At 38.9% G+C, this 72,089-nt stretch overlaps 1 protein-coding gene, 1 long non-coding RNA gene and 1 pseudogene across 2 annotated transcripts; 2 read left to right on the top strand and 1 right to left on the bottom strand.

The window, feature by feature from the left end:
- Positions 1-13,515: 13,515 nt before the first annotated feature.
- LOC114573000 (kallikrein-8) lies at positions 13,516-33,606 on the top strand. The gene is made up of 6 exons (XM_028604863.1): positions 13,516-13,555; positions 15,803-15,977; positions 32,053-32,238; positions 32,386-32,435; positions 32,748-32,851; positions 32,978-33,606. The coding sequence occupies exons 1-6, from the start codon at positions 13,516-13,518 to the stop codon at positions 33,122-33,124; spliced, it is 702 nt and encodes a 233-aa protein (XP_028460664.1). The 3' UTR covers positions 33,125-33,606.
- On the top strand, positions 16,516-18,192 carry LOC114573006 (uncharacterized). The gene is made up of 3 exons (XR_003694852.1): positions 16,516-16,575; positions 17,025-17,152; positions 17,270-18,192. It is a non-coding gene; the product is annotated as an uncharacterized LOC114573006 (long non-coding RNA).
- Positions 33,607-46,446: 12,840 nt separating the features above from the next.
- On the bottom strand, positions 46,447-61,149 carry LOC114546959 (ras-related C3 botulinum toxin substrate 2-like; annotated as a pseudogene).
- Positions 61,150-72,089: the final 10,940 nt, after the last annotated feature.

Below are 72,089 nucleotides of genomic sequence, written 5' to 3'. Positions count from 1 at the left end.
GTCTGCACCGGAACAAAAACATAATGTATTTCGTCCTATTAGTACCAGACTTGTTTGTGAAGCCATCCTGGAACTTAATAACTAACATGGTGTACGCAGGCACACCCTCATCCCTCACAGCGATGGTTAATAATTGGTGGTCTGATAGGAACAAAATGTACTGACCTATGGAGAAAAAAATAACAGAGGCATGTCCTCCACAACCTTGACTTAAATGCATTCATGCACTTGTGAGTTATATCGGAAGAGAAGAGGGGGCAAAGCAGGAAGAATAATTTACAGTGCTACTATAACTATACTAGAACTATATCAACAAAGGGAATATTGTACAGTGTGTTTGGTTAAACAATCAGTGTGATTTTTTAGTTTTCCCTTCATAGAGTAAAGGCTTTAATATTGCAAGACGAATACATGGTAAAGTAGGTATTGGATTATCTTGGTTTTATTTCAAACTAAAGGTCAGCTAAGAAGGAAATACCACCACCTCTGAGTTATCTTCTCTGTTCAAAAACAAATCTTGGTGCACATGAATCTTTGTCATTTCTAATGTAAGCTGTTCCTTTAAGATGTATATTTTATTTCTAGGTTCCATAAGCCAGTAGCTGGAAGTCTGGCCAATTACTTAATGCAATTTGCCAGAGGACAGTGTATATGCTGGGCAGGTGTTAGATTACATGAGCCACTTAATGCTTCAAAATATGCGAGGACACGCACTCGCATAATTCAGTGAATATAGTCTACAATATCAGGTTTTGGTGCAACTTTAGATTTATTTTAAGATTGAGTCTGTTGATATGAGCACCTGATATGGTCCTATTCTGATTCAGTGATGTGTGGGTGGTTGTGTCAAACCTGAATTTAGTATATCAAGGACAAAATATTTTTGACAATATGTAGCTGCGCAACTTTCAGGTAGTCCCGCGGTTCAATGGTGTGAGGCTTACTGATGTTACTGTATTGAGTAGTTTTGTTGTGTATTTTGTATTTTTCAAGTAGTTTTTAAAATCGGTGATTTAAAATGTACTTGATTACGTTTTGAGTGAAGTATTATATTTCGCTACATTACAAATCCCATCCGTTACTGAGTAAAAAAAGAAAAGAATCGCACCTGGAACCACTACAGTGAGGAATGATCAGCATCTCGGCTGCCTACCAGGCGCCAAGTCTTTCTGTAGGAGACTGAGAACGAGATGGAGGTGGATCAGACGAGCGATGACGGTTCAGAGGCTGTTTCAGTAGCCTCTGAATACTGGCTGAAACATCGAATTCTGCTGCCCAAAATGATGAAAATCCTTGGCCGCATTTGAAAGACACACATTTTTTCATTTAAATTCAAGAGGTATATATATATATATATATATAATAGTATCATCATGCAATGCCAGATGTGCCTGCCAAAAGTGACTGAACTGGCAGCATAAATGTCATGTGTCATTACATGTGTATACATTTGTATAGATTTTTCTTTAATTACAAACAAAATAGTTTTGGATTTATGACCCCTTGTCCTACATGGACAAGGGGTCCATATTGTACTTTTACTTGAGTACAATATTTTAGTACTTTTTCCATCTCCGGCAGCTAAACACTCCACTATATAAATTCCTCTATATAAGAGGAAGGTAACAATGAATAATCTTCAATCACTGAATGTCAAGGACTTGAATGGAGCAAAAAAGCAACTTGGCTAAACTTTTGCTAGGAATGTAACTTATAGTAAGTCCTCAAAATAAATTTGTATTATTATTATTACAGAGTGAAGATGGTTTTGCAAGCATATTAAAGATCAGCTAATACACAACATGCACTGCACAACACTTTGTACACATTGTTCAATCTAGACTCTGAAAATAACAACAAGGTTGACAGATTATTGTATAGCAGATGAATAAAATATAAAGGTGCTTAGTCCACATGGGCTTACAAGATAAATATTTCATATGTGCATATCAAAGGAATCTCTCAAAATCATGCATTGGACGGTATTTTCTGTGTAAATATTATTCTAACTAAGTCTTGTGAGTCATACAATGATATGTGGGATGTTAAGGTTATGAGGATATGACTGATGTACAGTATTTTAACCTTAGTCATGCAGTTATAATAAAGAAAAACTAATAAAAACTAATTTGTAGCAGATTATGCATAAGAAAAGGTGCATGTACAAAATGTGAAGGATGAATCCAAAATCACAAAGCAAGCTGTGGATTTCTGCAGATCATAAATCATAACAATGCCAGCCTGGAGGATGAAGATACAGATTTATCACCAAATGACCTGAATCCCTGGACCAGCTGGACCCCCCCACCCCCCCTTGAATAGTTACAAGAACATACAGATGGAGCTGGAGTGTGCAACATATACATATTTTTCTAAATCATATGTGATTACAGGAACATGGAAAGGCTTTTTACAAAAATATAGTGCAAAAAAAATGTATATAAAGTCACCAAATGTCCAAAAAATCCCTGACACATCGGAGAGCTCACTTAATCACACACACGATTCCCTATGTGCTCCTGATTTCCAAAATGTGCAGCACAACACGTGCCATTCTAATCTGGGAAACACACAATAGAGCAGGCAGACAATCTGTCTTCCGAGAGGGCATCAACTCTTTTGTCTGCCTTTCTATGGCCAACTTGAAGAAAAAAACTTCCTGGTAGATGTTGCTATGGTGATGTAAGGTCAAACCAAGACCTAAAAGGCCCTGTACGGAGCAAATGAAAGAGAAAACAACAAGAGAGTTCAAATAAATGCTGATTGAAGAGCGAGTGCTCTTACGTTCACATACAAAAGGCAACAATGACATCCATTGGCCATTGTGTGTGTGAGTGTACACGTGTGTGATACGTGCCTATGTGTATGAAAATGATGGCATCTGCCTCTGCTGACTGCAGATACTGTAGGTCTGGAGATATCAGTGAAACTTTGCTATTCAGTGTATTTAAGAGCAGATGCCACCTTTCGTGTTGCCATATGCTCATTACAATTTAACATTTTCAGTATCAGCAAATTTGGCAGTTAGAAGCTGGGACGTTGGGACATTAACTACCAGAGTACAATGATTAGTTTGACATGAAATGTTCTGCAAAGTGAACATTCAGATCCATAGACTCTCTTCTGCAATCTCTCTCCCTAACCCTGAGATCTATTACATAAACATACAGTATCGTGATACAGCTCTTAGTGAATCTTACATAGCCAGGCCCTTCTCTACTACAGACATATGAAGCTTAAAAGTTAGTTAAAAAGGGAGCAGACAGACATAGTGGTGAGCTGTTGTTGTTATTCTTTAATAAAGTGATACCAAACACTTTACAGTTTGTACCTGAACAGAGTAGGGGGCCATTTCTGAAGGTGTAATTTTAAACTAATATCTAATCAAATGGATGCCTCAACATTTCAAAGGTCTTATCAGACCTGCCAACATTTTTCGTACTCGGCACTCATTTTGACCCTTAAGTACGCTTGTACGATTCGCTGCGCTCTAGGTACGCATTTTGTTGCAATCTCGCATTTCGCCGGTTTCAGTTTCTATGCAATCTACATCTATGACGTTGATTCTGCCACTGAGCCGGAGTTGTTTACGCTGCGTTGAAGCGAGCTTTCCTGTCACTGTTCCGTGGTCAGAGCCAGAACCAGAGACGGTAACTGACAACATATGGTTCCTGTCAGTGACGATAGCAATGTGACCGAGCAACTGACAGATAACATGTCAGGAATTAATGTTTAGTCTTGCTACACGTAATATTACATTTTATCAGCGGTGGAAAGTAAAAAATAGCCTTCCGTTGGCTACTTTGATTCAATTTTAATTGGGTATTTTTCATTTAATCCTACTTATTAGGCTACTTCTAGTCCACCACAATTCAGACTGAGTCAAATAGGCTATTGAACGTTTTACTTAACTATTTATTTTATAGCTTTAGTTACTTTGCAGCATCAGATTAATAATACAAAATAATATGAATAAATTATGATGTATTAAAGTGGATAAAGATGAGACTTTGTTGACCCTGTGGTGAAATTCACAAGCTACCTGCCAAGAATACTTCCGCTTTTATTTTGGTGAAAGTAACTCAAAAGTAACGCAAAAGTAGTGTAAGCATTACAATTCAGAGACAGTAATATTGTAATATAACTAATTACTCTCAAATGACAGTAATTTTTGGAATTAACTTGCCCAACATTGGTGTCAATAGGCTAGCCTATCACACCTGCCATCCTTCCCATTAGTAGGGGGCAGTTAGAAAAGTGGTGGAATGGCTAGAAAACTAAAAGGTTTTAGAAAGGCCAGGTGCTGATTAACGTAAGATAAAGGTAACAGTTAGGCTATTTATGTGATGTGATGGCAACTGACATAATGCAATGTCACCCATGTCAAATTTTCACAGCGATTCATCCACTCCTCTACACAGTCATAATAATTTATTGTAATCTAGAAGGTAGTGATGAACCAAACAATGTATTTTCAGGTGGAAGAAGTTTCCATGGGCTATGCCTCCTGTACAACAGTTTGTTTTCAATTCAATGTTAGGAGGTGAGTGTGCAACAGTGGAGCATATATTGGTGGTGGGCTGTCGGTGATTGGTGCGCGGGGGGGGGTTGTACTCAGAAAATTTCTTCAAGGTTGGCAGGTCTGTCTTACTAGTCCAAGTCTCTCATGACAAGGTTTCCTAGTGACAAACTACTACTACTACTATGACAAAGGATTATCACCCAACTCTGCAGTTTCCTTTAGCTCTATTTGAGCCTCATTCACAACTGCAAAATAGATAATGTTAGTGACTAGCTGATGAACATAGTGGATTATTTAGCCACGGAAGAGCCAGATATTTTGAGTTGTTCTTTCAAAAGTGAATAATGGACTTATATTTGGCAGCTAAACACAAACATGACTTCAATCAATCAATCAATCAATCAAAGCCAATGTTAGAAGGGGATGTCAGTGTCACAGTCTGTCTCTCTGTCCTCTTCTCTAGCCACATTCCCACTTCCACAGGCCAGTTCATTACCATTGTCGATCCATCCTCCAGATGTCCTTGGACTTTCCTTCCTCCCCCCATCCTCTGACTGCCCCGCCCATCTACACACATGTTTCTACTTTCCTCATCAACCTTTGCAGTTGTATTTCCTTTCTCGCCCACCTGCTCACCATTTTCCCTAATTAGACCATTTGTACATAAACTTGTTCATTTTCACTCGTCAGTTCCTCTGGGTTGCTACTATTTCCTCCATATGAACCTGCTTGTCTGTTTCTGTAAGCTGATTTCATGATTAAATCCCTTTTTAGACCATTTGCATTTGGGTCCTTCCCCTGTTGCCTGGCACACACCAGCCATGACGTTTACACCTTGTTGCTCTGCCCCCCCCAAACAGCTAAAACTCTGTTAATTGAAGCGACTCTCCTCTTTAACAGTGAAATACATTTCCACAATGTTTAAAAGCTATAATTCAATAACAGTTTTAACAAATGATTTTAAAGTGGCATTTAATTATAAATGTGTGCATTCCTGTCTGATACAATGTCTGTTTAACACTGCTGTAGGCTACCAAATTTTAGCACCCACATTGCATGGACTTCTGAAGTGTACTGAATGTGCTGAGGTCAAAAAGCAAGCGGAACAGACAAAAAGTGCACACTGGGTTGTATACATAACCTACGGGAGCTAGCGTGGCTGTAAGAGGTCAGTGCCATACTGCCTATCTATCTATCTATCTATTTGAGCGCTGTATTTTTTTTATAAATATGAATGGGGAGCTAAATATGTGTGACTCCAGCCACAGCAATCAGGAGCAAATAGGACATTTTTATTAACAACCCTGAACACCCACACAGGTGTTTTGAGTTAACCTGACTGATTAGACCTCTTCCCAGTGTGACTGTGTGGGTGTGTAGAGGCAGATTGATCGACATCTTCCTGGGTCTCTTGTTAGCTTTGTTGCACCAGTTAGGGCGGGACAAATGACAGCTTTACCATTCTTATTGGTTGAAAAGACTTGTGACCTAATAAGTTCCCATCTAAGCGCTGGCCCACTTCAACTTAAGCAGAGGTATAATCAGCCAGATCAACTGAAATCAGCTGTGTGTGTGCTCAGAGGCTTTAAGAAAGCTTTGGTGACAATCAACACCTCCACAGTAATTGTCCCTTTAAAAAAAAAAAAAAAACACTCTAGCTGTGTGTATGTGTGTGCTCACAGTCGACTTGTTTATGCCCTGGCGAAAAGTAACAGTGCCTTTACTTATGACGACGGTCACCATGGCTGCCACTGCTGCTATATAATCCACCTCTCTCCTATGTTCATTATATTCTAAACACTCTTTGTGTCCACGACATTGCTGAATACACTACTTCCATGACATGCGTGCTCATGACCTCAAACCTCCACTGGAGGTAGTGTAGTTTGAGGTTAATTGCATGGTGACGATTGTTTGGAACACAGAGAACAAGATCCACAGTGGAGAATCTGGGTTGCTATGGATTTCATTGTACCTATATTTTGAATTTGTGCTGGCTACAGTCTGCAAAAGAGCAAGCTGCACAAACTTTTTTTCCGAGTGTACTTTCAAGCCCACAGGAGGTTATTATTTCATATCAAAAGCTGAAATGGGTAATATGCCAAACAACAGCTGGATTTAAAGTAGAGTGCAGCTCTCCCTCTCCCCTTCTCCCCTATACCACACAGGCATGCTCAGAACAGCCAATAGGAACGCTCTCTCTCTAAAATAAACTGTGATTAACCAAAGTCTCCTGTCGTGTCTCAATTTTCTTAAGCCTGGAAACAGAGCCAAGAGAAGGTGCAGTTTTCTCTCCGACCACTTAAATTACAATACGCTGAAAGATTATTGTGGAAATTGCGATGCAAAAAATGAAGTGCCTACAGTACTTCTTCTGAGGTGGGGCGCTCCTTTAATAGCAGTTTCACACTGCTACAGCTGTGATGTTTACAGAAATGACATATTGGCTGTTGCCAATTCTGTCAAGAGTATTGAGCAACTGATTTCTGGTACCTGATAAACTTCTCATACATATAAATAAGCAAACATTCAGAGAACATACACATTACAAATACATCTTTCACAACCACTCAGCCTTTGAATACATTTCAACGCTTCAATTTTCTGAAAACAGTCAGTACTGTTATATCCAGACTGTGTGTATAAGAGGCCATCTCATGATTACATGGTTGATACTGGGGGTGAAGGGCTGCTTCCTCCTCACTGAAAACCCTTTTGATGCCTGTGTAATTACCTCATAATAGATCGAGCCACAGCATATAAAATGAAATAAATGCCTGTCTGCCACACATTTTGTCATTTCATGCTGATTGCTCAAATCATTACTATTACCTATAAGTGGATTTTAGGGCATTTCCTTTGTTTTGTTTACAATCTACCTGGTCTGCAACAAAAAGTTGACCCCTTTTGGAGACTTTTTTTTTTACACTGAATGTCACAGTGTAGCAGTTAAGTGCTTTTTGCCCCCCCCCTATGGGTAATTCCTCTAAACTGCCATTAATACTTTGCATGAATAGTCATCCCTTCACCCTTATTCCACATGCTTTTCACACATACAGTACACCTGATCAACCATATTTAATGCTACAGGACAGAAAACCACCACCTCCACACATGGTTGCACCCATATCCTCCAAAACAAACACACACACACACACACACACACACATTCGATTTAAGCATTCATCTGAAACACACTACCGTATCGTACGTACCGTACCATATCTGTTTATTATGCATCACGTAGCACTTAAATACTGCTGTTGTCTGCTAATAGCATGATGTAACATGTAGGCTTGCACTAAGAGTTGCACTAACGTATGTACTGTACATGGTAAACAACATTATTTGTTGCATGTTAGTGTGCTGATGTGAGCAATTATCTCACGTCTAACAGACCTGCTGGCTGTAATCTTAGTCTTGTTCAAGGGTGACTTCTAAGAAAATGTGGTACATTTAAATGTTAAAGGTAACTTGGAATGAATAACAGATTAAAAAAAAAATGCTGTACAACAGAAGACAAAAAAATACACTATGTACAATATAACCTAGTAAGTAATGCCAGTCTAAGCAAATGTGTAAGATGCTTTCATAAACTTGCCCTAAATTGGCTTGAATGAGGTTTTTGAAAGGTTATTTTAAAGTGAAAAAGCCATCAGCCCCCCCCCTCACACACACACACACACACACACACACACACACACACACACACACATACACACACACACATACAAGGATGTTCCTTGCAATAGAACACCATGCACTCAGTAATTAACTTGCTGCAAATTATATAATAAAAACTCAAAAGATGTGATCTTGTCACGCAGAAGATGCCCTTTTGAGGAAGACAGTGGACTAATTATGTGTATGTACTGTTCATTTAGCTGAAATGTGATCGACATCAATGTTTTTTTTTCTCAAACGATCCTACAAGAAGGTATCAGTGGAAGAGAGATACACCATCAGCAAATTGACAATCCATCAGTTTTATTCCCCCCGGGAGTCTACTTCCTCTGCTGCTGTCCAATTAACGGATTTGCAGCAATGGATCAGGTCTACATCCCCGCCACAGCTCGGAGTCTGCCTCCACACTTTTCATTACAAAGACCGACAAGAGCTCACAGATTAACCCCAGTTTGATCAATACCCCTCAAAGCTCCTCATGCACATGCAGACGTGCACACACAAACGCACGCGTGGAACGTTTTTCGTATGTTGTTTGCATTTTACAAGCCACACGCAGGCACATGTGCACATATGCATACACACAAAGATAAACGTACAAAGGTGTGCTCACATGCGCACATTGGAATGAGTCATTTTACCCCGAGTGAGGGATTAGAGGTGACGACATGATGAAGGCTTTGCAGCAAGCAAAAAGGAACACAAAGTGCATTTTTAGGAAGGCGAAATGTGTTTTCAGGTTGACTTTATTTATGTTATGTTAAGATGTAATGTCACAGTCCTTAACCTTCTAACACTGTTCCGGTCAAAAATGACAGATTTACACATTCCCTGTACCATAAATATGGCATTTTTTATCAGATTGCCTCAAGACCCTATGATATCCTTCACAAAAGGCATTTGAATATATAACATTCATTGTGACTACTTTCTTTGAATTTTGAGTGATTTATTCAACTTAATCACACTTCTTTTGTTTACGGTCAAAAATGACCGCCATAGAAAATGAATGTGAAAGAGTATAATTTTCATCCAGGAGATAAAAGACCTCTTCATACACACACTCCTACAGCTAGACTGTGCTTGTGTACCCATTCACAGGTGCAAAGCTTCCATTTGCAAAGGACACTGCACCATGACTGCAATTTGCCATTTGTGCGTGTGAACCACCAATGTTCGCATAGACATGCATGCACGCACACACAGAAACACACACAAACATACACACATACACACACATGTACACTCACTCACACACACAACAACTCTCACACACACATACTTCATGTTATCAGTTCATGTTGTCATGTTGCCACTTGTGCGTGTGAACCACCAATGTTCGCACACACATGGATGCACACACACACACACACACACACACACACACACACACACACACACACACACACACACACACGTACACCCACTTACACACACACAGACACACACAGTTCATGTTGTCATGTTGCCACTTGTGCATGTGAACCAACAATGTTCACACACACAAGCATGCACACACACACAGAAACACACACACGTTGTAGATGTTAATGTTCTACTAAGGTTCTTTTCCAATAAGGATACTATTAAAAATACTTTTTGTCATTTTTATTGCCATTTATGTTAAAATAAGAGCAGTTAAAACTGTCCGGTCAAATTGGACCGAAAACAGTAAATTAAGGGGGGGGTAGCAACAAACAGTGTTTAAAGGTTAAACACATAGAGGTACAATTAACTCCTCTTCCCACACGTGTCCAAACAGATAAATGTAGGCCTAGGCTAATTATAGAATAAGATTAAAAGCTACATTAGAGAGGATATTTGCCACTTAAAGCTCCTGTTTCCCCAGACAGATACAGGATGAGAGAGAAAGCAGGCTCACAAGAGGTTAGATTAGTTTTACTCTACTGACTGATCCATTAATTTAAGCAGTGTTACTTTACCATAGGGTGCAAAAGGATCAAATGAAGAGAACAAGGAAGATACTGGATATAAAGTATATGCTCAGTGTGTTTCTTATCAGGTGGGGGCGTAGAGGGGTTTACATTAGTCAGTTTTCAAAATGTATTGTCATTATTTCTTTCCTCTCTACCTTTCCTTCTTTCTTTTTCTCTCCTTTTCTCACACCATTACCTTTCTCCTCTCTCAACTCTAGTCTCTCCTTGTTTCCTCTGCTTTTGCTTCTTTCTTCTGTTTTCACCTCTCCTCCATCCCTGACCATTATCTTCTCTCTTCTCCCCTTTCGTTTCCTTTCCTTTCCACTTCTCTCTAGACTCACCTGCTCTCATAAAAAACATGTTATACCTTTCTTTTTTTCTCCATATCAATCTCTCCATTCCTTTCTCTGATTTTCCAGTCCAGTGATTCATAACCAGTTTTTGGTCTGCGACCCCTCAAAACAAATCAGTGTCAACTTGCGACCCCTCGTCTCATGTTGTGGACTCAGAGTGGACATGAGTTGAGAGCAGTTGAACCAAAAGGGATTTTTTCCTCTCAGGATGATTCATTTGAAGGATTTTTAGAGGCAGTCGGAGCTTAAAGTATCTAGTATTTCTCAATAAAAAGCAAAAATATGTCATGAAAAAAGTCATTTGCGCAACAGAATGTTTTCTAATACCTTTACTAGTACTACTGTACTGTACTTAACTGATTTGCGTTATGCTTGATACTGCTTGTGTGCCTTAATTTGCACATTAACTGTGTGTGTGTGTGTGTGTGTGTGTGTGTGTGTGTGTTTCTTTACCCGTGAGGAAAACATCAAAAACGTATCCCACCAATACAGAATAACAGTCTACTTATTACATATTACGTGGACAATATATCCTTAATCAAAACACACTGAATAAGGGCTTCTGTAAATCGACAACCGATTCTAAAATGTAATTTAAATTGACATTTGACATACTCAGACAGACAAGAGCAGCCGTATGTGTACCCAAGTTTGGTTTACTAAAAAACGACGCGCTATCACTCCATGAGGCAAATTCTGGGAATAAAAACTCAGGCTGTGCGAGCTGCTCCGTTTGATAAGAAAGCACATTATTTTATTAAACAATCAAAAACCTCGTTTAATCTTCAATATGAAAATAACCGGAGCACCGAAGATACAGCAGAGCCAGCGATCACACGTTTTAAAACAATAAAAAAAAACTTACCACAATCCACCTAGTCTGAGGTGTGTTTGCATCGGAGTCTAGTTGAGGTAAAATTCTCCTAAATTTGACTTGAGAACTGTCGCGATTACAGAGCTCCGTCTGTGCGCACAGAACAGCCTCCACCCCCCAGCTGGGAGAACAGCCTCCACCCCCAAACCTCCACACACACACACACACACACACACACACACACACACACACACACACACACACACACACGGTGTTACAGTAATTTTCTAATTGCTAAAACACAATTTTGCAAACTAGTCTGGTTTCATCAAAATACTTAACACAATTCACAAAACCACACACCCGAACTGCAAAATACCTCATATACATCGTGCAAAATGAAGTACTGTAACCACAACTTCATATAGCATTATCAAAATCAAGCGTTTGCACCAAATGGCTCACACTTCATTCATGTTACCAGAGTTTTGTCTAACCAGCTACACACTGTTGGGCATAATGAAAAGCACTTTCATCTTTAATATGCTTTGCCATGATACTGAAATAGTTCAAATTGTAGAAAATTCATCAGATTGTTCACATCCACAGAAATATTTGCAGATACAAACACATGCTGTTGAAACATTTATTTTTTTATTTATTATTATATGTCTTGTGCAGAGAACCGTATTAAGTGCATTTAAAAAGTGCCATTTTGAATTGCAAAATGTGTATGAAGCAGAAAATGTGTTTAGACTTTTGGAGACTTGAGAAGAGGTTTTGCTCTCTGTGTGTCACTTTAAATAATTGTGCTATGCATGCTATTTTAATGTGTCAGCAATTGGAAAAAACTGGCCACCAGTTTGGATTCGGTTCCCCATTTGCAAGGCATCCACTTATATATATATATATATATATATATATATATATATATATATATATATATATATATATATATATATATATATATATATATATATATTTTTTTTTTTACATTACATCCTATCATAACAGTGTCTCACCTTAAAGGTCCAAAACTTATTTTTGATTGTCCAGCTTAATTAAGTAGTTAATTAGTTAATTAATTATAGTAGCTTATTCTCCACTCCAAAAAAATGTAAATAATAAAATGAATAGTGGGTTAGAAGAAAATACCATCTTTTCTTCTAACCCACTAGAATGGTAAATGGTAGATGGTAAACCAGAGTCTATCTCTGCATTTTCCTCTCATCTCTATCTACCTTTATGAAGAAGACTCATGAAGCTCCACGATAAACTGAACTCTTTGTAACTCTCCAGATGAGTCTTGGTGTAAATATAGGCTGCTGCTCTACAAGCTAGAAAACCTTCTGCATGCTGGTGTCCTTTTTATATTCTTTACCCCTCAGACCTGAGTCTGCCACTGGCAAAGCCCATGTTATTCCATGATTGACAGTATTTACTTATAAAACATGTAGGCTACATTTGCAAACCAAAAGCCCCTGACAAAAGGGTTATTCCTCTTTTGAAAAGAAAAACATTGACCTCTAAAACGTGCAAGTGTACTGAATGCAGAGTTAACCCATGATGACTCAGAGTGGCCAGAGATAGAAAGGGGCCATGATGGTCACTGTTTCAGCACCACAAACAACCTGTTGGGGTTTAGCATGTCTAGCAGCTTTCATGTACACATGGAGGTTGTGAAAGAAAGCGGTTTGGCTTTGGAGATGGATCCTTCCTGGGTTTTTGGTGATGTTTGGGGCACAAATCTGAAGAAGTTTCATTCAACTCATTTCAATAGGCCTATAGTACAGTTATATCATTTAGTAACAATTTCACTTTAAATTAATGCCTTTCAATCAAAATATCAATTTTAGGTCAAGGTTTACTCATGTTATTATTATAAACCTAAAGACAATTTGTGTTCATCTTCTTGAATTTATAATGATGGCAGTATCATGTTGGTCTAATGTCTGCTGAATGGAATACGGTTGAGATAAGGTTTTTCACAGGTTTTCTTTCCCTGTATGTCAGATCCTTTTTCCTGCCGCTGGGCAGGAACACTTGATAAGTGATCAAAAATATGCAAAAGTTCAGACGTTGGTAGCCAATGGGATTGTGTTGATGAAACTTCATGAGGTGATTGGTGGCTCGAAGGCCAACAGGACAGTTGGACCAGATTTAAAAGGCACCAGTGTTACACCAGGAGATCAGTCATTGACAAAGATGGGTGGCATAACATGTCTTCTCCTTTTGCTGTGGGCCAGTGAGTAGTCATCTAATGCTTACACGTCTGCGGCTTACTTTAAACATTCTTTATACTTTAAAAAAGTATTTATCATGTACTTTAATGGATGCATATTATGTAATATATGGTGAGCCCAAGTTTAAGACGTAAGCAATAAAGTAAGCAATATCATGTTTAAACTCACCTTCAAAATGTATAATCATAATCAGAAATAGATTAATATTGCAAGGTAAGTGGCACTTGCTAGGAATTTGCTTTGGTTGATGGTGCATACATATAAACAATAATATAAATAAAAAACAATAAATACAGAAACAAATAACACATGCAAATAACTATTTAACATTACAGTAAGAAAGAAAAAAGAGGCTGTATGGGTTAGGATGTACAAAAATGTAGAGGGATGTGCAAAAAGTTCAGGATATACAGTATAGAACGTGCAGAGGACAGGATGCAGGATTAAGGTTCAATGTCAGTGGGGGTCCGGGGATTTGTTGACGAGCCTTACTGCTGAGGGGAAGTAACTGTTTTTGTGGCATGAGGTTTTGGTCCTGATGGACCGTTAGCTCCTGCCAGTGGGGAGAGTTTCAGACAGTTTGTGTGGAGATGGTGATGGAGCAGGTGAGGATGGACTCAATAATGGCAGTGTAGAAGTGCATCATCATAGTCTTTGACAGGTTGAACTTCTTCACCTGCCACAGAAAGGACATCCTCTGTTGTGCTTTTTTTTAATAAGAAGTTGATCTTCAGCTCCCACTTGAGGTCCTAGAAGATGATGGAGCCCAGGAAGTGAAAGGACTCCACAATTTTGACTGTGGAGTCAGGGTAATGGGGGCGGATGGGGTTACATCCTTCCTAATGTCCACAACCATCTCCACTAGAAGCCAGTGTGATGTGGTATCTTCTTCTGATGTCCATTAATATCCTGGCAGATGAATTCTAGGTCAGTTGGAGGTGTGACTGAGGCAGAAGTTATGCCTAACAATGACAGACATTTCTCAGTTACCTCAGCCATATTGGCTGTTTTCATTATGGCTCTCGGCCGTCCTCTCTAGAAAAGCCAGTTAAAGGTTTAGGTAGGTGGTATGATGCAGCTGTTAGTGATAATAACCATATCCAGGGCTTGAAACAGCAGGTAGTGGAAGACAGTAAGATCATAGAGACTTCAGGCCCTCCAGGAAAAGTCAAATTGTGGTGCCTGCAGTTTGGTCTGGTTCATCAAATGTTGTTGCTATTTACAGTGTAGTATGTACATATTTCAATAGAGAAACAAGAGCTCTCACATTAGAAAGTGTGTGAGAGACCCACACTACCTCTGCAGTCTTGGCAGTGTATGAAAAAGGGAAAAAAGTTTCTCTGAATGGTTCTTAAAAGGCAATATATTATATAATAAGATTATTATAAAAGATTAACTTCACTTTCTGGTGACCCTGTTGACTTGCCTGTCCTTTTATACTTACACACAACTTCATATTAAAACCCTTTTACGTAAAGTCAACTCTGACTGAACACTGTAATTGCTTTTAACTAGGTGCCCTTTAAGTTGTATGTCTGTATTAGCTTACGTTAAGTGTAATGTATTGTTTGTGTTCTAGTATGTATAGAGATTTGTGGTGTAGTATGTAACCTTTGTTCTGTCTTTTATGTATTTTTAAACTTGTTGCCGCCTGTCTTGGCCAGGACTCCCTGGGAGAAGAGTTACTGTAACTGAATGAGACTTTTCCTGGTTGAATAAAAGTTAAATAAAATAAAAAAATAAAAAATATTGAAACCATTTACCTTAACATTCCACAGCCCCATAATTGAAATTATTCGATAAAAAAGTGCCCTTCTTTTTGTTTTAATGGACTCTTGGTTAATGTTGAATACATAAAAGGCAGTAGTGATACATATTTTAATACTACCTGTTGTTAGATATGTTTTTGTGTTCTGAGTGACAAGTGTTCCTGTTGGGAGACAAATGTTGTCAGTGTTCTGGTATAAAAGTTGATACTGAGATGTGTATCAAGTGTTTTGGTTGCATTAGTTCAGAGCTTCATATCAGTAAAGAGAACTGTCTGAACAGTTTGTAAAAATGAACTCAGTATAGACAATATGTGTTAGCAATTATCCAAAAACTGTAACACTGGGCTTCCATAGAAATGTTCAAGCAATTTTTGGCATAGCTCATCATTTATATTGATAACTTTCTAGAGAATGAATAAGTTCTCTACAACAACCGCTGTTCTAACGTACAGTAACCTGGTGGAGGACTTTCTGTTTCAGGTGTCACAGTGAGCACAGGGCTGGATCTGCAGAAGAGAATCATCGGAGGTCAACCATGTAAACCAACTGAGCGTCAGTACCATGTGATATTAACAGATAAAAATGATAACTTCTTGTGTGGTGGATCTCTGATCAGTAAACAGTGGATTCTGACTGCAGCTCACTGCTGGAAGGGGTAAGAAAGTCTCTTAAATACTTTATCTAAAAGTCCTGAAGTTAAACTAATGCATTCCCAAAAGAGAAATAGCATTGTTCATATTCAGCGATTATTTAATATTAAAGTATAATGCATTTATAGTAATTCAGTGATGTTTCCTCTTTACCCTTATTACTTATTTCTAGGGATATGAAAGTAGTTTTAGGTTGGGGTCAAAATAAAAAAAACATTGTCAATCAATGAAAAACCTGTGATGTGGTGACGACCACATTCACCACGACATCATGCTGCTGAAACTACCCACACCTACTTCCATTGAACCTGTACCACTTCCTGACTGTGGAATTCGTCTGAAACCGTGAGTCATAATCTTTCCTCCTTATTATGACTGAAACTTCAACTCATGAGGAACTCAAACTGATAAATTCACAAAGAATCTTTTTTTAAATGTAAAGTCATTAGTGGGGAACATAGTTTGTGTTTGTTATCATTATTAGCATTACAAAAAAAAAGAAGAAAGTAAACTGTTATAAAAACTTTTTATTGTATTTCAGAGGTACAATGGTTCAGATTGCAGGTCATGCAGCCACAGCTGGAAATGCTGCCGGTAAACATAGTGAGTTATTTCTTTATTTAGTAATAACACATAAATGTTTCTCACAGTTGTTCTTATTTTTTGGTTTCTATATTTGGCAACATTGCTGACACATTTAGATTGAATACATTTTATTTTATCCTAAAAATGTGTTTCTTATTATTTATATTACGTATACACATAATAAAATGTAAATCCGCCAATACATTTTAGCAATTTAGCACAATTGAAGATATTTGAAAAAAAAATTGACATTATTTAATAAATCAGATTAATATCCTAATTGAAGCTGCAATATTCTTTAAAATGTTTGGATATATTTTATTCAAGTATAAATAAGTATAAATAGATCAGATTCCAATGGTAAGTTACAGCAGAGTTCTGTTCATGTTTCTGTGTACCATGTACGAAAATAATGATGATGTTTATGTTTAGTAGAAAATAAACACTTTTGTTCTATTTTCATCTAGTAAGTGGTTTTACACCGGACCTCCAATGTGCTGACACCAAGGTTACCACCTGTCCATCGATAGGCGGCTTAATACGTTATCAACACAAGTTCTGTGGTGACACAGGAAGCGGTGTAACTTCATGTCCAGTGAGTTGTATGGCCTCTGACCTTACATCATTTCTACAGTCACTTTAATTTACAGTAGAAAGTATTTCAATAAATAATATAAGTCTGTAAGAAAAAATATCTACATTTCTCTCACAGGGTGACTCTGGTGGAGGAGTGGTGTACAATGGCAAGATTTATGGTGTCATTCATGGCGCTGTGAATGGTGAATATGTATGTGCTGGAGAAAATATATTTATGGACGTCTGTAAATACTTGGGATGGATCAAACACATTACTAAACCACCAAAGAAAATGTGTCTATGGTGTGGTTAACTGTGAAATGCTCTGTTAATTAAAAGACATTTCACAGAAAATTGTGACTTACTCAAATTTGCACTTGATAAATTTACAACTGATTGGATTACATTAAATGTTCAACTATCATTTGTACAACCCTTTAAGACAAAGAACTGTAGTTACACATGTAGTATCTGAGTTACAAATGTTAATTTACACAATGTTGCCATTCAACTGTTGTTGATCATTTTTGAACAAAGATAATAAATAATGAGGACGAGAGAAACTACCAGGTCTGTTTATAACAAGATTGTTGACAACATAAAGGCAAGTTTAGGCTGTGGTTAACTATGAAATGCTCTGTCATTTAAAAGACATTTTACATGTATTAAGAAAATTGTTGAGTTCATTTAAAATGTACTATTGATAATTTCACAATTGATTGAATTACATTAAATGTTCAACTATCAATTGTAAAACCCTTTAAGATAAACAACAATTGTGATTCTTTCACATGTAGTATCTGAGTTACAAACGATAATCAGCTGTTATGGTTGAAAAAACACATATCTATCTAGTTTTTTAACAAATAAATAATTTTTCTTTTTTCAATGTAAGTTTTACCCTCATGTAAATTCAACAGATTAATCATGTTATCATCTTATATAGAAAAACTAGGCACAAGGCCAGATATGCCAAAAACATACTTTTAGCAATTATAATCAATGTGACTTATTTGACAATGTTGTCAGTTAAAATAAAATAAAGATGTCTCACAATCATTGTTTCACAGATTGTTCTTTTTATACTTCCATTGTCACAGAAAAAGATACATGAACATATTTCTGCCCAATTTAAAGGTCCACTACTTAATATCATTAAACCTGCATCTGATCTTTTTTTGCAGGAGCAGGAACATCCATGTGAACACAACAAAGTCATATCACCTTTTATCACAGATTGTTTACTGTAAACATTCAGCAGTTACTGAGCATTCAACTGATAACCTGATGAAGTTAAATCCTACATTCACTCTGGTTGTGGCCTCTACCAAATCCTGAGGGTGAAAGGCCTTTTTTGCAGCAGACATTTTGGCTGAATTCCACTTAGTGAAGTTTTCTTAGCTTTCTGAAGCAAGCAGTTTTTTCTTGCCACAGCTTTGTATTTAAGTTCAGCCCCAATTTGGCCTCAACCAAATACAACAATACTATCCCTGTTTTACCCAGGCCCAGGTTGAAAAATAGTGTGGCCTGAGGCTTGGTCAATTTACATAGAAACAATTAAAAGTCATTAAAAATCCTTATGAAAGCCCCACAACTGTGCTGCTACTGATTAAAGGTGAAGGTAACAAAGGATGTATTATTACTCAAAAAAAAAGAAACAAAGAAACAAAGAAATAAATGAAAGGTCGCTTCTGGCAAAATGTTGAAAGCGTTTATTCAAATGGCTGTTTGATGGTGAAATCATAAAAACATAGACAATCTTTGTACATATTAAAATAGTGAAGGGTGTGGCCGTTTAGTTCAGTTGGTGGAGCAGGCGCACCTGTACAGAGGCTTGTTCCTCCACCAAGAAGGTCCAGGGTTTGAATCTGACCTGTGACGGTTTTCCTGCATGTCCAATAAAGGCAGAAATGCTCAAACACTTATAATAATATATATATATATATATATATATATATATATATATATATATATATATATATATATATATATATATATATATATATATATATATATATTGGATGGTTACAACCCACACATAGACAAACAGCCTTCTTCAGGGTGTAGCCCTCAGCACAGTTTCCCCTTTAGTAGATCCAAGATGACTGCAAACACCTGAAGTATGGGTACTACTACTGTACTGCATACTACTGGGTGGCTCTACAAGATGTATAGAAGGAAGAACAAGGATTATAAGAAAACAAATATGGCTGTACAGACAACAAGACAATAAATAATACAAATATAACTACAATATATAACTATTTACAGCAAAGGCACCAGGCCACATGAATCAGAACAACAACGTATGTTAATGAGGCTTTTATAAAGAACCGTATACTGTAGTGTGGCTGAGCTGATAACTGTTCTCCCAGTCACCAGTGAGGGGAGCACTGCTAAAAGTTACCAATTCAATGGGGATTCAAAGGTGGAACATTATTCACACATGGTTGTTCTTGGTCTATTTTGATCAGGTCAACAATTTGCAGAGAAAATATTCACCACCTGCATTTGATACAGGCAGTTATAGACCAGAGCCATTTCCACATTTGGGAAAATATTAATTATTTTCTCATGAAGCAGAACGATAAAATTCAGCACTGAGGAGAAGGTTGTAATTTTTGCAGAGGAAGTCATAAAAGTTCATCTCATCATCATCATCATCATCATCATCATCATCATCATCATCATCATCATCATCATCATGTTTTTGTCTGGATCATAGCTGTACTTTCCTTGCATAATGCAAGCTGCCTTATTTATGTCAGTCCTTGAGATCATCAGGTTGAGAGAGGAATTAAAACCCTGACTCGGTATGGATCTCTGTCCAGTTAGAACATGGTCAGGTGTGTCAGTGTCATCAGGCCAGTACTCACACTTTTCCAATGTCGGTAGACATACTGTATGTTCTTTAGCTGCTGGAATTACTTTTGGCCGATGACCTTTCATTGAAATGCTATTCAGTTGTATTCATTCATTAAATAGCCTTTCTAAAGCTTTTTGGAAAACAGTTTTAAAGGTTCTTCCCACCACATGAGGTTTTAATTCATTGTATGCGCTAACCTTCTGGCTGGTGTAATATGTTAACATGCTTTGATGTTCTTCAGCAATTTCCCTTGGGATGAGTAAAGTGTTATCTTATCTTAAATCAAATCTTGATGTTGTTTATTTAAATTACCAACTTTTTGTAATTTCTTCATACTTTTTTCCCAGACTTTAATAACAAACTGCATAGTTTGGTCTATAGATTACTGGATATGGAGTCCCTGACATCCAATTCTGAAAGGTCAAAAGCAAGTAAGCAAGTAGTAGTTCTGATTAACAAAATATTGAAATAATTATCATCACTTTTTCATTCATTAATACTTATCGCCATTTTGTAATTTTGTAAAATAATATGCCAGATCTTTTTTTGTTATAAATTCTATGAGGTTAAAGTCCTCTCACATCAACATGGTACAGGCTCCATTGTTGACCTGTGATGATTCTCTTCTGCAGTTCCACCACGGTGCTCACTGTCACACCTGAAAGAGAAAGTCCTGCACCAGGTGACGCCAGTGATGTTTGAACTTAGTAGTAAAAAAGTAAATAAATACAACAAGATTTTTTGATTCAAGCAGAGTGGTGTGGACATAAAGGTTAGGTTAATTGTGGTCTCTAAATTGTCCCTAGATGTGAATGTGAGTCTGACTGTCTGTCTCTGTGTCAGGCCTGTGATTGACTGGTGATCTGTCCATCCCTGTCTCACGGCAGTTTGATATTATTGGTATTTTTAGCCCAATAACCGCTGTTTTAATCAACATTTATTCACCAGATCTTATAAAACATATGGCTATATGGATAAAACAACGACTGAGGTCAAGTACTGACTTTTAACTTTAAGGATGTTTAACAGTGTTCACATCAATACTGAGTAAACAGTGAAGGACCCATGGACATTGGGCCTCATTCACCAATATCTTCCTAAGTTTTCTCTTAAATATATTCTTAAGAAGCTTCCTAAGAAAAGTTTACGCCGGATTCATGACGTGTTCTTAAACAGCAGATTTGTTCGCACCTGTGTTCTTAGGATTGATGAATCCCACGTCTTCGTAACTGAAAGCGCGTGTCAGTTGTTCCTAATTAGCATAAGAAAACGCCCCGCAAATTCCCATATAAGGACATGACACTTCCTGTGCACCTCCTGGGAGACAGGTTTTCGGAGATTGTCGGAGTCGGGGTGGAGGAAGTACTGAATCTCAGTACTTAAATAAAAGTACAAATATCCAGAGACATATTTACTTTAGTAAAAGTAGAAGGTGTCCACAACCACAAACAAGGCCTGGCTTTTAAAATAAGTTCCTATCCTAACCAGCATAAAATGGAAATATGTTGTTAGAATCGGAATGCGGTTGGTTTTATTCATGGATGTATTTTATTTTCTTTAACCATGCAAGTAAGCAAATAAAGTGTGTGAAGCAGCGCAAATGGGGAGATGTGAAGAGGTCCAGCCAAATAAATAAGATATGAATGCGTCTTACGCAGCCTGGCGGAGGAGTAAACGACGCTGTGGAGAGAAATAGATATAGCAACTATGATTTAAAAACGGGAATAATAAAAACAAACGTTTTCACTTTTACCGGGGCTGTATTACCGAGGGTCAGCGGCGCTGCGCCGGGCTCTGCAGCACCGGAGCCAGCTTGGATCAGCGGTGCCCTATATACGGTATCTATGGCAACCAAACTTTACTGGTGAGACAAACGTGTGACGGTCAGGAAGACGTTTTGGCAGGGGGGAAACTGATCAGAAAATGTAACGGAACATTGTAGAAATGTAGTGGAGTAGAAAGTATAGATAATTGCTGCAAAATGTAACAAAGTAAAAGTCAAAAGTAGGCAAGGCATTATTGAGTCTACTTAAGTAAAGTACAGATACGTGAAAAATGTACTTAAGTAAAGTAACGAAGAATTTGTACTTTGTTACATTCTACCACTGCATTTTGGCCCTATAAATAGCGATCAATCACCAAATAATGCAGGATTTAATCAGTTTATTTGCTTATATAAATTGCAGTGTTAGTGGTTTTTTTTGCATACTATGATATTTTTTTTCAACAAATGATCAGAAATACATTACAGTACAATACTATCATTGTAAACGACTGTAGAATTAAATAAAATGCAGTAAGCAATCATTTGGAGCAAATTGTCATCACTCACATGTGCGTAAGAGTGCTTTTCAGTGTTCGTAGATTTTGTTCTTAGCTAAGAACAAATCCAAGTTAAGAAAACATTTGTAAATGCCAGAATCTTCGTAAAAAGTTCGTAAGAAGGGTTTAAGAACACATTTCTTCGTAAGAACGGTTGGTGAATGAGGCCCATTGTTATGTGAGTTATCTGTAAAGAACTAGGCTCTCTCTTACTCAACTCTTCTTCCCCTTCTAACTTCTGCTCTGATGGTGACTGATGGTGACTGGCTGTTTTTCCTTGGTCTTCCTTATCTGTTTCACCTGAAATCTCCATGTTCAATCTGCAAGTCAGGATGAAGAGTCAAAACAGGACAAGCTCTCAACTTTAACAGTAGACAATGTACGACTGCTCTATTTACTGCTGCAATAGAAAAGGTCCGCCAGTGTCTACATTGGTATGTTTTCTTATTGTGCTGTCAGTTCTTGGAGTATCTTCAAATGCTTCACATCCCTAAAATTAGTACAACCTCAGCCAAACGGTTATGTAAGTCAATGAAACATAATCATTAACAAAAAGTATTAAAATGTTGCGAAAACATAAGAAAATCGGACATGTGTTTTCACCAACATTTACAAAATAAACACACAAAACATTAATCCAAAAGATTTCAAAATGTAGAAACATGAACAAAATATTCCTTAACATTATGTACTTTGCATTTTTTGACTTTTTTTTCATTGTTACTCTACATCAAATTATCATTTAACAATTCAACTTTGCTCTTGCAATTTCCTTTTTTTTTTTTTTTTTTTTTTATTCAATTATGACCTGATTATTCCTAGTAGCACAGTAAAATAATATTTTTAATTTGATTTCTATTCATTAATTATGAATAAATATATCCTCCATAGAACGAGAGAGGATTCTTCACCCATAATTACTATAAAACTTATCTCACCTATACTCAATATCACATGAAATATTAAGTGGAAAAATAGGGACAAGACAGCTATAAGCAAAATTAACAGAATACTTAGTGTTTCTGTGAGATGACCACCAATTTTAAAATGTCAGAGAACACAAAGGTCCTTGTGTAAAATTACAATGGGATTGAGAGTATCCAAGGTGTGCTAAAGTTTGGTTGTTTAAATAATCACGTAGTATATGAGCGCAATAACATTTTGTGAATTTACAGACGATTATTGCCTCACCTGAGCTCTTCTGTTTTGATAAGCCAACGGCAAGAGGAAATATTTTAAGTAACTGACATAAAACCTCTGTTTGATCTTCACTGGATGGTTACATACAACAATACTAACTCCACCCTCTCTCCTACCCACAGATGTCACACACACACACACACACACACACACACACACACACACACACACACACACACACACACACACACTCTCTCTCTCCCTGAGCATTTTAATAGGTCTACAGTAAAGGCATACAACATTTTACTTTATTGTTATTGAGGAATTTTTTTTTACTCAAAATATCAACTTTACAGTAACCTCCCCAAATATTTTCATTATAACCTTAAACATTATCTCTGTTCATCTACTTGAATACACAATACACAAGAATGCAGCTGAGGTCTTGATACTTGATAAGTCATCAAAAATTTCATGAGGTGATTGGTGGCTCAAAGGCCAACAGGAAAGTGGCAACGGATTTAAAAAGGCACCAGTGTTCCACCAGGAGGTCAGTCATTGACAAAGATGGGTGGCATTACATGTCTTCTCCTTTTGCTGTGGGCCGGTGAGTATTCTCGTACATGTATGGTTCTTACATTAACCATTCTTTATTCTTTGAAATTGTATTTATCATGTATTTTAAATTGAGTTAATTGATCACACATGCACATCTATTGTATGTATCAGTGGTCAGCTCAAGTTAAAAATTTGTCAAAGCCAGTGTGATGTGGCCTTTTCTTCTGATGCCCATTACAGTAATATACTGAAGGATGAATTCAGTTGGAGATTTTTTTTCAACTCATAACTCTGCTGCAAGGCTTTTAATGCACATTAACAGCACACATCACACCTGTTTTAGCAGCACTTCACTGGTTACCAGTCCAGTATAGAATTCAATTTAAAATCTTGGTCATTACTTTCAGAGCCTTGCACGGTCAAGTTCCTTCATACATCTCTGATTTGATACAGCTACATACCCCCACCCATAGTCTGAGATCATTAGGTCAGAGGCTATTAGTGGTTCCGCGCACTCATTTTAAAACTAGAGGGGATCGGTCATTCCAAGCAGTGGCTCCTAGGCTGTGGAATGACTTGCCTCTCTCGCTACGTTGTGTGGATTCTGTCGAATCTTTTAAAAAGCAGCTGAAGACTCTGCTGTTCAAGCAGGCTTTTACTTAGTCAAGGGTTTTTATGGTTGTTTGTTATGTTTTCTATTTGTATTTCAGTTTGCTTGTATTGTGACTTCTTGTGTTGTATTGCATTTTATTGTGAAGCACTTTGTGATTTTTATCTGTGAAAGGTACTATACAAATAAACTTTACTTACTTACTTACAGTACCTACTTAGTAGATGTGACGCAGCCTCTGCGTACCTCAGCCATATTGGCTGTTTTCTGTTTTCATTATGGCTCTTGCCTGTCTCCTCTCTAGAAAAGTCAGTTAAAAGTGTAGGTAGTGTTATAATGCAGCTGTAAGTAATAAGGAGCAGATCCAAGAGTTGACACTGCAGGTAGTGGATGACAGTAAGAGCTCAGAGACGTGGGGCCCTTCAGGAAAAAACTTAATCTGTGGTGCCTGCAGTTTGGTCTGCTGCCACAAATGTTGCTGTTTTATGTACCTATTCCAATAGAGAAACTAGAGAGAATGATTACCTCTCACACTGAGTGAAGTGACTAGAAGCCCCACACTACCTCAGCCCGTGTATGTAAGGGAGTTTGGAGCTCTCTAGCCAGTTTTGAATGGTTCCTAACAGGCAATTAATGAAATATTAACCTCACTTTCTGCTGAACCTGTAGATTTGCCTGTCCTCTTACACTCACGCACAACTTTTAATTGAAACCATTTACCAGAATCCATATTCCACAGCCCCATAGAATATTTTAATTCAATTAAAACGTGTCCTTCTTATAGTTTGAATGGACTCTTGATTCATGCTAAATAAATAAAAGATACTTCAAATGCAATAGTTATACATATTTTAATACTACCTGTTGTTAGAGATGTTTTTGTGTTCTGGGTGACAAATGTTACTGTTGTCAGTGTTCTAGTATAAAAGTTAATCCTGAGATGTGTATCAAGTGTTGTGGTTGCATTAGTTCAGAGCTTCATATCAGTAAAGAGAACTGCCTGAACAGTTTTGTAAAAGTGAACTCAGTATAGACAATATGTGTTAGCAATTGTAAAAAAAGAATGCAATTTTGGCATAATTCACCATGTATATTGATAACTTTCTCGAGAATAAATAAGTTGTTCTTTATAACAAGCACTGTTCTAACTTACAGTAACCTGGTGGAGGACTTTCTGTTTCAGGTGTTACAGTGAGCACAGGGCTGGATCTGCAGAAGAGAATCATCGGAGGTCGACCGTGTGGACCAGCTGAGCGTCAGTACCATGTGATATTAACAGATCAAAATGGAAAGTTCACGTGTGGTGGATCTCTGATTAGTAACCAGTGGATTCTGACTGCAGCTCACTGCTGGAAGGGGTAAGAAAGTCACTTTAATGCTTTATCTGAATGTCCTGAAGAAAAATAGCATTGCTTAAGTTCATGATCAGCGATTACTTAATATTAAAGTATGATGCATTTATAATAATTCAGTGATGTTCGGCTTTACCCTTATTACTTATTTCTAGTGCCAATGGAGTAGTTGTAGGTTGGCATGCTGTTAAAAATAGTCAACAATGGAAAATTGTTGACGAACCTGTGATCTATTATGACAACATGGACATCCAACACGACATCATGCTGCTGAAACTACCCACACCTACTTTGATTGCACCTGTACCACTTCCTCGCTGTGGAATTCATCCGAGTCCGTGAGTCATGATCTTTCCTCCTTATTAAAACTGAAAATTCAACTCATGAGGAACTCAAACTCAGAAATTCACAAAGACTTTTTTTGTAAATGTAAAGTCATTAGTGGGGAACGTAGTTTGTGTGTTTTTATCATTATTAGCATTAAAAAAAAGAAAAGGAAAAAGAAAGCTGTTATAAGAACTTTTTCTTTTTTATTTGAGTAAGTTTAAATGTTTATTGTTTCAGAGGTACGATGGTTCAGATTGCAGGTCACGCAGACAATACTGGAAAACCTGGCGATAAACATAGTGAGTTCTTTCTTCATTTAGTGATAACACATAAATGTTTATCACAGTTGGTGTTCTTATTTTTTGGGTTTCTATATTTGGCAACATTTCTGACAGATATTTACATTGAATACATTTTTATTTTGTCCTAAAAATATGTTTCTTATTATTTGTAATACGTATACATAATAAAACATAAATATGCCAATTGATTTTGCAACTTAGCAATTGAAGATATACGAAAAACAAATTGACATTATTTAATAAATCAAATAAATATCCAAATTTGAAGCTGTTTTATTCTTTAAAATGTTTGGATACATTTTAATCAAGTATAAATAAGTATAAATAGATCAGATTCCAATGGTAAGTTACAACATAGTTTTGTTCGTGTTTCTGTGTACCTTGTAAGAAAATAATGATGCTGTTTATGTTTAGTAGAAAATAAACACTTTTGTTCTATTTTCATCTAGAAAATGGTGAAACACCTGACCTCCAATGTGCTGAAATCCCGGTTGCCGCCTGTCTATGGGGCTTAAGTTATCAACACTTTTTCTGTGGTGACACAAGATGCGGTGTAACTGCATGTCCAGTGAGTTGTATGGCCTCTAACCTTACATCATTTCTACTGTCACTTTAATTTACAGTAGAAAGTATTTCAATAAATAATATAATTTCTCTCACAGGGTGACTCTGGTGGAGGAGTGGTGTACAACGGCAAGATTTATGGTGTCATTCGTGGTGCTCTGAATCATGGATATGTATGTGGTGGAGAAAATATGTTTATGGACGTCTGTAAATACATGGATTGGATCTTTCGCACTATTAACACACCATAGAGATGTCTAATGTGTGGTTAACTGTGAAATGCTCTGTTATTTAAAAGACATTTCACAGAAAATTGTGACTTACTAAAATTTGCACTTGATCAATTTACAACATTAAATGTTCAACTACCATTTAAGACAAACAATAATGATTCTACCCTGTTGTTATGGTTTAAAAAACACTTACCTATCTAGTTTTTAACAAACAAATCTTTTAAATAAATTTCTTTTTTTCTTTTTTCAATGTAAGTTTGCCCTCATGTAAATTCAATAGATTGATCATGTTATCATCTAAAACTAGGCACAAGGCCAGATATGCCAAAAACATACTTTTAACAATTATAATCAATGTGACTTATTTGACAATGTTGTCAGTTAAAATAAAATAAAGATGACTCACAATCATTGTTTCACAGATTGTTCTTTTTATACTTCCATTGTCACAGAAAAAGATACATGAACATATTTCTGTGCAATGTAAAGGTCCACTACTTAATATCATTAAACCTGCAACTGATCTTTTTTTTTTTGCAGGAGCAGGAACATCCATGTGAACACAACAAAGTCATATCACCTTTTATCACAGATTGTAGACACTTAATCAAACTAAGTGCCTGCTGTGGTCTGAAAATGACCCTTTGAGAGCTCTAACAGTGAACCAAAACAATAAAGTTGTAGAACAGACAGTTAAACAATGAGCTGAAACTCACCATGAAGCTCCTTGAGAGAGGGCTGCAGATTCAGGTGATAATTCTCTGTATCATCACTACAAGTGAGCCCCAAGTGAGCCCTTTCACATCATTGTTGATACATTGTTGTCATAATATCATTTATACTGTAGGTGCTTTATATTACCAATGAATCCAATGACTAACTCATCATCAGTAAGGAAGGGGCAAAAAATAGAGTAAGGGATGTGTTTTCTTACCTTTCTGAAGGAAGGACTTTTTTCTTGCCACAGTTTTGTACAACAATACTATCCCTATTTTACCCAGGCCCAGGTTGAAAAATAGTGTGGCCTGAGGCTTGGTCAATTTACATAGAAACAATTAAAAGTCCTACGACTGTGCTGCTACTGATTAAAGGTGAAGGTAACAAAGGATGTATTATTACTCAAAAAGAAAGAAAGAAAGAAACAAATAAATGAAAGGTCGCTTCTGGCAAAATGTTGAAAGCGTTTATTCAAGTGGCTGTTTGATGGTGAAATCATAAAAACATAGACAATCTTTGTACATATTCAAATAGTGAAGGGTGTGGCCGTTTAGTTCAGTTGGTAGAGCAGGCGCACGTGTACAGAGGCTTGTTCCTCCACCAAGAAGGTCCAGGGTTTGAATCTGACCTGTGACGGTTTTCCTGCATGTCCAATAAAGGCAGAAATGCTCAAACACCTTATATATATATATATATATATATATATATATATATATATATATATATATATATATATATATATATATATATATATATATTGGATGGTTACAACCCACACATAGACAAACAGCCTTCTTCAGGGTGTAGCCCTCAGCACAGTTTCCCCTTTAGTAGATCCAAGATGACTGCAAACACCTGAAGTATGGGTACTACTACTGTACTGCATACTACTGGGTGGCTCTACAAGATGTATAGAAGGAAGAACAAGGATTATAAGAAAACAAATATGGCTGTACAGACAACAAGACAATAAATAATACAAATATACAGTAACTACAATATATAACTATTTACAGCAAAGGCACCAGGCCATATGAATCAGAACAACAACGTATGTTAATGAGGCTTTTATAAAGAACCGTATACTGTAGTGTGGCCGAGCTGACAACTGTTCTCCCAGTCACCAGTGAGGGGAGCACTGCTAAAAGTTACCAATTCAATGGAGATTCAAAGGTGGAACATTATTCACACATGGTTGTTCTTGGTCTATTTTGATCAGGTCAAACATTTGCAGACAAAATATTCACCATTTGCATTTGATACAGGCAGTTATAGACCAGAGCCATTTCCACATTTGGGAAAATATTAATTATTTTCTCATGAAGCACAACGATAAAATAGCACTGAGGTGAAGGTTGTAATTTTTGCAGAGGAAGTCAGAAAAGTGCATCTCATCATCATTATCATCATTATCATCATCATCATCATCATCATCATCATCATCATCATGTTTTTGTCTGCAAGCTGCCTTATTTATTTCAGTCCTTGAGATCATCAGGTTGAGAGAGGAATTAAAACCCTGACTCGGTATGGATCTCTGTCCAGTTAGAACATGATCAGGTGTGTCAGTGTCATCAGGCCAGTACTCACACTTTTCCAGTAATACGGTAGACATACTGTATGTTCTTTAGCTGCTGGAATTACTTTTGGCCGATGACCTTTCATTGAATTGCTATTCAGTTGTATTCATTCATTAAATAGCCTTTCTAAAGCTTGTGCAACTTTTGGAGTTTTAAAGGTTCTTCACACCACATGAGGTTTTAATTCATTGTATGAGGTAACCAACTGGCTGGTGTAATATGTTTGCACGCTTTGATGCTCTTCAGCAATTTCCTTGGGATGAGTAAAGTGTTATCTTACCTTAAATCAAATCTTGATATTTTTATTTAAATTACCAACTTTATATAATTTCTTCATACTTTTTTTTTCCAGACTTTAATAACAAAGCTGCATAGTTTGGTCTATAGATTACTGGATATGGAGTCCCTAACATCCAATTTTGAAAGGTCAAAAGCAAGTAAGCCAGTAGTTGTTCTGATTAACTAAATATTAAAATAATTCTCATCACTTTTTCATTCATTAATATTTATCGCCATTTTGTAATTATAATAATATGTCAGATCTTTTTTTTTGTTATAAGTTCTATCAGGTAAAACTCCTCTCACATCAACATGGTACAGGCTCCATTGTTGACCTGTGATGATTCTCTTCTGCAGTTCCACCACGGTGCTCACTGTGACACCTGAAAGAGAAAGTCCTGCACCAGGTGACACCAGTGATGTTTGAACTTAGTAGTAAAAAGGAAATAAATACATCAAGATTTCGTGATTCAAGCAGTGTGGTGTGGACAATGAGGTTAGGTTAGTTGTGTTCTCTAAATTCTATCTAGATGTGAATGTGAGTCTGACTGTCTGTCTCTATGTGTTAGGCCTGTGATTGACAGGTGATCTGTCCATCCATGTCTCACGGCAGTTCTTGATGGCATCACGAAAAGAAATCTATTAGATCGGGATACCATCACAATATTGTGAATCACAGCACGATTCTTTCTGCCAGTCGGGCTGCAGCAGAGAAGCTGGATACAGCTTTGATATTATTGGTATTTTTAGCCCAATAACCGCTGTTTTAATCACCATTTAGTCACCAGATCTTATCATGGTTTATATGCATTTCTTTTAATGTTATTATTTTGGTCTTATTGCCATGGAAGCTGGATTGCTTTGTTGTTTATTGACATTTTTTAAACTATAATGCTACATCTTTCATCATTTATTTAGATGTTATCATGGTATTCATTTCATTATTTTAATAATATAATTTTGGTCTTATTACCGGTGAAATATTACAGTATGCTGTAAGACAGAACAATACGATATGGGCCGAGCGGGGCGCATTCTAATGCCATTAGCCACAATGCAATGCAGGAATTCATTTTAGAGAATCAGACAGCAATCAGCGGGTCTCTAACGACAGTATTGCTTAAATGTACATATATATATAATCAGTGGTTTTCTCACATTGCTCAGTTTTGTTCCAGTAAGTTATGCACCGTAATAACGTTAAAAAAAAAAATCAGCGGAATACTCCGGAAGTGGTCCACATTAGGCCTATAGTTTAGAAATATTTAGTTTACATTGGGGTATACCTTATTTCTTCTGCCTATAGGAGCAGAGCCGATTAATTGGTTCATCATTTATGACCTCTGATACCCTCTGACCTCTTTCCTCAGTTTGTGAAATGGTTGAATGAGATTGTTGGCAGAATATGCAAAAGTACTTGTGTCTGTTTGCAGTAGGCTGAGGTAGAAGTGTGCCAAAAATGCCAAGACACATTGTGTATATGCACACATACCCAAACAAAGCTATATACATCTTACTCTGTGAACAAAAACAATCTGCTTATCCTTTTAATTTCCTTAAAATGCTTCCTAAAACTACTGTAACCACAGTCATCTTCTGAATATAATGATTAATATGTTAGGCCTACCATAAATTGTTATTTCAAAAAAGTAATTTATTTAAAACAACTAACAATGTCCCCCATAATAAGTCCCACACATAAATATGCTCATGTGTTTTCCCTTTCATCAACTGCAAAATTATTGGTATTTTTATTGTATAAATTCTCACCCACAACGTGCAGCAATCTTTCACAGATGCGGAGCGGTACTTGCTATGTCACTTCCGGAGTGTTCTGCTGATTTTTTTAAACGTTATAACGGTGCATAACTTGCAAAAAACACTAATTATATATACTGTATTTTCAGGTATGTACACCCTGACAATATACAGTATGTCTCAATCATCAATTAAATCTGAAAGTCCTGAAGCAGCGATCAGTAATCTTGATAAAACTATAGCTTTCCTAAAGTGAAGACAGAATGACTTATGTTCATGTTCAGTAATTATTGATCTTTTTAACCTTGTAGGACTATGACAGCACATTTAAGTGTGCATCCAGGTAACAACAGACAACCAGGAGTGGCAATCACAAGACATGAGACTCGTCCAGACCCGAACAGAGACCATGACATCATGCTGCTGGAGCTACCTAACCCAACTAGGATTACACCTGTACCACTTCCTGACTGTCAAAATCAGCCCACTGTGCCTCTGTGAGTCATGATCTACTTTGATAAGTCTGAAAGCTCAACTCGTGTGGAATCTTAAATTGAGAATTTCATCAAGAATCTTTTTTTAAAAGTGGAATCATTACTGGGAAAAGTATTATAAAAAAAAAACTTCTTTATTTTGTATTTCAGCGGAGCTACAGTTCAGATTGCAGGTTATGGACCCAAACCTGGCGAAAGACGTAAGATGAATCATTTTTATTTTATAATAACAATTATGCATGTTTATCAAAGTGTTATTATTATTGTTTTTGTTACATTGTTTGTATATTTGGTAATGTTTCTGACACATATTTACATTGAATATATTTTCATTTTGTCTTACAAACGTGTTTCTTATTACTGTAATAATATTAATCTAGAAAACATAAATCTACATATGTACCAATGATAAGTTACAGCAGAGTTCAGCTAATTTTTCTGTGCATCATGTGAGAATGTCTTGACGTTTTTTGTTTTGTAGCTATAAAAGCTGTTGTTTTATTCTCATCTAGCATCAGATACTCTCCAATGTGCTTACACCGAGGTTGTCAGGTGTACAGATCAAAATGATCAATTTAGGTTCTGTGGCCAAAGAAATGGAGTGGCTCTATGTTCAGTGAGTTGGCATGTCTTCTAACCCAACATCTTTCCACAGTCATCACATTTTACCACTTTCATTTAAATAAGAATTTCAATAAAGAATATAGAAGTCTGTAACAAACAATATACAACTCTCTCACAGGGTGACTCTGGTGGAGGAGTGGTGTACAACGGCAGGATTTATGGGATCATTAGGGGCTTGGATCGCACCAATATCTGTACGGAAAAATCTGCATTTGTGAACGTCTGTTCATACAGGAAGTGGATCAACAACATCACTGGCCTATAACCCTAGACTGTTATTGAAACAATACTAGGATGTTCAGGGTTGGTTAACTGTGAAACGTTCTGTCATTAAAATGCATTTCACATGTGTTAGTGAAATAGTTTAGTTAATTTACATTTGCAACTGATACATTTGATTGGTTACATTAAATGTTCATCTATCATTTGTCAAGCCATTTAAGACAATCACTTGTGATTCTATGATTGTAGTATCACAGGGTAGTCTGATTTACAAATGTTAATTTACACAATGTTACTGTAGCTATCAAACTGTTGTTATGATAAAAAATGAACACAGTGTTTTTCAACCAAGATATCCTCTTCCTTTTTTTCCAATTAAAACAAATTGGACATTTGCTCTTATGTAAATTCAAACAGAATAAGCATGTTGTCTGTTGTTTAAAAACATACTTTTCACAAGTTTAATCATTGTGACTTCTTTGACAGAGTTGTCAGTTAAAATAAAATGAAGATTACTCACTATCATTGTTTCACATATACTTCTTTTATTCTTTCAGTTTTAGTGTCACAGAAAAACATACATGAAACGATCTCTGCACAATTTAAAGCTCCACAGTTAATGTCTTTACCTGCAATACATTGTTATTTTTTTGTCACTTATGGCAGCGGAGACAAGCTGTAAACAGAACAATGACATATCACCTTTCACCTGATAAAGTTAAATCCAATATTCACTCTTTTCAGCTCTGTCAACGTCTGTATTAAACATTTTGACATGTCATAAATCACAGGTGTATTTGATAACATTGAGCCATTGACAATAGCCACATTGCACTTAACAGATGCCCTTGTATTATTCATGCTGGCTCATTGGAATAGGACGCTTAATACAACCAAGCCAGCATTAGTGTTTAATTTCACCTGTGCTCTACCTAAAAGACAACTAGGGATGGGCGTATCGATCCTGTGGTATCGATAGATCAATATACTCACGCTACTCATTTGGCATTGATTTCCTTAAAAAAATATGGATATAAACTAAAAAAATAATAATTGGGGTATGCATCACTTTCAGCTGTTACTATGTGCTGGGACACCCCTGTACCTGGCGGCGTATTGAGCTGGCCCATGTCACGTGACAGGAGACGAGCGAATGAACATGATACTTTTTCTGAACAGCAATCTGAAACTTCAGTAAAGTGTGACGACATATCTCAAGTGCACTAAAGGCGTGATGGTGTCAGACATTTTTCTAGTTCATTTTTCCAAGTTCATTTTCTCAGGGAACAACTGTCTTTCTTATGCAGGTTTATAGGATAACGAAATCCTAGTTTATTATGATCTTTATGACCTCTTGTTTTTGCTTCAGTAAAGTGTTACATGTTTACTTCTACAAAGAGGTTTGAAACATAACATTGTTATGATATATTAGTTTTTTTGTTTTTTTTCCTTTTAGCTTTTTCTACCAAGATTGGTCTTTTTTCTTTTTTTGAGAAATAAGAAAAGTGAAAATGTGTATGTTTTTGTTCATATTTAATTTATTTCATTCATATTTATGTTATTTATTTTAATTTTAATTGTATTATGTATTGACCATAATACATTTTGTATAAAAAGTCTGTATTTGTCTTATGATTTGTCTTAAATGTAATAATATTTTTACTGCCAAAAATTGGCAATAAGAAATTAAGGGTATCGGTATTGATATCGATGAAAATGCAAGAAAAACCCAAAACAGCCAGTCCCCCTCATCACAGAAGCGTTAAAGGGATAGACGTGTTTAGAAAGAAGGGAACTAGTTCACATTATAGAAATGTTTTTCTTTTCAATTAAAATGTGTTAATTTCTTTAATTTATTAAATTAAATATATACATTATTCACCATGATGTAAATAGACATGTATCTGATTTGACTCTAGAAGTGGATTGTAATCATTGTTCAGTGTTCTTAATGAGACCTGTGTTTGTGTTTTGGGAAAGTCAGAAAGCTTGCTATGAAAAGAAGGCTTCTTTCAAAATTAAATCAAAACACCTCAGATGGATTTTTAACAAAAATGTGACTTTATAAGTTTGATAAAGGTAGTATTTATTGCATAGCTGTTGTAAAAGGCTTTTCACAGAACAAATGTGTTTAGTTCTTTCTCTCCCAACATGGCCACCCATACCAGCTGTTAACCACACACAAACATGTATTCCTTACTATTCCAAGAATTAATTGTTAATTAAATATTAATTTATTTTACAATATTAAGTAACAATATCGATCACTTTAATGCATAATAGAACAAACTTAATGAACCCCAGTTGTCTGTATTTGAATATATTTAAGTTTAACACAAATCTACATCAGAGCAGATCTTAGTACAGCACATCGTGTCATACTGAGTAGTGCAGTCTCCTATACCGGATCCTGACTACTCTGTGCGTATGAACATCACAGCAGGGCGTTGCGGGATGTAACGTGGCGCTGCAGAGCACGGGTGGATGCTGCGGATGCCGCAGGACGCAGCAGGATGCAGCCGGGAAATGCAGAGAATAAGAAGAAGAAACATAAGGACTCCGGGGAGTAAACTCCCCAGAGCTAGATTAGTAACAAGCATTTCTGGGACAGGATGCATACAAAAGTAACAAGTAGAGATGAGAGAGCAGCTCAGTGTGTCTTAGGAAGGAACAGCCTCCCCGGCAGTCTAGAATTGTAATAGCATAACTTAAGAGAGGCAGGTTAAAGAGAGGTGCCTGGTCGGGCTAGAACTCCCCCCAACCGGATCGGGCTGTACTGGCCTGCCTCCCTCTACTCTCGCTAGATTATTAATTATACAGTATATAAAACTGATGACTACGAGGAGAAGCAGTGGGCCGGGTTAGGTGGACGCTTCAACTCCTCGTCCCTAACTATAAGCTTTATCAAAGAGAAGGGTTTTCAGTTTACTCTTAAATGTGGTGACGGTGTCTGCTCCTCGAACCCAGACTGGGAGCTGGTTCCATAATACTGGAGCCTGATAGCTGAAGGCCCTGGCCCCCAGTCTACTTCCAGAGACTCTAGGAACCACAAGTAGCCCCGCATTCCGGGAGTGCAGTGCTCTAGTGGGACAATAAGGTACTATGAGCTCTTCTAAGTATGATGGTGCTTGACCATTTAGAGCTTTATAAGTCAGGAGGAGGATTTTAAATTCGATCCTAGATTTCACTGGAAGCCAATGCAGTGAAGCTAATACAGGAGAAATATGATCTCTTCTCTTAGTTCTCGTCAGAACACGTGCTGCAGCATTCTGGATCAGTTGGAGAGTCTTAAGGGACTTATTTGGCAACCTGATAATAAGGAATTGCAGTAATCTAGTCTAGAAGTAACGAATGCATTGACTAGCATGCCAAATGTCAAGGACTCTGAGACCTCTCAAAATACCAAACCATGACAATACACAATCATAAATTCCTTCATTGTCTATAACATTTATGTCATACAAGAACAGTAATGTTGTTTCTATAAGTCTCATATGGCATCATACAGTAATAATGTATTCCTAACTAGACCTGTCCCCTCCAACATGTTTAGAAGATTGTCCGATTTCTTCTATTTGGTGAAATTATAGGTGTCCCTGTCATTATGTCCACCCTCTGAATATACAGAGGATGGATACAATTGTGTCCACTCTGTACTTCAGGACTTTGATTTGAATTAATTATTTGGGGCGGCCCAGTTCACAGCGAGAAGGATCACAGCTCTGGGCCAGCTGAAGCCTTTTCTGTTTGGAGTTTGCATGTGCTCCCTGTGCCTTGTGGTTTTTTTTTTGTGTGCGTGGCTGTGGCTCAGAGGTAGAGTGAATTGGCCATCAACCAGATCAATTGTGCGATCCTTGGCTCCTCCAGCCATATGTCAAAGTGTCCTGGAGCAAGACACTGAACCCCAAGATGCTCCCTGTGAGCTGTATGTGGCTGTCCACTGCTTCTAATGCTTAGGATGGGTTAAATGCTGAGATTTCATTTCACTACATTGTACTGTAGGACTGTATGTGACGAATAATAAAGTTTCTTCTTTCTCCAGGTGCTCCGGATTCCTCCCAGTCCTAAGACATAGAAGTTAGGTTAATTGTTGTCTCTCAATTGTCAGATGTGAATGTGAATCTGGCTGTCTGTCTCTATGTGTCAGGCCTGTGATTGACTGGTGATCTGTCCAGGGTGGACCCCTCCTCTCGCCTAATGTCAGCTGAGATCCCCCCCAAAAACCAACTATAAAAAAAGCTGTTATAATGGAATGATAAAACAACGACTGAGGTCAAGTACTGACTTTTAGCTCTAAGGATGTTTAACAGTGTTCAAGTGAGTCAGAGTTAAAAGTGAAGGACGCATGGACATTTTTATGTGAGTTATCTGTAAAGAACTAGGCTCTCTCTTACTCAACTCTTCTTCCCCTTCTAACTTCTGCTCTGATGGTGACTGATGGTGACTGGCTGTTTTTCCTTGGTCTTCCTTATCTGTTTCACCTGAAATCTCCATGTTCAATCTGCAAGTCAGGATGAAGAGTCAAAACAGGACAAGCTCTCAACTTTAACTGTAACCAATGTACGACTGCTCTATTTACTGCTGCGTGGTGACCGTTTTAAACATGTGACCGTAACACATGACCACAATGGACATTTTAATCATGTGACCGTTCTATTTAATATTAACGGTAACAGTTATAAACAAGCAGTTACCATTGTGAAATGGAACTCATTTAGTTTAGGCAACAAACTACATTCTTAGTTGGAGTTATTAAAACATCAAGGAATGGCCTAAAATGATTTAAAAAAAGACAATGTTGTGCACATCCATGTGGTTGCTGGTGCAGGACAAAAAAATAAATGTTTAAACAGTTAAATGCTCTGAAAAAATATTTCATAGTGCATAATCAGGCACGCAACTGTTACATGTAGCAGGGAGGAGTAGGGAATGGCGGACCCAAAGTGCAGAGAGAGCAGGCAGGCAGGCAGGCAGGCAAACGTTGAAGTGGAGGATTTAATGAAAACAAAAAGCGGCAGTACAAAGACTGGAAAACTCACGAAAAAAATAAATATATAAAATATATAAAAATATAGGCAGGAACAAACTGACACAGGCACAAACACAAGGCACAGGGAGGAAACACAAGGGCATGGCTACAAAACGATCTGACACAAGACAGGGGGAACACAGAGGCTAAATACATGAGGTGATGGGTAAATCAGACACAGGTGAGACAACAGGTGAAGCACATCAGGGCGGGGCAGGACAATCAACAAAGGCGGGAAACAGAAAGCAAAGCTAGACATGACAAGACAGAAGACCAGACTATCAAAATAAAACAGGAAGCAGAACAAACAGACAAAACATGACAACCTAAATACAGACACTTGACACAACACTAGGCAACACAAGGGATAACAGAGAACACAGGAACAAACCAAAACACACAAGACACAGAACAGAGTACATCAACACAACAGGGAACAGAAAATGCAGACACAAAACACTGAAACCATAACACGCAACGTTTCGACCCAAAATTTGGCCTTCTTCAGGTGGACCTAAAATGAGTCACATAAAAGTTATGTTGACTTATTGTTTTACATTGTACACCAACTACTGGCTCTTGAGTGAAGTCTTGTGTTTGTTTGACCCATCCACCCCAAACTTACCTCCGCTCAATTTTCATTTTCCCTCTAGTACTACATCTGGGTTTGCGGTATATTCGTGGGCCAAATCTTTGGCGATCCAATCAGCAAACAGCGGGAGTGGCTGAGAACGATGACGTTGAGGTTGTGCGCTAGTTTGAGTTGTAGTTCCGTAATGGCGGCGGAGAAAGATGCGAGTGAAGCCATTCGGTCCGTTGTGGCAACGCTGCAGAATATCCAGAAGTTAAAGCCCGAGCAAGAACAATCTTTGCTACCCAAAACTGCATCCTTTTGTGGAATTTGGCGCTCTTATACTATGTCACCTCGCTTACTCGTTTGCTCTTGCGATAATTACGGCAGCCGCCTAACAATAAATGTAATTATGGGTCTTTATGAGCGGCTTGCACAGTTGAACTTATACAGTATTTTTTTTGCAATTTGAACTGGTAATGACCCCCCCTTCTCACTTCTGCTGTGAGGATGTTTTATTGGTCCGCGCATTTCTGCTGAAATCTTCATGTTAGTTAAGTTGTGGTGAACCCTAAGGTCAAATAGTTGCATATTTACACATCCAGCAGTTGCGGAGCAACAGTTTCATCAGCTGGGGATGTGAGAGAAAAACGTCACTTCACGACCAGCGGAGAGCAGTGAGCGTGGTCTGCACTGAGTTAGTTTAAAATCTTGGATTGATCATGAAGTCATGTTAAAGAACACCACAACACCCACATGTGCAGAGGTGAGAAAGGAGCCAGGGTTTGAATCTATCCCAAGCTCTCTTTTTGTCCATTGCAGGGACAGTTACATATCACTGAGCAGGAGTGTTTTTTTTGGGCAATATTCCATTTTTATCTGTTTGTTTTTTTGCCTTGGTACCATCACTTGTCAGGTAGCCTTTAACTGATTGGATTATTCCCATTTTAAAATTTTATCCATAAACTTTTTCTCAATTGATCAGCACATGTCCTTTATATATATTGGTATCACAATATCAAGTTATGGCAAATGAACTATGGTTAGTGTATGGTGAAGGCGTATTAATGGTTAGGCAACTGAAACACTTGTTTAACGTTAGAGGAAAAATCGTTGTTACAGTTAAAATAAAAGTGCATTTCGTCACATATTTCTGTGAATGAGTGAATGAGTGACATGCAGTAGAGTGTGTAAAGAACAGGTGGTTCAAGTCAGTAAGCTCACAGCGCCTCCTATAGAGCATTTTTCATTGTCATTTCCCTGCTGTCACTTTATGGAGAACAAGGGCAGGAACTTTTGATAAGTGTTCCAAACTTTGCATAAATGTGGAGAGCTCTGCAGCCAACAGGGTTGTGTTGATAAGGCTTTACGATGCAATTGGTAGCTACAGCTGTTGTGACAGAAAGGATCTAATTCGACGGTGAATGGCAGCAATGAGTCGTCTTAGGCTTCTCCTTTTGCTGTCGGTCGGTGAGTATTCAAATATTTGTATATGATGCATGAAATTAGGTAATTGTTTGTCTAGCTAATCCATTACATATCCTGTTATTCTGATTCTCAATCTCCCTTTCCCTGGTGCTGTCAATGTCTGTATTAGTCTGTATAGTAAGTTATGATAAAAGTTACTTCTGTTATGTTGCATTTAGTCTATTTCCTTGACATTCCACTTCCGTTGTTGACTGCTTCTCAGATCTCTGCAGGGTAAATCCAGACAGCTAGCTAGACTACCTGTCCAATCTGAGTTTTATCTCGCACGACTATTTTACCGTGGCTCGGTGCAGAGCTTAGCGCCGTCCATGACGATTGTGATTGGTTTAAAGAAATGTCAAGAAACCAGAGCACTTTTTTCTCCCATCCCGGAATGCTGTGTGGACTAGACAGACCCTCCTCCGCAGCGTGTGGACGGTCTGGCAAAGCGAGACTATGTTGCATTAGACCTTAAAGGTACCTGGACTGGAATGGAGCAATGTCTTTAGGTGTGCGTCACTGTTTTGTTTTTTCTTGTGCATGAAAATTTGCTTCCCAAATAATCTCAATATGTGTGTTAGACCTAAAGGATCCTCAAAATGTGTTCTGGTGAATAAGAGTGAACGGGGTTTTTGTTTGTTAAAGGTGCTGTAGATAGGATTGTGAAGATCCAGGACCTAGCCAAAAGATTTGAACATCGACAACTTCTCAGTCCCTCCCCCCTTTCCGCTAAAGACTAAACGGTCTCCTAAGCCCCTCTCCCCACAAGGGAGAATCAATGTGTGTGCATGAGCAGTTATTGACACGCAGTTAAAAAAAAGTTGAAAAAGAAAAAAAGGAAAAGAAAAGTTCTAACTTTACCATGGAGGACTTTTACTTTCAGGTGTCACAGTGAGCCCAGTGCTGGATCTACAGAAGAGAATCATTGGAGGTCAACCATGTGAGCGTCAGTACCACGTCAAACTGAGAGTTGCTGCCGGTAAATCTTCCAAATTGTGTGGTGGCTCTCTGATCAGTGACCGGTGGATTTTAACTGCAGCTCACTGTTTGACGCCAGGAAAGTAAGGAAATGATCCTATATTTTAAAATACTGTCAAATCTCACACTCAACACTCAAAACATATACAGCCTAATGCAAGGTATATACAGACTGATATAAATGTTCAGGTGTTCTTGAGAAAAATGTATTAAAGAGATGAGAAACAGAGTGGAATGATTATATGTGTCTCATTGTGTGATATTCATCTTTAACCTCTTCCAGTATGTTCGCAGATTTAAGAGTGCATCCAGGGGTTCCGGCGCAAGAAGTGCAAATCACAGCAGAACCTGTGATCTATACAGACAACAGGAAGAGGTCTCATGATATCATGCTGCTGCAGCTACCTAGCCCCTCTAACATTCCACCTATAGCTCTTCCTGACTGTAACTGTCGTCCGGAAATGTGAGTTGTGATTTCTTTCACCCATAGTTGTTTAAAAGTTTTACAATGTTTAGGACCACACCCATCTTAAAACTTGGCCTTTCCTTTTTGATCTCAATAACACACCTGTAAAGTTTAGTGACTGGATCTTTTTAGTTATCGGGTCAGGGGTGTAAAGTAGGGGGGGGAAGCCCCCTTCTATACTTCCTAACCCCAAACCTCCGGGGCCTTTTCTCAGACCAAAACGTGGCTTTAATGTTGATCACATCTACAGTCACATCTGAAAAGTTTAATGACTGCATCTTCCACAATTGCGACGCTATCATGGTGACGCATGCACACACACACACACACACACACACACACACACACACACACACACACACACACAAAGCACATTAGTGAGCGGAAGCACAGAAGGGAGGGAGAGGGGACGGGATGAGGAGGAAGGAGGGGCGAGCTAGCCTCGCTTAGTTTGAAAATACTTTGAACTTCAACTAGAAGTGCCGTCACCCAACATCGCTTAGAGTACCTATAAGTCAATATAAGTTGGACCTGTCTGCCCTTTTGAAGCCTTTAACATTTATAACAATAGTTGCAGCAGGAATGCATCAAAAAGCTTTTAATATAACCTCACCACTTGGTTACTGTTGTTATTTTCTAGGTTTGAGATTGCAGGTCACGCAGCCACTACTGGAGGCCCTAATGATGAAAGGAGTGAGATGATTTGTAATCATTCAATTAAGTTCATGATCTATATGCATTTGTCTTTTGTACTGAAATTAATTGTATTGTATTTAATATATATTTTAGTTCTCGCAAAACTGAAGCAGAATATAAAAAAACTGTCTCAGCCAATAGGCAGATGTATGTTTCTTTATAAATTTATTTTGATCATTCAAAATATATGTATTTGTATATTTAAAGAATGTTCAGATGTATTTTGTAGTCAAATGTTTTTCCCTCTTTCTTTCTCTCTCTTTCTCTATAGAACCCGGTGTATCGCCTACTCTCCACTGTGCAGACGTTGATGTTGTCAACTGTGTAGACCTCAAAAATACTTTGCAGAAATATTTCCCAGATGTTTACCAAGTCAAGGTGTATCAACACTGGTTCTGTGGCCAAACACCTAAAATAGATATATGTTATGTGGGTTGGCATGGCCTTTAATATGTTCTCTCCTCTGCTGTTATTTACAATTTATGAGTTTTTTTAAAGGTGCACTATGAGTTCCTGCATGGTTTCAGCGCAATTTCATTTTTGTCTCAAATCATAGGCATGGCCAATTGATCCGCTTGCTGCCTGCCCCCTGAATACACCGTGAAAAAGCCCGGTCTCAGGAGACAACACAGGGGTCGTAAACGTCAAACAAACACTAGAGGCACAGGCTGTGCACCAAAATACAACAAACATCGTTCCAGCCAATCACCGACAAGATGGTAGGGGGAGTGGCTGGGGGGTTAGTGACAGTTAAGCGTGCATTATACTGGCTATTCCCAACCTGCAGCGTGCCATCTTGACGTCAAAATAGCGTAGATCTTGCGAGCGAGGTCGCGCACCACTCAACTCCTTTATTTTCAGCGGCGCGCAACAAAGCGGAAACAGGAAGCATGAAAGAGCTCCTGGGCAACCGGATGCCAGGACTCTCAGGGTGACTGCATGTCTCCCTTATAAACTTACTGGGTTAAGATGAGTTATTTTATGGTCAATGAAAGGCTTGATCCGACAAAGTAGGTAATTGAATCAAATCGAAGCATTGACGTCAATGCTGCTGCCAGTTCTGCCGTTGTTTATCTTTTTCTTCTTCTTCTAGTCCGTAGTAAGAGCAAAGTCGGTAGCCTTTGCTCATTAGCGCCACCTCTGTAGTATAATTAGTATAGTATAATTCAATCACTATAATTCAGTATAATTCATGCTTTAGTCAGTTAGTCATGACAGTTACGTAAACATGAGGGGAGGGGCGAGCTTTGTTTGGTATTTAAAAGCTGCCAGAGATCTGTTTAATGTTTGGATATAAAGTGAAACTCTCCATCCTGGGACCAGATGATCGATCAGTTATCTGTTACCATACTTTGTCACACCTATCCTTGCCGTCATTGGCTATCTTTTAACATTCATAATACAGTATAAGATACTGTTGATTACCTTCAAAGCATTACATGACCTTTTCCCCTGCTACATTTCTAACCTCCTTGTTCCTCACTCTACTAGACGCCCACTCAGATCCTCCAACCTCGGTCTTTCATCCATCCCTCGCTCCAACTACAAGACCAAAGGTGATCGTGCCTTTGCCGTTTTAGCTCCAACCCTCTAGAATCTTCTCCCTCTGTCTGTCAGGTCTGCTGAATCTCTGGACTGTTTGAAGCGTCTTTTAAAAAAAACATCTTTATACTTTTGCCTTTGTGTAAAGTGCTGCACCCAGATTATGATGTATTCTAAAGTTAATTTGTATTTTGAAACCCACATTTATTTTTATTTTTGTAATTCATGCGTATTGTGCGTGTGTGTGGGAAGCACTTGTGTATTTAAAAGTGCTATATAAACTTCTTCTTCTTCGAGTCCATTGCAATTTCAGATGTCGTTCTGCCAATATCTGGCGCAGGTCACAGCTGACGGGGTTGGTTCAGCCAGGTCCTGGGGGCTGCACTGGGGGGCGTTTTCACACTCCAGTAGGTGGGACATTGTCTGTACTGTCCCACAGTGCTTTGCACCTCCCTGTTCCACTTGTATAAACAAAGTGTTACTTACTTACTGACTTATTTACACACGCACACATTTACATTTACAACCTTTCCTCCCATTCACATCATCAATCATTTGGTTACCGCTGGAAATCAGTGAAAACAAATACATCGGATTAATAATAATAATAATAATAATATAACTGCCCTGATGTTTTACCCTCTAGGAAAGAAAAGTAAGACTGATGATGCTTGATGATGATGCTTATAGCAGATGGTAGGACTGCAGTGAGATGTATCAGCGTTACCTTCACCAGAGCCTCCACACTGGGCTCTTTAGTTTCTCCGCTGGGATCATGTAGATGATGCTGCTGCTTGCACCAAGCTGTAGAGACTGGAAAACCAGCGGTTTGAGCCTCAAATCAGGTGTCACAATGTGTGGGACAAACGTCACGTCAACTATAAAGAAATAACATTCTCTCTATGTTTTACTTGATAAAATGTCTTTTATTTTGACATCACAACAAATAATACATTTGTTCATAACTTTTATTAAAATACAACCTTGTTCAAAACTACATCCCTGATCCTTGTTTTTTTATTATTGTTCGTGACTCTCAAAACAACAGTGGTAAGACATTATGAACCAATATTATAGCAACACTAGCTTTGCACTAACAAATATCATTTGAAGCTGTACAAAAGCACCTGTATGTAGCCTATTGTTGTTGACCCCAAAAGGGCAGTGAGACGCAGTCTGGTCTGAAGGAATGTTGGTACATGGAAACATAATATAGTGGCATTCTGCTCATAGTCTTTCATTAAAGCCAACAGATCAAATCTATATGCAAACTGGGGCAGTACAAAATTGTGCCTGGTAGAGCATCTATAATGCATTTTAAAAATCAGTCTCAGAGTATGCAGCACAGAAATGTTTGGTGCCATTTTATTATAACTGCAAAATCATTATTTGTTTTAACCAGTGGAAATCTAGTTGTAGTTTTCTATTAGAAACATAACAGAACTTTCAAAAGGTCTTCTTTAACGAGGGCTCATCAGTCTGAATCTCTTTCTCTGTTCTCTCTGGTCCTGCATGAATCTAAAATAATGAAGACCACATGAATTAGTACACAACTTCATAAACACACACACACAGGTTGAAATGGCAGTGTGTGTAGGACATCATAGAAAAATGTATTCCTGCTTCATTATAAAGACCAAAAATTATTATTTCTCCCAACTAAGTGGCTCATTACTCCACATGCAATTTTGTGAAAGTAATTTCTCTGTCACATGTTGTCAAATTGTTTCTGTACCTTGGCATATTGAAATCCCCGCAGGATACTATCAGTTCTTCAATGATTACGGTAAACTACAAAAGGCAGGAGCTCAAAATGAAGGAACCTTTTTCAGTTAGTAATGTATCTCCCGCGGAGAACAGGCTTGGATCGTCGTCTGTCAAATGATTGCTGTATTTTCTAGCTGACTGCGTTATGTGTCTGTCCTCCTCCTGGCAAATTGGAAATCTGCCCTGAAGGTTAGTAGTGAAATGACTTTAGAAGGATCGGACTTTAAACTTTGTGTATAATCATCTGTTTCTAATTATTTGTCTAGTGTGTCTCTTTATGTCCTGATTCTCTTTGGCTCGTTTCTATTCTCAAACCATACGATGATATAGTTTGTTTACGTCTTTTCTTTAAGCCTTTTATAAATTAGCGACCATAGCGGTGGCAGGAAATATAACCCACAGGAGCCTTTTCCGTCTTAATATCTAAATGTAACGGTGCCAGATTTAAACACTTATGTTAACGTTGTGAAACGGCGTGGTTTGGTTAGGTTTAGGCAACCACACTTTCTAGTTAAGTTTAGAAAAAGATCGTTATTTGGGCTAAGATTAAGACGTTTGTTGTTACTTCACTTCCGCTTACGAATGTCACGCAGAACATGGCATAGTTCCACTTGTTCGTAAAGTTAAAAAAAACTTGACGTTTACTTTAATTTTCAAACCGAACAAAGCCACTGTCTCCTAGGTGAAAGTGTTTGTTTGACCCATCCACCACCCCAACCTGCCTCCTTACACAACATCTGGTGCTCTTATACTTCCTGCTTTGCTTCCATCATAATTTGTATGTCCACTAGAGGGCGCCGTCAAACTACATAAACGCAAATATGAGTTGTAATTGCTGATTGTACAAACGTTTTTTGGTGGAGGACAGTCTCTGTGAAACTGTATGTTTGGTAAAGTAGAGGCCTTTGAATCATCCATTAGTGATCATTAACCAACTCTTGCTGCACAGTACGTGATGAAGATTCCTCAGAAGTTGAGTAGGATGTGTTCAGACTTATGGCCTCATCAAACACCGTCTTCAGACCGCGCTGGGTCAAAGCCGAGCACTCCAGGTACTTCACTGAATCTGCACATACGACAAAGGACACACAGATCACATCAATAAAACAATAAATGAACGAAAGAATAAGAGAGGAGTAGGCTAAAGAAAACAAGCTGTGATTGTAAGCCTGCTCATTAAAGCTGTAATGTATGTATCCACTGTATGTTAACCTGTTAACACCCACCAGGTATGTGAGTTCTGACATGTTACATAATAAGTATTTAAACACAAAAGTTCAAAACTTTTATTAATAGGGACATGTTGTACATCGTTTGATTGGTAATTATTTTTTAAACAACAATTCCCCCAAACCACAGGACCACTTAAATAGTTTTTCAACGCATTCCCATGAACTGGTTAGTATGATATTGTACAAAAACATATGCACAACAATTCGTATGATATCTTACAAAGTTACGGCAACTGACTGCGGCCTTTACATTTAAATTTAGCCAATAAAAGGTTACTTTGGGCCAGGTACAGGGCACTGTGATTTTACGGTAATTTCAGCGCCCATTGCAGTTGAGTTTAGCCGACAAAAGGCACCAAAATGACTAGTTAGGATGAGAAAAAAGATTGTGGTTTGGGTTAAAAAACTGGTCCCCTTAAGTAGTACTCCTGGGGTGGCAGGAAATCTGACCCACGGAAGCGTTTTCCCCCCATTCCTTAACATAACTATCGCGGTTTCAAACATGTTGAAAAAATGGGCTGAAAGATGCTAAAACGCAGTGCTGAGAAACTGCATTCACATTGGGTTTGTCCCACTAGTGACTCATTTACTATAACAGGTGGTTATTTAACCCTTTGGTACACATGTATGATGGTTGTCATGGTATTTTTTCTCTTGAAGCTGATGTCATGGCAACTGTATTACTAGTGTTTTATGACTGAATAACATCCCAAAGGCTATTTTCGTCAGTCAGAAAGGATGCTAGTTCACTATCATTTATCCAATCATTCATGTTTTCATTTTCAGTAAACTCAATATACCACCACAGTAAATGCAGTAATCACAGAAAGAACATCATAGGTTTACGATTATATTATATTTTATATTTTCATTTATCTATAACACAGAAGCCTGGGTAATAGCACTTACCGAGCGATGGAGACTGCTTTGTTTCATTAGCCAAGGAGGCTTACACATTTCTGTCATGTAAGACCTTAGAAAAGCCCGTAGACCTTAGAGCATTACCCACCTATCTCTTTAGCCAGAGCCAGGCCCTGAGGGTAGGTGATTGGCGCCAGCTTCTTTTTCCTTCAGCTTCTCAATGGTATCCTTCTCGTCCCTCAGATCCAGCTTGGTGCCCACCAGGATGATGGGTGTGGAGGGGCAGTGGTGGCGAACCTCAGGGTACCACTGGACAGAAATAAAGGCCAACACAATGAGAAGAGAGAAAGGGGGAAACAAAGAGTGAAGGTATATGTCGGAGATGAAGAAAATGACTCGGGGTGAAGAGGAGACGAGGAGGGTGTTGAGAGCCAGGGGGTTAATGGATGATGGAGTCAAACTGCTTTCTTAAATTGTCATGAAATAAGTGTTAAGATGCAATTGACATGCTGTACTGTAGTTATGAAATCCACTTTTCAGCCCCAACTTCATAATAATTTCAGAGCGTGATTGACGTTTTCATTTTCAGGCCTGTCCTGGCTGCCTCCTCTTTCACAATTTCTCTGAAAATTATTGCGTTTGCTCTACCACTCACTCAGGCACCTACTATTCATCTCATCTACTTCCTCATTCTCACCTTACCGGATATCTCCCTTTCTCTCTATAAACCTTTTCCTCTTGCTCTCTGTTTACCTCTTTTGTCCTCTCTCCATCCGATTTCCCCAGTGAGGAAATAAGTGATGCTATCTGCTGAAAGAAGTATTATGTAGATTATGTTTGCGCCTACAATAATAGTTGTCATTTTTGAGTGGCAAATTTGACCTGTCTAATGGGGTAGTCCGCTCACAAGCCAGCCTGTTGATGTGAGGATTAGGAGTATTACCCGATCAATCATACTACTGCTTTTTCGAGTCAATTCTTTTGACTTTAAATGTCCTAGCGTGTGTTGCTGAGCTTTATTGTATTATGACGTCTCACTGAATTATGTTTAAATGTATTAAATTCTATCTTGGTCACAGCCTGAACGCTCCAAACTTCTCTGGTGGAAGTTTCGAAACTTCACCTATCAAGTGAGTATTTCCTTAACTTGGCATGTTCTATTCAGCAGGTCCACTACAAATAAAGCCAGAGCTTTAGACTTTAAACTTGGGACTTCAAAAAAAAAAAAAAAATCAAGGCGTGAGACTTGACATGGACTTGTAGTAAGACTTGACTGACTCCCAAACAATTGTATTTGACTTGAGATTTGAAAGCAAAACGATTCAAGGTTCAAGTTTTGACATTTTAAAATCCCAGACTACTACATCAGCAGTGACTTGTGATTTGACTTGGAATTTCCCAAAAGGACTTGACATGAAATGGTGACATGACTTGGAATTATTTTGATTAACTTGAGATTTACACTTACTTAAAAGCTTCAGAGTTAACAGTCCCAACTATCCTAAGAATTGACATTGACTTGTCTTGAATGACTTGAAACTTGTTTTGGACCTATCTCGATTAACGTTAAGACCAGACTAAACTTGTCTTAAATGGTGCCTTCCTGTCAATAGTTGTCAACCTCTACACACCGAATAAAAGAGCTCTCGGAAACTGATGAAGGAAGGAATGTGATTGGCTGAAGCAAGGTGTTGAAAGCATCCAGAATCATAAAAGGATTGCCCTGGGATGAATAAGCCACAGTATATCTTAAAAGTGACCAAATAATATTTGTATGCTTAGTTGAAACACTGGTAGTCTAAAGAGTTATGCTCATACAAGAGCAAAATACATTTAAGTGCCCTTATCTTACATACAGGTAAAGCAGTTTGTACTTTCGGCCAAATACAGCCTGTTTTCTGGGTGAAAAAGCATAACTTAAGCCCTCTTTCTGCTACTGAAGTCTCATAAAATTCAGTTTTTTTCTTACCAAAACCCAGTCCTCCTTTTTAAATTTCCTCCATACCAACTGACCTAGCAGGAACCATGTTTATGGTACCACTCATGTCCCTTGTTACTATGATGACTCTAATGGGATTGAAAATGAAGAGCAGAGCACAGGCGGAGGAAATCTAATCATTATTTCCTTTGTTATGTTGTGTTGATGTTCTTATATGATATTCATAGGGTCGATGAGCAGAGTCTCGGCTTTTGTTGCGGTACTCAAGCGTTCATCGTCGAACAGGAAATGGAGAGTACATGAAACTACTAAAACGGAGAGAGCTCTTGAGTTGAGAGCGAGGTGCACTAAAGCTTTACATTTCCCAATGCTACACATTCTGGTGTTCATTATGTTGAGATTAAAAGGCTGAACGATTCACCCACAAGACCCTGAATAAAAATAAGCAGAAATAGAATATGGGTGAACAGATGGATGGAAATCTAAAATCTAGAGATGAAACGATTAGTTGTTTCATTGATTGATTCCATGTATGCCATTAATCAAGCAAAAACTCCAGACATTCTTTGGTTCTAGTTTCTACAATGTGAGGATGTGCTACTTGTATATGTTTATGTAATTATTATAATAGAATAATCATGCTTTTGTTTAAATAATTTGTATAATACAATTATATAATCATTTGCTTACTAATTATAATAAGCAACAGGCTCATGCCGGTAGGTTAACATCAGATATCTGCAACGATCGTGTCATCACAATGTTAAAATAAGGCAAAAGAAAGTTGCATTTTAGATCATTTTCCAAAACCACGACTTCAATAACTTTATAAGCCACAGGCCATGGCAACAGACCTGTCCCAGCTGTGTGCGTTACTTTTTAGTGTCCCCTGGTTGTGAGCATCTTGAAGCTCTTTTTCTAAATGCTGCTAATGTGTTGTCAAATTAGTGATGAGCAATGAGCTTCATGAGGTAGTCACCTGAAATGGTTTTCACTTCACAGGTGTGCTTTGTCAGGGTTAATTAGTGGAATTATTTCCCTTATTAATAAAAAAAAGCAAAGGGTGGCTACTTTGAAGAATCTAAAATATAAGACATGTTTTCAGTTATTTCACACTTTTTTGTACATAATTCCATATGTGTTCATTAATAGTTTTGATGCCTTCAGTGAGAATCTACAATGCAAATAGTCATGAAAATAAAAAGGAAACGCATTGAATGAGAAGGTGTGTCCAAACCTTTGGCCTGTACATATATATATGTATATATATATATATATATATATATATATATATATATATATATATATATATATATATATATATATATATATATATATGTGTGTTATATATATATAGTTGACATTTAAAAAGGTCCAAATAATAATGTACCACAGCTATAAGACTCACCTTAGCTCTGACGTTCTCGTAGGACGCTGGGCTCACCAGGGAGAAACAGATGAGGAAAACATCCTAAAGAAGAGACAATGAGATGAGAGAGATATTCAATGATAGATTTGGCTACACTGGGATTTTACGTCCTTTGCATGCTTTTGTGTAAATGTACCATAAAATATTTACATTACTCTATATCTGTATATGATTATAACAGACTTATTTTATTGCTAAGGGTATTATAAACCTTACAAGTTCAGGTTACTGTCATATGACCAAAATCTTAACATCATCCACATAGTCTGTTTTTCCAGAGCTTTCAGCAACTTCTAGTTTGGTTATCTTATGATACCAGAAAATATCATTATTTTACTGTATATTAGACTGCAGTTACTGACATTTTGCTGCATCTAAATGTAAAGAATGAAAAATAAAAATAGAGAAGACCAACCGCTGCAAAAGGGTAAATCTTCAGAATGAGTTTTTCTCAGTAAACATCAACCCACCCAGAGCAGCCTGCGTCCAAGAGGGACACCAAGTCATGTGGTTCTTCTCTTTTTGAATGTAAATGTAACGTTTTTACCATGTAAACGTTTTTACGTTCAAAAGTTGTTTTAGTCGTGCAACAGAAAACTCAGATTGGATTTAGCTAGCTGTCTGGATTTACCCTGCAGAGATCTGAGTAGCAGTTAACCATAGTCCTCCATAGGGGTGTGTGTGTGTGTGTGTGTGTGTGTGTGTGTGTGTGTGTGTGTGTGTGTGGGTACCGTCTGTGGGTAGGACAGTGGGCGGAGCCTGTCGTAGTCTTCCTGTCCAGCTGTATCCCAGAGGCCCAGGTTGACTGGCTTGCTGTCCACCATCACATTAGCTGAGTAGTTGTCAAACCTGTGGGGAGCACAGCGATCAATAAACCAATCAATAAATCAATCAATCAATCAGTGAGTCTTTCATTTAAGTGATGATTTGAACAATTAATTAGTTTGATCTAGAAATGCCATAGAAATGCCATCACGCCAAGGTAGGGTCATATAACTAAACAGCTTAGATCTGAGAGGAGAAGATTTAAGGACAAGTTTATTTGGACAGATGAATACACAATCCTTATACTGAAGGATTACACACACTTGAATTTAAATGGCTGGGTGGGTTTGGCATAAAAATGCCTAATATTTTTGTTATTTAAACACCTGGGTGTTTAAGGAAGTAACCGCTGCAAAGTTCTAGATTGTAATGCTAAGCTGTGCTGCCCCTGTGTGGTCACACTGAAACACTACAGTCTCTTCTATCAGCTTTGGAAATGACTTTCCTAAACTTCCCTTTGGACCTTTTGTATGTAACAGTGGTGGAAGAAGTATTCAGATCATTTATTTAAGTAAAAGTACTAATACCACACTGTAAAAATACTCAATTATGAGTAAAAGTCCCGAATTGACAATGTTACTTATGTAAATGTATGTAAGTATCATCAGGAAAATGTACTAAAGTATTAAAAGTAAAATTACTCAATGCAGAAAAAAATGCAGGTTCTGTCAATCAACTAAGTGATTAATCATCTCATCACTTCAGCTGAACTTGTAGGCCGTTACATTGGATACTGGGTATGTTGGGTAGTTTAATTTATAATATAACATTGTATTTTAGAGACTACATGTGTTTTGTGTGTAACAATCTTAATTTGTAAAGTAGCTGTCAGATTAACATAGTGGAGTAAAAAGAACAATATTTCTCTCTGAAATGTAGCGGAGTAGAAGTAGAAAGTGGCATGAAAAGAAACTAGAAAATTCCGGAAGAAATTTTGACAGTGTGCCTCCTGCTTGGTGCACATCCGAATAACACTAGCTAAGTAGATACATATGTCACACACACAACATGTTTACCAGAAACAGCTATTAAGTAGTTAAACACACCAGACTCCATTTAAAAAATAGTACTTTTAGCGTGAATAGAGCCAACATATTTTCACATGTAAATCGGTAACCTATGTGTTTATTTCAACCAACACTAGAGTTGTGATGGTTGGAAAAGTGCAGAGAAGACCAACAACGGCTTTTCATAGCTTTATTTTGTTTCTGTCGACTTTTAATGTATTGTGTTTTACGATGCTTAAATGACTGTTTATTTACATGGAGTCTGGTGGGTTAGCGACGTGAGCCTGTTTTAACAGTGAATTGTTAAGTGTCTTAACCCTTCAGAGATAGGCCTTTTTAAAACCTATTTAAGACCTTTATGTTTACCAGAAACAGCTATTAAGTAGCTAGCGTTAAACACACCAGACTCCATTCAAAAAATAGTACTTTTAGCGTGAATAGAGCCAACATATTTTCACATGTAAATCGGTAACCTATGTGTTTATTTCAACCACCACTAGAGTTGTGATGGTTGGAAAAGTGTAGAGAAGACCAAAATCGGCTTTTAATAGCTTTATTTGGTTTCTGTCGACTTTTAATGTAGTGTGTTTTATGATGCTTAAATGACTGTTTATTTACATGGAGTCTGGTGAAAAACAGCTTTTGGTGATTAGGTCTGAAGTCAGTTAGGAGTCAGTCAGTTGGTCAGTTAGTCCATCATTACATCATGTTAGCTGAGAAATAACACTTCTCCTTCCTTCCTCTCCTCCTCCTCTCATCATCACAATAGAGATAAAAGTCTGGCCAACACATTGATGTGGTTTTAAGTTTTCTTGTCCTCTCCTTTTCTTCTTCTCCTGTGGCAGTATGTGTTGCTAAAGTGATTCAACACTGCTTGAGTAAAGGCCATCGACACCAAAGGTATATAGTTAATATCGTTAGTAACAGCTTATCTGAGCTACCTTTACTCTGCTTTCCTGTAAAGAGAGGACAACATGGCCTACAGTAAAGAGGAGGTGTGTGAGGGTGTGAACTTGTTGCTATGGTGATTTCCACAGTGCAGGGGTAGGGAGGGGGAGACAGTGTCTTCCATGGGTCAAACATATACATGTAATGATAATTAATCCTCTTAAGTTTGTTCCGTAAGTCAAAAACCGTGGGTCCAAACGGCAAAATATTATGATCACCAGAAAGATAAAAGTCTGGTGAATGCATTGATGTGGTTTTTATGTTTGTGGTATGAAACATATGGGACACAGAGCAGGTAACAAAAGGGAACCATCTGCATCCTTCAGATTTTTTTTCAGTTTCTATCGGCAGTTGGTGTGTCTACAGCAAAAAGTTTACATCCAGTGGATTCCATAGTTACATGTCTGCGACCGTCACAAAATTTCCTACATTTTGACCAACTATGATGTATAAAGAGTGAAAACTGTAGGGGAGACATCAATTTGTTTGGAAAACTTTCAGATAATCATAATGCAGCTTCACCCTCTAGCTGTCAGCATTCTCTCCCCATACAAACACAATGGAAAATCTCAACCAGTCTGAAAAAGGACTGCAGCTTCAGTTTTTTAGAGTTTCTATCGGCAGTTGGTTTGAAAATAACAAAAAGTAAAGGTCCGATGGATTCCATAGTCACATGTCTGCGACCGGGACAAGATTTCCTACATTTTAACCAACTATGATGCATGTTGAGTGAAAACTGTACGGGAGAGAACATTTTGTTCGGAAAAAACTTTCAGTGAATCGCACTGCAGCTCCAGTGTTTCTATCGGCAGTTGGTGTGTCTATAGCAAAATGTTTACATCCGGTGGATTCCATAGTCATATGTCTGCGACCGCCACAAGATTTCCTACATTTTGACCAAGTTTGATGTATGAAGAGTGAAAACTGTAGGAGGTAGAGCAATTTGTTTGGAAAAATTTCCGAGAATCGTACTTCAGCTCCCCACTCTGACTCCCACTCTAACTCTCAACATTCCGGCCCCATACACACACATTGGAAAATCTGAACCGGTCTGAAAAGACGACGATACGTAAACCGTGATTTCGTAGAGACCGTGCTTGATATCCAAATGCCCATTCAGCCCAATAAAGGCCAAAGTGTTGTCTTCGGTTTAAACTTTTAATTTTTTTTCTACATTAAAGTATGGCAATACAGCATGGTCCCAAACGGGGCTTGTTTTGAGCGATGTTAAGCGATTTCTCGACGATTTCCCATTCAAGTCTATGGGACAATTTTGCGCCGTTTTTTGCCGATTTCGTGAAAACCGTGCGGCAAATCTCTTAGAAAAGTCATAGCACACCATTCCCGAGCGTTACCGACGTGATGATGTCATTTGTGTGCGCGTGCTGGCAACGCTTCGAGAGCCTTAGCGGGACAAAAAACAGGCGGAATAATATTAATAATATTAATAATAATAATAAGTATGAGAAACAATAGTCATTGTGCCGATTGCTGCTATTGCAGCACATCGGCACACTGAATGACTCAAGCAAAAGAACCTAAAATTTCTACCAAAGTACACTGCTTGAGAACATACACTCATTTGAGTTCATTTGCAAAAACAGATAAAAGCCATTCTTTAAACGAATAAACCAACATCAGTTTGATAACGGAGGTAATCTGATTTTGCAAACTGAACCTAACTTGACTTGGATTGTCTAGTTGATCGTTGTGCAACTTCGATGGACACACGCAACTAACTCTGTTTTTAGCAACATCCTGTTTCTGCCTCATGCGTGTGTTCATATTCACAGTCATCTCATGCCATCAGTTAGTAAAACACAGCTGCTAGAGGCTTTTAACAAATTCAAAGAGATATATCGCCCATGTTCTTGCCTCTCTTTAAAGGTTACAAGTCGGTTTTAGAGTTGAGTTGTTTTACTTTGAAAACACTTCACGGACCTAAATCCTGTCTAAAGACTAAAAAAGGACATTTAAATCGCTTTTTTCCTATTTCTAAAATATCTTAATAGTTTGTTAATGTAATTCTCTTTCAACTCATTGTATCATTTCTTTTTACATTTATTGTAGGCTTTTACTTGTCTTTTAGTTAGTCTGGAAATGTTTTAAAGGTCCCATGACATAGTGCTCTTTGTATGCTTTTATATAGACCTTAGTGGCCCCCTGATACTACGTCTTAAGTCTCTTTCCCGATATTCAGCCTTGGTGCAGAATTACAGCCACTAGAATTACAATGAGCTTTCCTTAGGATGTGCCATTTCTGTGTCTGTAGCTATTGAGGAGGAGAGAGGGGGGGGCAAGGTTGAGGGTGGGGGTGTGGTCTTGACCATCTGCCACTTTGCTCGTTTGAAAGCCATGATGTCTCTCTCTCATGGGTGGGCCAAATTCTCTGGGCGGGCAAAGCAGAGAAAGCGGAGGTAACCTTGCTCCTTATGACCTCATAAGGAAAAGATTCCAGATCGGCCCATCTGAGCTTTCATTTTCTCAAAGGCAGAGCAGGATACCCAGGGCTCGGTTTACACCTATCGCCATTTCTAGCCAATGGGGACCATAGACAGGCTGGGGGAACGCATATTGATGTTAAAAAACCTCATAAAGTGAAATGTTCATGTCATGGGACCTTTAATAGATCCTGTGTAAAACATCTTGTAACTTTGTTTTGAAAGTTTATTGATGAAGTTGATTATTTCTATTATTAGGTAATATGTTGACTAGAGGAGTAAACATAAAATCAGTAGCTTGCTCACAAGCACTGCAACATTAATTGCTGAAATAGAGAGTGGTTAGTAAACCTTTTTCTTCTCTATTTAACTGTCAGCTTTTTTTTCCATCCATCTTCGTCCGCTTATCCGTGTCGGGTCGCTGGGGAGCAGCTCCAGCAGGGGACCCCAAACTTCCCTTTCCCGAGCAACATTAACCAGCTCCGACTGGGGATCGAGGCGTTCCCAGGCCAGGTTGGAGATATAATCCCTCCACCTAGTCCTGGGTCTTCCCGAGGCCTCCTCCCAGCTGGACGTGCCTGGAACACCTCCCTAGGGGGGCGCCCAGGGGCATCCTTACCAGATGCCCGAACCACCTCAACTGGCTCCTTTTCGACGCAAAGGAGCAGCGGCTCTACTCCGAGCTCCTCACGGATGACTGAGCTTCTCACCCTATCTCTAAGGGAGACGTCAGCCACCCTCCTGAGGAAACCCATTTCGCCGCTTGTACCCTGGATCTCGTTCTTTCGGTCATGACCCAGCCTTCATGACCATAGGTGAGGGTAGGAACGAAAACTGACCGGTAGATCGAGAGCTTTGCCTTCTGGCTCAGCTCTCTTTTCGTCACAACGGTGCGATAGATTGAATGCAATACCGCACCCGCTGCGCCCGATTCTCCGACCAATCTCCCGCTCCATTGTCCCTCACTCGCGAACAAAACCCCAAGGTACTTGAACTCCTTCACTTGGGGTAAGGACTCATTCCCTACCTGGAGAAGGCATTCCATCGGTTTCCTGCTGAGAACCATGGCCTCCGATTTAGAGGTGCTGATCCTCATCCCAACCGCTTCACACTCGGTTGCGAACCGATCCAGTGAGTGCTGAAGGTCGCAGGCCGATGATGCCATCAGGACCACATCATCTGCAAAGAGCAGCGATGAGATCCCCAGCCCACCAAACTGCAACCCCTCCCCACCCCGATTACGCCTCGATATCCTGTCCATAAATATTACAAACAGGATTGGTGACAAAGCGCAGCCCTGGCGGAGGCCAACCCTCACCTGAAACGAGTCCGACTTACTACCGAGAAACCCGGACCGGACACAGCTCTCACTTTGGTCATACAGAGATTGGGTGGCCCTGAGTAGAGACCCCCTCACCCCATACTCCCGCAGCACCTCCCACAGTATCTCCTGGGGGACCCGGTCATACGCCTTCTCCAAATCCACAAAACACATGTAGACCGGTTGGGCATACTCCCAGGCTCCCTCCAGGATCCTTGCGAGAGTGAAGAGCTGGTCCGTTGTTCCACGACCAGGACGGAATCCGCATTGTTCCTCCTCAACCCGAGGTTCGACTATCGGCCGAACCCTCCTTTCCAGCACCTTGGAGTAGACTTTACCAGGGAGGCTGAGAAGTGTGATACCCCTATAATTGGCACACACCCTCTGGTCCCCCTTTTTAAAAAGGGGAACCACCACCCCAGTCTGCCACTCCTTTGGCACCGTCCCAGACTTCCACGCAATGTTGAAGAGGCGTGTCAACCAGGACAGCCCCTCCACACCCAGAGCCTTGAGCATTTCTGGACGGATCTCATCAATCCCCGGGGCTTTGCCACTGTGTAGTTGTTTGACTACATCAGTGACTTCCGCCTGGGAAATCGACGACAATCCCCCGTTATCCTCCAGCTCTGCCTCTAACATAGAGGGCGTATTAGTCGGATTCAGGAGTTCCTGAAAGTGCTCCTTCCACCGCCCTATTACCTCCTCAGTTGAGGTGAACAGTGTCCCATCCTTACTGTACACAGCTTGGATGGTTCCCCGCTTCCCCCTCCTGAGGTGGCGAACAGTTTTCCAGAAGCACTTTGGTGCCGACCGAAAGTCCTTCTCCATGTCTTCTCCAAACTTCTCCCACACCCGCTGCTTTGCCACTTTCACGGCAGAGGCTGCAGCCCTTCGGGCCCTTCGGTAACCTGCAACTGCCTCCGGAGTCCTCCGGGATAACATATCCCGGAAAGACTCCTTCTTCAGTTGGACGGCTTCCCTGACCACCGGTGTCCACCACGGTGTTCGTGGGTTACCGCCCCTTGAGGCACCTAAGACCCTAAGACCACAGCTCCTCGCCGCAGCTTCAGCAATGGAAACTTTGAACATTGTCCACTCGGGTTCAATGCCCCCAGCCTCCACAGGGATGCACGAAAAGCTCCGCTGGAGGTGTGAGTTGAAAGTCTGTCGGACAGGGGCCTCCTCCAGACGTTCCCAATTTACCCACACTACACATTTGGGCTTACCAGGTCTGTCCAGAGTCTTCCCCCACCCCCTGACCCAACTCACCACCAGATGGTGATCGGTTGACAGCTCTGCCCCTCTCTTCACCCGAGTGTCCAAAACATACGGCCTCAGATCAGATGAAACGATTATGAAATCGATCATTGACCTTCGGCCTAGGGTGCTCTGGTACCAGGTACACTTATGAGCATCCCTATGTTCGAACATGGTGTTCGTTATAGACAATCCATGACTAGCACAGAAGTCCAACAACAAACAACCACTCTGGTTTAGATCAGGGAGGCCGTTCCTCCCAATCACGCCTCTCCAGGTGTCTCCATCATTGCCCATGTGTGCGTTGAAGTCCCCCAGCAGAACAATGGAGTCCCCCACTGGAGCCCCATGCAGGACTCCAGTCAAGGTCTCCAAGAAGGCCGAATACTCCGAACTCCTGTTTGGTGCATATGCACAAACAACAGTCAGAGTTTTCCCCCCCACAACCCGCAGGCGTAGGGAGGCGACTCTCTCGTCCACCGGGGTAAACTCCAACACAGCGGTGCTCAGCCGGGGGCTTGTGAGTATCCCCACACCCGCCCGGCGCCTCACACCCTGGGCAACTCCGGAGAAGAAAAGAGTCCAACCCCTATCCAGGAGTATGGTTCCAGAACCGAGACTGTGCGTAGAGGTAAGCCCCACCAGATCTAACCGGTAGCGCTCCACCTCCCGCACCAGTTCCGGCTCCTTCCCCCACAGAGAGGTGACGTTCCACGTCCCCAGAGCCAGCGTCTGCCGCCCGGGTCTGGTCCGTCGAGGCCCCTGACCTTCACTGCCACCCATGTGGCATCGCACCCGACCCCAACGGTTCCTCCCACAGGTGGTGGGCCCATGGGCTGGAGAGATGTCAGCTTTTTTGTCTTTTAGAAAAGAAGCCTGCTTCCTAACTTCTAGGTTGCTGCCAGCCCGAACCTGTCAGTGTTCGGCAGATGTATGCAGTGTGTGTGTATGTGTGTGTGTGTGTGTGTGTATATATATTTTTTACTGCATTCGTGTGCCATATTTGTCCCATGTGTGTCATTGCATGCACACCATTGCATATTACAGTTGATTATTGTTCATACAGAAATGTGCAAGCTGTTAGCTTACTCGTACATGTAATTTACTTTGTAATTTACCATCAGAAGGAGAGCATGTGTGTAGGTGTGCCTCATACTCACACAGTAGGAATGTACTCCCCGGGGAAGGCATTGGTTGTGTAGCTGATTAGAAGACATATTTTTTCCCACCGCTCTAAATCATACAAGTAAAAACACATGCAGTGAGACATTATGACAACAGACAATATCAATCTTTCATTCGGGCTAAAAGAGGGAATCACATCGAGAAACAATCAACATAAGCTTTGTCCCGAGTCCATACTACATACTTACAGTACAGTATACAGTACGTAGAATAAAAAATTATTTTTATACTCAGCATACTTTTCAATTTTGTACTAAAAGGATATTATGGAAGAAAGGAAGGGAGAGCAGAATGGTTTTCAAAATATTTCAATTGTATTTGTTGTATTTTGGGATATTCTGTTATCCCAAATTATGGGTATAACTGTTTCTTTATTACCAACACTGTATTTTTTTCTAGCAGTTGAGCAGCTTTTGTGCATTGCATGCTTAATTCCAACCTGGTTAGATTTAGTGTGTAGAATGGATTTAGGACAACGCTATATAAAAGCAGAGAAAGAGGATGAGAGATGAGCTGGCAGACTGATCTCAGAGCAATAATCACACATGTACAGTATCGGTATCAGTAGCCTTGCATGTTTAGAAGTTTATTTTATTAGTTTTTAAAAAACTCATTAAGTGAAATGTTCATGCCATGGGACCTTGAATAGATCCTGTGTAAAACATCTTGTAACTTTGTTTTGAAAGTTTATTGATGAAGTTGATTATTTCTATTATTAGGTAATATGTTGGCTAGAGGAGTAAACATAAAATCAGTGGCTTGCTCACAAGCACTGCAACATTAATTGTTGAAATAGAGAGTGGTTAGTAAACCTTTTTCTTCTCTATTTAACTGTCAGCTTTTTTGTCTTTTAGAAAGACTTCCTAACTTGTAGGTTGCTGCCAGCCCGAACCTGTCAGTGTTCGGCAGATGTATGCAGTGTGTGTATGTGTGTGTGTGTGTGTGTGTGTGTGTATATATATATATATATATATATATATTTTTTTTTTTTTTGCTGCATTCGTGTGCCATATTTGTCCCATGTGTGTCATTGCATGCACACCATTGCATATTACAGTTGATTATTGTTCATACAGAAATGTGCAACATGTTAATTTACTTGTACATGTAATTTACTTTGTAATTTACCATCAGAAAGAGAGCATGTGTGTCGGTGTGCCTCATACTCACACAGTAGGAATGTACTCCCCGGGGAAGGCATTGGTTGTGTAGCTGATTAGAAGACATGTTTTTCCCACCGCTCTAAATCATACAAGTAAAAACACATGCAGTGAGACATTATGACCAGACTATATCAATCTTTCATTCGGGCTAAAAGAGGGAATCACAGCGAGAAACAATCAACATAAGCTTTGTCCCGAGTCCATACTACATACAGTACAGTATACAGTACCTAGAATAAAAAATAATTTTCATACTTTCAATTTTGTACTAAAAGGAAGTTATGGAAGACAGGAAGGGAGAGCAGAATGGTTTTCAAAATATTTGAATTGTATTTGTTGTATTTTGGGATATTCCTTGAGCTGTTTCTTTATCGCCCACACTGTATTTTTTTCTAGCAGTTGAGCAGCTTTTGTGCATTGCATGCTTAATTCCAACCTGGTTAGATTTAGTGTGTAGAATGGATTTAGGACAACGCTATAGAAAAGCAGAGAAAGAGGATGAGAGATGAGCTGGCAGATCTCAGAGCAATAATCACACATGTACAGTATCGGTAGCCTTGCATGTTTACAAGTTTATTTTATTAGTTTTAATATCACATTGTATAATTGAGATGGAAACATTTGAGCCAGTAACATGTTCATTACAGGAGCGCAGTGATGTCTGGCTGCATGCACCAAATGATCAAACAAGTATCAACTAGTCCTGTTTGTATTTTGTTCCAGAGCATTGCTGTTGGCATTTTCAACAATAACACCAGCACTCGTGGCCTGTCTTCACCAAGGCACTGACACACAGAGAAGATCACAGATTGGAAAGTTATGAATGAAAACCAGGTGGTCTGCAAGCTCAGGGCCCAAATATTCTACTGTGAGATTATTCATGACATTACATTACATGTAATTTAGCTGATGCTTTTATCTGAAGCTATATATGTCAGAGGCCACATGCATATGGGTTAAGCTTATGGAGACATTGGTTGATGTATCACAGTGGGAATTGAACCCAGATCTCCCACAGCAAAGGCATGTGTCATATCCACTGCGCCATCACCACCCATACTTAATGAATATGTAATGTAGTGTTGATATTGTTTCCACTTCCATTACTTTCTGGAAGTGCACAGTTTTACGGTGGTAAAGGTAGTGTTTTTTCAGATTTTTTTTTATAGCTGTGTATTTAACCTCAGACATCTTACCTGGACGTTTTGGGATGTGCTCTTTTACCTGTTCACTGTTTCACTCAAACGGTACAGTGTATAACTGTTTCTTTCTTATTTGGTGTTTCTTTATTTCCAAAAAAAAATCTTTTTGAGCTTTCCCTATGTATATTTATACAGTATGAGTTCACTAACAAGTTTTAAAGGTCCCATGGCATGAAAATTTCACTTTATGAGGTTTTTTAACATTAATATGCGTTCCCCCAGCCTGCCTATGGTCCCCAATTGGCTAGAAATGGCGATAGGTGTAAACCGAGCCCTGGGTATCCTGCTCTGCCTTTGAGAAAATGAAAGCTCAGATGGGCCGATCTGGAATCTTCTCCTTATGACGTCATAAGGAGCAAGGTTACCTCCCCTTTCTCTGCTTTGCCCGCCCAGAGAACTTGGCGAACCCATGAGAGAGAGACATCATGGCTTTCAAACGAGCAAAGTGGCAGTTGGTCAAGGCCACACCGCCACCCTCCACCTTGCCCCCCCACCTTTCTCCTCCTCAATAGCTACAGACACAAAAATGGCACATCCTAAGGAAAGCTCATTGTGGGACTGGCTCTAGTGGCTGTAATTCTGCACCAAGGCTGAATTTCCCCCAGAGCAGGTTCGAAAAGCGTGACCTGTACACGTTCAAAAGTCGTTACATATACACGAAAAAAACGTCAAAATCGTAACCTGTACACGAATTTATGAATCAAAATAACGTGACTATTACACGACCTGGCGTGAGACCGGGTTGGAAATGGCACATACTAAGGAAAGCTCATTGTGGGACTGGCTCTAGTGGCGGTAATTCTGCACCAAAGCTAAATTTCGGGAAAGAGACTTCAGATAGAGTATCAGGGGACCACTAAGGCCTATATAAAAGCATCCAAAGAGCACCATGTCATGGGACCTTTAAAATAAGACACCTGCTTAGACACAGCAGTGGAGAGAGAGGGGGAATGACATGCAGCAAAGGGCCACAGGCTGGAGTAGAACCCTCGGCTGCTTTGCCAAGGAGTAAACCTCTACATATGGGCGCCTGCTCTACCAACTGAGCTAACCTGGCCAGCTGGTTAACAGGGACTGGTTAAGTGGGAGAAAATAATAATAACATTACAGCACTATCTGCAAATGTTACAGATTACAGGTATTTACTGTTACATAATACCAATGCATCTTGGGAATATAAAGGAAAAGGCAGGAATTACACCGCAGACCGTATATTACTGTACATTTCCAGTGAATAGTTTTGTAGTATATTTTATTAGTCAAGTCAATTTATTTATAGAGCACATTTAAAACCCACCTAGGCTGAATAAAGTTATATTATGTTATAAAAACAAAGGAAGACAAAAACATAGACACAATGAACATCATACAAACAACACAATTCTATACATTCTATTCTGTATATTTATACAGAATAAAAGTGTTTTAAGACGAGACTTAAAGATCTCTGCAGTAGAGGAGGACGTAATATGAATGGGACGTTTGTTTTTACTTTTAACAGTTCTAGTGGAGGCAGTAGTGGTAGTTGTAAGAGTATAGTTGTAGGTGGTGTAGTATGGAATCAAAATGCTGCAGTCCATTCAGAGTCACGGCTATTATTAATGCGTGATTCAGGCATCAGCATCAGTGTGAGTCGAGCAAAGAGTCAAAAAAGTTTTTCCACTGTTGAAGCTCTCTTTATAAAAACATCTGGTTACAGCACATCAGATCAGAAAAAGGCTTCAGCTATGAAAGAGGGTGCAAGAGAGCCAGCCTGATTGGATTAATACAGCTCAAGCATGCACTGTTTGGAACTACAGCAGGGATGAGGGCGGCTATTTGCCTGCATAGTGCACTTTCTGAGAGCTTAAATGTAACTTCAGCCCCCAGTGGGCGTTATGATCTGGGGCTCCACATCTGCGCCGAGAGGACGTGGCCTGCACCCGCTTTCCAACGCTGCGCACCTTTGAAAGAAAAGATAAAGAACCCATCCTACTTAAACACACATGTTCACTGGTAAAGTCTCAGGAAGGCTAAGAAAAAAAATGATTTTTACAATATTGCCATTTCATCTGCTGAGTTATCCCCATCTTAGATTTGCAATACAAAAGTGAATGTAACTTTGAACCACTATGTACCTAAGAAATAGTTTGTAAGGAAACTTTTGACCATCATGTCTGTTTGTTATGTAAAGCAGATATGACATTCTTCCTACACTTTTATACACTTTGCTGTTTTTTAGTGCATTAGAGGAATTAGAACATCATGCTCTCCTTCCCTACTACAGACTCTGGCACAATGTGCTTCTCCATTCTGTGCACATATTGCTTTGGTACAAGAGCCCTCCAACATCGTTAGTGATATCAAGAGAGAACAGTCCAATTATAAAGGATATTTGTGTGACTGTGTACCAATGTGTTTGTGCAGTTTGAGACAAAAGCTGTTGCTGCATTAAATGTCTTCTTGGTAAAATATATTCAACATAAAAATAATGTAATGCAACAGAGTTGGAACGTGGTAACAGTTAATTAAGAGACCCCTGGTGTTGGAAGTAAAAGTCCCATTTAGTTTTCCCCCTAGAAAATGTTTTGTGACTCACAGTCGGAGTGATTCTTCATGGTGGTCATACATAATATAACATAGCTATAACATAAATTATTGACATATCACAGAGAGTCTCATGTTTCTATTTTAATTAACAGGATATTATTTAAAGACGATTTTAAAATGGGAATTCAGAATAGGCAAAATCAATCACGTGATAAAACATCTGTATCACTGTAAATGCTGTACCTTGATGACAATTAGCAGGTAGCACAAGCAGATGACCAGCAGGGGGCAGAAGAAGCCAGCTGGCTCAGGCCACACAATACTGCAGTTCCCATCATGCTTCAGCACGTCTGCAAACACCACCACCACAATAAACCCTGCCCAAACTGTGGCACAAATTACCTAGGCCTAAAAAAAAAAAAGGTTGGCTCCTGTTGGTTGTCATGTGATGGTCGGTAGGGAATTTAATAATTACATTAATTAATATTACAGTTTTTCTTGATTGCATTGACCTGCTTAAAGAAACTGGGATCTACCTGGTTTCCATCATCACTGTCTCAGCAGAGCAGAAGACACCTCTTACAAATGTGTTAACCCTTTCTCATTGGATTGACACATTTCCCCACCCTTTTGCAGAACAGGTAACACGGATGTCATTCAAGCAGTCCAAACCCCGTTGTTTTAGCTATGGTAACCAAACAGAAACCATCTGTTCCTAACTATTAGAAACTACCTACATCAGTATGAAATCAGTGAAGCACCTGTTTCACACTCCTTCACACAAATCTTCAATTAGCAATCAGTCTACAGGGTTAGTCCATGTGGCCCCATCGTCAAGACACAAGAGACTGAGTATCAATAGTGGCTATTTCTTATACTCCACAGTAATAGATGTTTATACTTTACTGTAATAGATTTTTTTTTATTTTCTTAATTTCTTATACTCTAATAGATTTTATTTTGTACATGTATTTACATGTATTTAGTGCAATATTTACAGTATTTCAGTTTTCAGCCAATGTTTGAAAATGAAAAAGTTTAAGTTATGTTTAAGTTGAAAACTGTCCATAGAGACAAAAGGACAGCATGGTGTATTGACCATACATGCAAGCTAGCAAAACATGACAAGCAATGAGTGCTGTATTTTGTATTTTGTTGTCCACTGTGTAACGGTTAATTGGAAGAGTTCATACACTTGTTTGCAAGTTGTGTTGTTTGATGGCAAAATTAGCTTCTGTTGCATATTTTAAATGTTTTGGCACGGTTAGAGCCTTTTGCAAACAAAATGTGTCATTTTGACCATGAGTGCCACTGTTTCGGCCTGTGTGTTAACTATTTTGAAAAATGTGGAGGTTGAGTTGACTGCTGCGTCAAAGCAATCAGGAAAAACTGTAATAACTAACATGGTGTACGCAGGCACACCCTCATCCCTCACAGCGATGGTTAATAATTGGTGGCCTGATAGGAACGAAATGTACTGACCTATGGAGAAAAAATAACAGAGGCATGTCCTCCACAACCTTGACTTAAATGCATTCATGCACTTGTGAGTTATATCGAAAGAGAAGAGGGGGCAGAGCAGGAAGAATAATTTACAGTGCTACTATAACTTTACTAGAACTATATCAACAAAGGGAATATTGTACAATGTGTTTGGTTAAACAATCAGTGTGATTTTTTAGTTTTCCCTTCTTAGAGTAAATAAAAGGCTTTAAAGTGATGGTTCGGAGTAATTCACCCTAGGGTCCTTTGCACCATGACCTCGAGCCGAACACCCCCCCCAGAAGCTTTTTTTCAGCTGGGTCTAACATTGGGAGAGTTAGCGTAGAGTAGCGTAGAGTAGCGTAGAGTAGCGTTATCAGCTGAATAGCTTATTAGCGCAGGGGCTAATGGACCCACGTTTGTATCTTGTAAATGACCCCACTAATAATGCCCGAAATGATACCAAACTTCTACACTAGTAGAAATAGGTTATGTACTCATACAACGATGGATTGGAAAGTTTGTAAGTACACCAGAAGTTTATGAACACTTGCCTGCTCTTTTCTGCTCTCTGTTGCTGCTGCTGCTACCTGCAGTTAGACGAGTGCTTAGGGCCGTCTACAAATTACTACACCGAAAAGAGATACAACAAAAATATTTATTAATTTAATTATTAAATAAGGTAATGTCTCCAAACTTACCTCAGTTATTACTTGTCTCCTGCTAGTTATACTACAACACTTAGTTAAAAAAAAAGTTAAATTAAAAAATATTTTTGTTGCATCTCTTTTCGGTGTTGTAATTTGTAGACGGCCCTAAGCACTCGTCTTACAGCAGCAACAACAACAGCAGAGAGCAGAAGCCAGCAGGCAAGTGTTATTTACATAAACTTCTGGTGTACTTACAAACTTTCCAATCCATCGTTTTATGAGTACATAACCTATTTGTACTACAGTAGACGTTTGGTATAATTTCGGGCATTATTAGTGGGGTCATTTACGAGATACAAACGTGGGTCCATTAGCCCCTGCGCTAAGCTATTCAGCTGATAACGCTGCTCTACGCTAACTCTGCCAATGTTCGACCCAGGTGAAAAAAGCTTCTTGGGGGGTGTTTGGCTCGAGGTCATGGTGCAAAGGACCCTAGGGTGAATTACTCCGAACCATCACTTTAATATTGCAAGACAAATACATGGTAAAGTAGGTATTGGATTATCTTGGTTTTATTTCAAACTAAAGGTCAGCTAAGAAGGAAATACCACCACCTCTGAGTTATCTTCTGTGTTCAAAAACAAATATTGGATGCATTCTCATTTCTAATGTGAGATATTCCTTTAAGATGTATATTTTATTTAGTATCGTGATATGGCTCTTAGTATATATTGCATAGCCAGGCCCTTCTCTAATACAGACATATGAAGTTAAAAGTTAGTTAAAAAGGGAGCAGACATACATAGTGGGGAGCTGTTGTTGTTATTCTTTAATAAAGTGATACCGAACACTTTACAGTTTGTACCTGAGCAGAGTAGGTGGCATTTCTGAAGGTGTAAGAGGGAACATTTTAAACTAATATCTAATCAAATGGATGCCTCAACATGTCAAAGGTCTTACTAGTCCAAGTCTCTTATGACAAGGTTTCCTAGTGACAAACTACTACTACTACTACAACAAGGATTATCACCTAACTCTGCACTTTCCTTTAGCTCTATTTGAGCCTCATTCCCAACTGCAACAGGCAGCTGCTTTGAATAATAAAAAAATGATAAGATGAACTGGATGAACTGGCTGTGAGCCACCTGTCCAGTACTAAACCCTGCATAGATAATGTTAGTGACTAGCTGATGAACATAGTGGAGTATTTAGACACGAAAGAGACAGATATTTTGAGTTTTTCTTTCAAAAGTGAATAATATAATATAATATAATAATTCCCTCCTCCCCCCATTCCCTGACTGCCCCGCCCATCTACACACACATTCCTACTTTCCTCATCAACCTTTGCAGTTGTCTTTCCTTTCTCACCCACCTGCTCACCATTTTCCCTAATGAGACCATTTGTACATAAACCGGTTCATGTACTGTCAGTTCCTCTGCGTTGCTACTATTTCCTCCATCTGAACCTGCTTGTCTGTTTCTGTAAGCTGATTTCATAATTAAATCCCTTTTTAGACCATTTGCATTTAGGTCCTTCCCCTGTTGCCTCGCACACACCAGCCATGACGTTTACACCTTGTAACACTGCCCCCCCCCCCCAAACAGCTAAAAATCAGTTAATTCAGGCGACTCTCCTCTTTAACAGTGGAATACATTTCCACAATGTTTAAAAGCTATAATTCAATAACAGTTTGAACTAATGATTTTAAAGTGGCATTTAATTATAAAAGAGTGTGCATTCTTGTTTGATACAATGTCTGTTGTAACACTGCTGTACACCAACAAATTTCACATAAAGGCTTTAAAAGATTGGTTTGTGTCTGGAGCACCCACATTGCATGGACTTCTGAAATGTACTGAATGTGCTGAGGCCAAAAAGCAAGCGGAACAGATAAAAAGTGCACACTGGGTTGTATGCATAACCTGCGGGAGCTAGCGTGGCTGTAAGAGGTCAGTGCCATACTGCCTATCTATCTATCTATTTGAGCGCTGTATTTTTTTCATAAATATGAATGGGGAGCTAAATATGTGTGACTCCAGCCACAGCAATCAGGAGCAAATAGGACATTTTTATTAACAGCCCTGAACACCCACACAGGTGTTTTGAGTTAACCTGACTGATTAGACCTCTTCCCAGTGTGACTGTGTGGGTGTGTAGAGGCAGATTGATTGACATCTTCCTGAGTCTCTTGTTAGCTTTGTTGCACCAGTTAGGGCGGGACAAATGAAAGCTTTACCATTGTTATTGGTAGAAAAGACTTGTGACCTAATAAGTTCCCATCTAAGCGCTGGCCCACTTCAATTTAAGCAGAGGTATAATCAGCCAGATCAACTGAAATCAGCTGTGTGTGTGCTCAGAGGCTTTAAGATAGGCTTTGGTGCCAATCAACACCTCCACAGTAATTGTCCCCTTACAAAAAACACTCCAGCTGTGTGTATGTGTGTTTTGACAGTCGACTTGTTTATGCCCTGGCGAAAAATAACAGTGCCTTTACTTATGACGCTGGTCGTCACGGCTGCCACTGCTGCTGGATAATCCACCTCTCTCCTATGTTCATTATATTCTAAACACTCTTTTTTGTTTTTTTTGTCCACGACGTTGCTGAGTACATTACTTCCAGGACATGCGTGCTCATGACCTCAAACCTCCACTGGAAGTAGTGTAGTTTGAGGTTAATTCCATGGTGACGATTGTTTGGAACACAGAGAACAAGATCCACAGTGGAGAATCTGGGTTGCTATGGATTTCATTGTACCTATATTTTGAATTTGTGCTGGCTACAGTCTGCAAAAGAGCAAGCTGCACAAACTTTTTTTCCGAGTGTACTTTCAAGCCTACAGGGGGTTATTATTTCATATCAAAAGCTGAAATGGGTAATATGCCAAACAACAGCTGGATTTAAAGTAGAGTGCAGCTCTCCTTCTCCCCTATACCACACAGGCATGCTCAGAACAGCCAATAGGAACGCTCTCTCTCTAAAATGACCTGCGATTAACCAAAGTCTCCTGTCGTGTCTCAATTTTCTTTCTTCAAAGAGAAGGTGCAGTTTTCTCTCCGACCACTTAAATTACAATACGCTGAAAGATTATTGTGGAAATTTTGCCTAACGATGCAAAAAATGAAGTGCCTACAGTACTTCTTCTGAGGTGGGGCGCTCCTTTAATAGCAGTTTCACACTGCTACAGCTGTGATGTTTACAGAAATGACATATTGGCTGTCGCCAATTCTGTCAAGAGTATTGAGCAACTGATTTCTGGTACCTGATAAACTTCTCATACATATAAATAAGCAAACATTCAGAGAACATACACATTACAAATACATCTTTCACAACCACTCAGCCTTTGAATACATTTCAACGCTTCAATTTTCTGAAAACAGTCAGTACTGTTATATCCAGACTGTGTGTATAAGAGGCTGTCTCATGATTACATGGTTGATACTGGGGGTGAAGGGCTGCTTCCTCCTCACTGAAAACCCTATTGATGCCTGTGTAATTACCTCATAATAGATCGAGCCACAGCATATAAAATGAAATAAATGCCTGTCTGCCACATATTTTGTCATTGTCATTTCATGCTGATTGCTCAAATCATTACTATTACCTATAAGTGGATTTTAGGGCACACAAACACACACACACACATTCGATATAAGCATTCACACACTGAAACCTGAAACACACTAACGTATCGTACCATACCATAACTGTTTATTATGCATCACGTAGCACTTAAATACTGCTGGTGTCTGCTAATAGTGTGATGTAACATGTAGGCTTGCACTAAGAGTTGCACTAACGTATGTACTGTACATGGTAAACAACATTATTTGTTGCATGTTAGTGTGCTGATGTGAGCATTTATCTCACGTCTAACAGACCTGCTGGCTGTAATCTTAGTCTTGTTCAAGGGTGACTTCTAAGAAAATGTGGTACCTTTAAATGTTAAAGGTAACTTGGAATAAATAACAGATAAAAAATGCTGTACAAGAGAAGACAAAAAAATACACTATGTACAATATAACCTAGTAAGTAATTAGTAAGCAAATGGAAAATGCCAGTCTAAGCAAATGTGTAAGATGCTTTCATAAACTTGCCCTGAATTGGCTTGAATGAGGTTTTTGAAATGTTATTTTAAAGTGAAAAAGCCATCAGTAGCCCCCCCCCACACACACACACACACACACACATACAAGGATGTTCCTTGCAATAGAACACCATGCACTCAGTAATTAACTTGCTGCAAATTATATAATACAAACTCAAAAGATGTGACGCAGAAGATGCCCTTTTGAGGAAGACAGTGGACTAATTATGTGTATGTACTGTTCATTTAGCTGAAATGTGATCGACATCAATGTTTTTTTTCCTCAAACGATCCTACAAGAAGGTATCAGTGGAAGAGAGATACACCATCAGCAAATTGACAATCCATCAGTTTTATTCCCCCCGGGAGTCTACTTCCTCTGCTGCTGTCCAATTAACGGATTTGCAGCAATGGATCAGGTCTACATCCCCGCCACAGCTCGGAGTCTGCCTCCACACTTTTCATTACAAAGACCGACAAGAGCTCACAGATTAACCCCAGTTTGATCAATACCCCTCAAAGCTCCTCATGCACATGCAGACGTGCACACACAAACGCACGCGTGGAACGTTTTTCGTATGTGGTTTGCATTTTACAAGCCACACGCAGGCACATATGCATACACACAAAGATAAACGTACAAAGGTGTGCTCACATGCACACATTGGAATGAGTCATTTTACCCCGAGTGAGGGATTAGAGGTGACAACATGATGAAGGCTTTGCAGCAAGCAAAAAGGAACACAAAGTGCATTTTTAGGAAGGTGAAATGTGTTTTCAGGTTGACTTTATTTATGTTATGTTAAGATGTAATGTCACAGTCCTTAACCTTCTAACACTGTTCCGGTCAAAAATGACAGATTTACACATTTCCTGTACCATAAATATGGCATTTTTTATCAGATTGCCTCAAGACCCTATGATATCCT

Source organism: Perca flavescens, chromosome 2 (assembly GCF_004354835.1).
Source record: "Perca flavescens isolate YP-PL-M2 chromosome 2, PFLA_1.0, whole genome shotgun sequence".
Classification (NCBI taxonomy): Eukaryota; Metazoa; Chordata; class Actinopteri; order Perciformes; family Percidae; genus Perca; species Perca flavescens.
Note: the sequence above shows the minus strand (reverse complement) of the source record. Positions and strands in the feature narration are given on the sequence as shown.

What these genes read in the sequence shown, in the direction of transcription:
- LOC114573000 (XM_028604863.1), top strand. Translation starts at nt 13,516, where the DNA reads ATGGGTGGCATAACATGTCTTCTCCTTTTGCTGTGGGCCA. An exon ending in TCTCCTTTTGCTGTGGGCCA is followed by an intron (nt 13,556 to 15,802) that starts GTGAGTAGTCAT and finishes TTTCTGTTTCAG; the next exon opens with GTGTCACAGTGAGCACAGGG. An exon ending in ACCCAAACCTGGCGAAAGAC is followed by an intron (nt 32,436 to 32,747) that starts GTAAGATGAATC and finishes ATTCTCATCTAG; the next exon opens with CATCAGATACTCTCCAATGT.